Below are 72,089 nucleotides of genomic sequence, written 5' to 3' on the forward strand. Positions count from 1 at the left end.
GTCTTCCTGGGCCCATTTTCTGTTTCGCTATTTCCTTCTTCTGTGGACCTGTTTGCATAGCTGATTCTTATTTTAATTTGTTGTTCAAACACTTCTTCCTTTTTATCGTGTGTTTTAGTCTTCTTTTCAGGGACTCAATTTTTAAAGCCTTCTCACTTCAACAATGCTTTCGTTCCTCTCTTAGCATTTATTTCTTCCCTTTATTCTCACAGGCCAGCCGTCCGCCTCTTTCCCGTGCAGCTGGGTCTCCACTCGGACCCTCGGCAGGGTGCGAGCGGTGGCAGGAGGTGCCTTTGTGTTTTCTATGTTTTTTCACCTTAAATTTGCTCTGTCTTTTATACTTTGTGCTCTTCTAAAGTCACAGATTTACATCCCCTGGGAATAGGCAAAGCGTAGCTTTGAAACCCGCCGGCGAAGAGACCACGATGGAGGTGGCCTGGCTGAGGCAGCGTTTCTCAGGGGGGTTCCGGGAGGATGCCAAACTCGGCTGTTCCTGCACCAGCACCTCCACAGCACTTGCCTGGATAACGTGCCTGCCCAGAAACCCTGAGCCCTTTGGATCCGAGGTCCCTGCTTGAAAGTCCTGCCTGCCCCACCATCTCCTGCAAGTTACCTGCCCCACACGGCCCCTCTCGTGTTGGCCCTTCCAGAGCCCTCAGCATGGGCATCTTTTTTCCAGAACGTTCCAGATCTTGGCCACGCAGAGGGGATCCTGAACCAGCAAGATTGCATTCTTGCTGACACGGGTGTCCTCTGGTCTGAGTCCCCGAGGAAGGAGCTGAGACCTGAACTCCCATCCATCCATGTTCATGGCCCGGGGTGGGGGGCAGGGCGTGGCAGGCCCCACAGGGGAGGCGGGGAGCCTGCAGGAGGTTCCTGGGGGCGGCCTCACCGCGAGCTGTGTCCTCTCATCCAGTCCTGGGCGGGCAACTGGGCGAGTGAGGCTGTGGCCACGATGACCCCAGGACTCGTGCAGACGTGATTGACCCGAGGCCCTCCCCAGCCCTGAAGAGCTTGCTGAGCCTGTGAGCGCCAGACACAGAGGCCCCTGGACCGACATCGAGGCCACTTCCTGGAACCTTCAAGACGCCTGGTCAGGACCTAGACTGGGCCCCTCACGAGGAGCTGAGGGTACAAAAGACGTACCAAGAATATCCTATTTGGTGAAAGAGAGAGAGAGCAGGTGGGGCCAAGCTCCAGGAATAGGTCCCCTCCCTCCTCTTCCAACCTGTATAAACAGCCACGAGGCGAGGAATCCCCTTGATTCCCCGTGACCTCTCATCACCCCCAGCCCCATCCAAGCATCACCATGCCTGCGCGCAGGGAAGCCTGTCTCCTGACCCGGGTTGTGGTGCAGGAAAAGGCAGCGTGTGCCGCAGACGCCCAGCGGGGAGGGGCACCCCGACTTCCCGACGGGGTTCAGGGAAGGGGTTAGGAGGGCCCGAGGGGGCGTGATCATCTTGGGCGCAGTTCTCAGGTTGGCACCGAGGTCCAGTCTCAAGCATCACCAGCCAGCCTTCTGGCCTCAGGTGGTCCGGGCTGCACGTGCCTGTTGCCAGCAGTTTTCCTCTGGTCGGGGGTCTGTTTCCTGCAAAAACACCTTGGGGCTGTGGGCCAGACCTTTATCTGTATCTTCAGGGAACTGGGAGTTTGGTGACTCGGCTGTGTGGCCAGTTTATAGTCTGGATTGTTACCAGTTTCCTTCCCAACAAATAGTCCTTGTTTCTGCATCTTCTCGCTTCCTAGTCATTCACTGCTGAGCAGCCTTTTGAGACTCAGGGGGGGCCTGGAAAACTGAAGCAGAAGCCTCTCACATCAAAGGGCAGGGTCCCAGGGCCCTGTATGTAGTTTCCACGCCCTTTTCTTTGATACCCCTCAGTCTTTTGGGGAATGGGTTCAGGGAAAGAAAGGGTGTGAGGTTTGGGCAGAGGGCTTAATCATAGACTCGGCAGAGGGACTGGGTTTTAGGGGCACTCGCTTTCAAAAGCAGACCTCTCGCCAAGGGCTCTTAACAACCTTATGTTGCTGTGTGAGTTTGCTGGGCTGCTGTAAGAAACGCCACAGAGGGCTGTGTGCCTTAGTGCCTGGGAGGCTGCAGTCCGAGAGGTGCTGGCATGGCAGGGCCGGTGTCTCCCACGGCCTCTCTCCTTGGCTGCAGATGCCGACTCCTCCCCGCGTCCTCACAGGGTCTCCTTCTATCCTGAGCTCCTGTGCTTACAAGGACACCAGTCCCGTGGGATTCAGGGTCCACTTCCCCTTAGTTACCTCTTTAAGGATCCTGCCTCCAAATACAGTCACATGCTGAGGTCCAGGAGGTTACGACTTGGACGTATGAACTTGGAGGAGGGGTGGACAAGACTCTGCCCAGAACAACTGCCAAAGGCAAGGTCACGGAGGACACGCTCTGCGGACTCTGTCTGATGGCAATTCTGTGAGCACAGGGCTAAATTCGCAGCAGTCTCCAAGCCCGGCGTCAGGTTCCGTGGGCGGGTGAGGGACGCGTCACCCCCAGCAGACGATCCCGAGACGTTCCTGTTCATGGTGTTTGGGAAGTCACCCCTTCCAGCCTTTTCTAAGGAGACCAGGAGATATGCTGGCATTTCAGAAATTCGAGGTGGGTTGGGCACAGGCCTAGCATGCATGAGGTCCTGGGTCAATCCCCCCTGCCTCTATTAAAATAAAGAAATAAACTTAATTACTTCTCCCTCAAAAACAACCCCCTCAAAAAAATTTAAAAACCAAAGTTAAAAAAAAAATTTTAAGTTCATTATTAATGCATACTTTCAGAAGTTTTGTATTTCTGGACCAGTGGGCATTGTCTTCCATTCCCGTCCCTCCCTCTTCTCCCCCACCCCGTGGCTCTCCTCAACCCCTGTGATTTCACTGGTCCTCGGTGCTTATCCACACCCCAGGGTGAGTCATCCCTGGAACCCCCAGGTCAGCCACTTTTCTCATGGGACTCTGAAAGCATCGAGGTATATTTGTGGCCAAGCAAAGTGGCTGCTGCTAAGATCGAACGGCCTGTAAGTGTTGCTGGGGAGAGGTGCAGAGGCCTCGGAGAGACAGATGGTGCAAGAGGGCAAAACCGCAGGCCGGAGGGGGGAGCCCGGGAGAGCTCCCGCTGGGACGTGTTGCAGACAGCTTTCTGTGCTCTGCCCTGTGCTTTTGCTGCAGCTCTGATGCCATTGGCTTTGATTACAAGGGCTGCTCTCTCCCCACAAAAAATTGTCCCCTGGGGCGCAATGAGGCTGAGGCTTCTGAGTCAGAATTGTGCACACAGAAGATAAGATGTCCGTCTTTCTTTCTTATTTCTAACCCCCCGGCGTCAGTTATTGTGTTTCTCCAAATCCCCAACCCTGTGAGGTCACATTCCTTGAGCGCTGAAATGAAAATCGCTCAGGGCCCCGTGCCCCCACCACCCCTCCTTCCCCCATCTGCTGACGGACCTGGGGACACCCTAAGGACACGCTATCCCTGGCGTCCTCTGCTCTGCCCCCGGCACCTCACACCCTTTGGTTCCACGACAGCCATCAGCACGAAGCCATTTCTTGAGACACAGGTTTCCCCAAGGGAGTGGCCGCTTGGAGGAGACCTGAGTGAGCTGCCACGGGGATGCTGGTGTCTGACCACGTGAGGGCCGTCCCGCCCACAGCAATTCCGGAGGGGTGCTCTGGTTACAGGGCCACCAGGGTCTGTCTTGGGTTTGTCAGACTGAAGGCATCTGAGCAGTCTTTCCCAGCTGGGCTGGGGACGTGCATGTGGGCACTTTGATGGTGAAGGGTTGAGTTACCGCTCCTTTGCCCTCTCCCCTGGAAAAGCTAATACCCTGGGATAGAAGAGACAGAGGGATGCGTGGTGGACTGTGGGAAACGGCTCAGCCTCCTTGCCTGTGTCTCATTTACATATTCCCCGTCACAACAGCCCGCCTCCCAGGTCCCCAGGGAGGAGCGTCACCAGCCCCCAAGTGCCCCCTTTCATGAGTCACAGAGCCCAAAGGTACCCCCTCAGCATGTGACCTGCTTGGTAAGGCCTGGCCCGCCAGAGCAGCACAGCTGGGAGACACCTGCTTGGCAGCCAAGAGAGACGGATTCCAAAGAGCTGTGGAACTGATGCAGGAAAAACAGACGTGGGGTGTGAGGGGGGCCATGTCCCTGGTCTCGGTGGAGCCCCTGGGACATGCCCCGCCAAGTGTGGGTCCTTGGCTTCGTGCAGGAAAGAACTCAGGAGTGAGCCACCATTGAGTAAAGGTAGATTTATTCAGAGAGATACATCGAAAGGCAAGAGAAAGGCCATGAGGTGTGGGGGTTGGGGGCTCAGGTTAGAGTAAAAGTAGGTGCACACTCCATAGACAGAGTGCCGGCCGTCTCCAAACAGAGACAGAGGCCGTGAGGGGCAGTGTTGCCCATTTTTATGGGCTTGGTGGCTTCATATGCAAAGAAGTAGAAGGACCAGTGTAACTAGCTTGGGGCAGGGGCTGGGATTCCCAGGAAGTTGGCCTTTTCCCACACTTTGACCTTCTGTGGATAGCCTCGGGTCCTCCATGGTGCCTGTGGGCGTGTTATTCACCATGCTGATATATTACAGTGGGCGTATAATGAAGCTCAAGGTCTCCTAGAGGGCAAATCTCCCACCACCTTGAGCCCCAATGCCTCCTGGGGGTTGAATCTTCCATCAGTTTGACGTTAATTGCAGTAGCGGTCCTTGAATAGCTGTGCCCTGCCCCCTTCCCGTCTCAGACCCACCACCCCTGCAATTCGGGGGAATTCCTGCACTTCCCTATCAGCAAGGCTAGAACACCCGGTCTTCCTGGGCTGTCGCAGTTTAATGAAACGATGCAGCCATAACAGGCAACAAATCTCCCTCTAAAATCCTGCACTAAAATTCTGTTAATTGGGCACCTGTGAGGACACGGGAGAGCTCTGCGGTTGCACTTCTGTACCTGCTCAGTCACTTTTAGGAAATGACCCTTATACAGATTGTCACAGCTTCCTATTTATCATCTCCAGATGTTTTTCTTTGTTTGGTTTCTAATGGTTATTCTGAAATTGTTATTACGGTTGACCTCTTTCTGTTGATTTTCAGAAGATCCTCGTTAAAAAAAAAAAAAAAAAGTCTAGGAAAGTTGCATGTGTCCCAAACCGAGATGATCTGTTATTTCCAAGTGTGTTATTTGTAAACGTGGGTTTTTTTTTTTTTTCCCCTTTTTGAAGCTTCTCCCAAGGGACTGCCTGGTTCCAGATCTTTCCAGCATTTGGAAAAGAGCTGTTGCACACTTAACATTTTTCTTTAATCGTGAGGTTGAAATAAACATCGGGAGAGGCCAGAGCCAACGGCTGAGGGGGAGGAAAGTTCCAGGGCCAGTGGAGCAGGCACGTCCATCCTTCAGAAATAAAAATGATGGATGACCCAGGTTATCATCGCCCTTTGAAGGAAGAACAAGGGAGATGCAGTTTCCATGCTGGCAATTTCTTTGTTTACAAAAAAGGAAGGGAGGAGAGGCCTGGTTTCCCACAAGGCCTCAGGACATTGGGCAAAGTCCTTGAAAAGCTGCTGGGGAACCACGGTCCCTGCTCCAGTTGACAATGGTGAGGAGGTGGTTCCTGCAGCCACGTGAAGACACAGCACAGGCTGCCTCTGGCCGTTGCCTGGCAGGTGCACACGGTGCTCTGGCCCCAGAGAGACCCTGGGGCCCCCGGCTGATGGTTACCAGCCATTGGGTACCACGCCCTGGGGAGTCCCCATGCTCTGCAGGTGGGCTCTGGGCTGTCCCACCTCTCCAGCTTCCTTCCACTCGGAAGCCCCTCCCTCCCACTGCAAGGACACTGGGCTTTTCTCAGGTCAGCAGGCACCCCACTGCTGGATGCCCCCTAAATTCATAGGGAGAAATCCGGGCCCCCAGTGGGACTGTACTTGGATACAGGGCCTCTAAGGAGGTGATTAAGGTTACGTGAGATCGCACGGGTGGGGCTGGCACCCTTATAAGAAGGGCGACAGCAGAGATGCATACAGAGAGGGCAGCCCTCCGCAAGCCTCGGGAGGAAGCCTGGGGAGAAACCAGCCCTGCCGACACCCTGATCGCAGACTCGCAGCTCTGAGACCCGTGGGAAGGCTGCTTGTTTCAACCTTTCGGGGACTTGGTGGTGCCTGATACAAAACTTGCAAATCCATGGTGGCCCGTCCTTAGCGTGGAAAAGGCCACTGTCTCAGGACATCTGGAACCTGCGACCCTGGATGCTCTGAAAGGGCAGGTGGGCCCTCCCCCTCCCCCCTCCCCTCCTTTTTCCCCTCCATCCCGATGCTCAGAAATGCCAGGAAGTCTGCTGGTTGTTTGACATTCAACCCGCATCCGGCCTCTGTGCCCAGAAAGCTCAGCTGTGGGTCCCAACAAACGACCTCCGCCAAAGAGGAAGTCTCCCGGCGCAGCGAGCGCCCTACAGCGTCACAGCCACGCGGCCCCCGCGCTCAGGGCGCTCCCTCACAGTTCTCTTCTTAAACCCCGGTCCCTCTTGTTCCCAGCGCTGGGGAGGAGCCCGGCAGGAGGGGTCCGCGCCCCCCAGGACCGCGCGGGGTGGTATCCTTACCGGGCGGTCATGCAAAGCACTGCCACGTGTCCGGCCCGAGGACGCCCCCCCGGAGGACCCTGCCCCCTCCCCGCCTCGGGTGGGTTCCCGCGGGGTTCGGGCTAGCCCCTGGGGCCCCCTCTATCCCGGATACACACCTCTCCCTCCCCAGCGCATCCCACCTCCCCAGCCCTGGGGACCCTGCGGGAGCCCCTGGCCCGGGCCAACAGACCCTGCAGGGCGGGGCGGCTTCCTCCGCGCCTGACTCGCATCCCACGCACAGACCCCCGCCCCCAGGCCCCAAGGGCGGTCTGCGGACCCCCGCCCTCCCCGCGGTTTTCCCCCACCGACCCCCGTGTCCAACACGCAGACTCCCTCTCCAGGCCCCACTTCCTGCGCCGGGACCCCGCCCCTCTCCGCTGTGTCCCCCTTGCCCTTGCCTCTAGGCCCCGCCTCCTGTGCAGACCCCGCCCACCCCACGGTCACCCCTCCTGGCTGTCTGAGGACCCCCGCCCCTCCCCGCATTCACCCCCGCCCCCGGCCCCGCCTCCTGCGCAGAGATTCCCTCCCCCCACCTCCTCCGCCCCTTACGAGTCCCGGATGGCGCGCTCCCCCTGCTGGCCACCCGGTCCCTGCGCAGACCCGGCCGCGAGGCACCTACCAGCAGACATTTCCCTTCATATAAAAGATCTTAGCATCATGGCCAATTCTGAAAATTACGAAAAAAGGGAGAAAAAAGGAAATCCACTCTGGCACAACCACAGTTCCCATTTTGTGTTCCTCCCTCAAGCCTTCCTTCCACGATCTTTCGCTCCCACTTGGCGACGGCATCACAGGAACGGGCCCGCGGGCAGGGCAGCAGCGTGCCTACCCCAGGAGCTGATGTGAGTTTGCAGTTTCCAACCCGCTTCTGCAAAGGCACTGCCCACTTTCTCTAAGGCGAAGCTAATGTGGCTTCACCTTGCAGCCCCCTGGTCGTTGCGAGGTGCCGGCTCTGCGAACCTTCCTGACACCCCGCCAAACCCCAGCCCAGTAGCAGGGAACCCCTGGGGTCCCTGGTGAGCCTGCGGGCCGCTGAGGAGCAGGAGGCCCTTACACTTCGTGGTGCCTGTCGCTGGGGACCCACATAGTCACTACCCAGCAGGGGTTTGAGGGTGCAAGGCCTCAGATGCACACACACACACACGCACACATACACATTTGTGCACAGCACATTCACGGGTACCCTGCAGAGCAGACTGAGCCCACTGGTGGCCAAGGGGGTAGAAATACGGGCGGGGCAGCAGCCCTCTGAGCCTGGGGCACAGTCCTCTCCTGGGGCAGAGGCTGCTCCCGCAGAGCCAGGAGGATACGGTGTCTGCCCCGCACACGGCCTGCTCCTGGGAGCACAGAGGACCTCAAGATACAGCACGTAAGCAGTGTTCCCATCTGATAAAGGAGAAGACTGGCCTGGTCGCGTAGCTTGTCAAAGGCACAGGGTGACTACGCCCGCGAGCCGAGATTTGCAGGTGAACGCAGCTGGGCTGCAGCATCCACGCTCCAGCATGAAGGCAGCTGTCTCTATTTCCCGCTCCGCCGGGTCCGCGGCGTTCCGCCTGCTGCGGTGAAGCCACACTGACCACCAGGGGGCGGGGCTGCCCGCGAGCGCTCACCCACCGCCTCCTGCACAAGTCCTGGGAGACCCGGGCATCAGTTCCGCCACAGCCTTCCTGTCCCATTGGAGGTCACAGTGCAGGGGGAGGGGACCAATTCACAGGAGATGGCTCCCTGGGGGGCAGCGCACAGGGACGGCTTCTCAGGGCCACCGGGAGGACACAGGCCCTGGAACGGCCAGCTGGGATGAATTGCTAATTCAATCATTTAGTGGAATCTCACAACATACACAAATGCCATTTGTCCTTGTCAGCAGGTTTCAGCACTGGGGCTGACGTGTGGAGGTGCCACCTCCACTGAGGTCCCTTTGCCTCCTTCACTTTGAGACGTCCCAGGCTTGAGTGCTGGCTGGAGCTGGAATTCTTGCTGCCATCGCCAGCCATGCCTTATTTGTAATCCCCGCCAGGAAAAGCAGCGTCCACTGTACCCCCTCCTTCCTCCTTCCTTCCTGACCCTCCAGGTTTCCCCGTCACCGTTTCATTTCTGCTTGAAGAACGTCTTTTAGGCAGATTGTTAAGAGCAGGCCAGCTGAAGACGATTCTTGCAGGTTCCCTTCACCTGAGAATGGCCCCTTATGGCCCCTTCATTCCTGACGGCGGTTTCACTGGACAGAGACCTCACAGCTGGCATTTCTTTTACTTTCAGCCTCGAAAAATGTGTCATTTCCTTCTGGCCTCTGTGTTTTGATGTGAGAAACCCACCTTCACTCAGTGCATGGAAACCATCGCTTCTTTCTGGCTACTTCCCAGATTCTTCCTTCATCTCTACTTGTCAGAAGTTTGATTCCGGTGAATCTCGCATGGATTTTGTGGTTTCCCCTGTTTGGGGTTCACTCAGCTCCTTGAATCTACAGGTTTGTGTCTTTGGCTGAATTTGGAGAGTTTGGGGCCATTTCTTCAGATACTCCTCAACCCTCCCTTCTCCCCACCTCCTGGAACTCAGTGACTCACATGATTGTCCCCAGGTCCCCTCACTTTTTTTTAAGCCTCTGTTGTTCAGATCAGGGATTTTATCCATCGGTCCTCAAGGTCACGGATTTGTTCATCCGGCATCTCCACTCTGCTACGGAGTTCCCAGTGGGTTTTTAGTTTGTTTTCTGCATTTTAGTTCCGTACTTCGGTTTTTCTGTGACTTCGTGACTGTGCTGGGGTTCTGTTTTTGCTTTTCCATTCAGACTTGCTCACTAAAGCATGGATTCTGCGGTTGCTTTAAACGCCCCCCTCCCTGGCCACGCAATCCCAGCACCCGCTTCCTCAGCTCCCGTCTTTTCTCATTTGGGCTGTGAACTCCCTGACTCCTGGTTCAGCAGGTCCTTTTCTGTTGTATCCTGGGGATCTGGCTGTTGTGTTAGAAGACTCTGGGTCCCAGTTAAGTGTCAGGTGTCCACAGGGCTTGCCCTGGGCAGGTGTAGCCCCAGGATCCAGGCAGCCGTGGGCTGTGCTCCCACACGGGTCGGCTGCCCTGGTCTTTCCACAGTTTGGGGCTGTGTCTCCCACTGGCCCCTGTGGGGCTGCCTGAGAGGCAGACAGGGTCTCGGTAGGGGAGAGAGTGGCAGTCCCCAGCACCACCCTGGTGTCTTAGGTCCTTGGGGACAAGCTGCAGGGGCTCGGTCAGTTGGCAGAATCCCCACAAGGGACAGTCCACCCCACCTGAACTGCTGCCCCTGCCCAGGCTGGGACCGTGGCCTCTGATTCCTGGGGAACTTTAAAGACATTTGCTCTTGAATCATTTTTCTTGTTATCTGTTCTATAGCCCTGAGGCTCCAGTGTGTTCAGATACGTCATGAAATGTCCCTTCCTTGAAGCCCAGGTCCACCTGGACACTTCGGTTCAGCTCTGAGCCCAGCTCCATCGCCCCTGCTCTGAAATGTGACCCCCAGGTCCATGGGCCCCTCATCCCAGGACACGAGACCACACACAAACCTCTAGCAGACAAAAAAACATGATAAAGGGTCCAACCCAACGTTTACCCGCCAGCGACCGGCCGTCCCTGAGAGATCCAGACCCGAGTGGGCGGGGCCGGGGGCATCACGGGTGGATGGCTCAGTGATGAACAGGGAGCATGACACTCTGGCACGAGGCAGGGGTCCTTCCACAAGGCCTCGTGGTCACTGGGTCTCCGATGGTCCTCTGTGCAGCCTGGAGCCACTGTGACAAATCCAGACTGTGTCCTTGAAAGTGTGCCCATAAAGACAGTAGGCCCAGAGCCCTGCTGTGACACTGGTCCAGGGTCCAGGACCCAGTGGAACCCTCCTGTGGACAAGACTCAGCCCCCCTTCCCCACCTGCCCTCCCTTCCATGCTTGGCATTGACATGGGGACCACTGCAGGGCACCCTCCCCAGTACAGTGTCCTCGGAGCCTGCGCCCAGAGGGCCATGCCAGCACAGTCATGCAGTGTGGGTGGAGACCTGAGGTTTGCGGGTGGGGTCAGCTGCCATCTGTCCACGGCTGCCATGGGCCAGGCAGTTTCTCTCCTGAGTGGGAGCAGAAGCAGCCCGCTCTAAGCCATATGAAGGGTCACCCCCAGCCCGAACCTGGTGAGGACGGCGCCCACTCCGTGGCAGAGCTTGCACCAGGAGAGGCAGGTGGGCCTGGGCCACCCAGTGACTGCCCACCCTCACAGACCAGGTCCAGGCACACCCAGGGGTCACCTGGCCTCCTGCGGGGACAGAGCAGCTCCAGGCTCCAGAACACAGAGGGAGGGCAGGCAGCAGGGTCCCGTGCCCTCACCAAACAGGGGAGGCAGGTCAAGCTCAGGACGGCTCCAGACCCCAGCGGGCAGAAAGCCAGCACAGTGGGCCCCCGCCTCGCTGTGGGGTGAACCTTGCTAACCCAGGAGAGCTGGCTGAGACTGTCACCAGCATCCGTTGAAAGATTAGGTGAACCCACCAGGCTTTTCCTATTCTGGGTCACCAACAAACTCAGCAGACATCTGGGAAGTCCCATCAGACACTGGTCTAAGCAGGGACCTTTCTCCCACAGCCATTGGAACAGCGAGCTTTATACCAACATGAAAAATGTAGCAGCAAAAAAAAAAAAAAAGAAAAGAAAAGAAAAGAAAAGAAAAGAAAAGAAAAAAAAAAAACCTAAAACATAGCAGAACCCATGATCAAAACCAGTTACTATCATTCACTACTTAAAACCTACAAATACAATTTTCTGAAGTCGCTGGGCAGAAATCTCAGACTATAATCCTGGAGGCAAAACACACACGAATGTATAACTGAATTTACTGACCCATAAACAGTCCCAAATAAAACTCCCAAATAAACACACACGCAGGCACACCCAGGCGTGCACACACACGTCCACACCCCAAGACACCCTTCCGGAAGCTTCCATCCGACACCACAAACAAGCACCTGCCTCCCCGAGGCTTACCAAGTTTATAACTTTATCACACTCTGAATAGAAGCGATATTTAAAGAGCAGAGCAGAGCGCTATACAGAGGGTTATCGTGGAATGTTCATTTACATACTGGGTACACTCTTTACAAGGCGGAAGTAGAAACACTCACTACTTGGCAGGGCAGATAAGGGGGCGCGGTGAGGTCAGACACAGAGGATGCGCGGGTGGGGGGCCCTCAGGTGCGGTGTGACTCAAGGAGATTACAGGTTAACATTGGAGGGACACAGCACAGGTCAATGGGTGGGTTAAGGGACCCTGGCTATGACACTTGCGGGGCGCGGGCCTTGTGCGCGCCCTGGGACAGTGCCCCTGTGCCCGCCGGCACCTGGAGGCTGGATGCTGGGGGCCGTTCCCTCCCCGTGGGCCCCGGGGTGGGGCTCCCCGAGGCCTGAGCGCAGAGTTCGCGGCTGCATATGTAACACTGTCGTACCAGCTCCTCGGGAACCAGGGATTGGCTCCCTTCGGTCCGTCACCTCCGAGGGAGCCGTTTGCTGGCGGGGAGCGTTCCGACACCCTTGGGTGCTGAGAGCACGCGTCTCAGCGGCTGGTCAGTCTATAAAGCAAATGCTGTGGCTTGCATGCTCTGGACAAGCTCGGCCAGGGAGGCCCAGCTCTCTCTGACTCGGGGTTCGTGCTTCTCAATCCTCCCCGCTCCTGCTTTGTCAGAAGGACGAGGCACCTGCCTGGGGCCCTTAGGTCAGACTTTGGGCTCGAGCATCTCGGGAGGGGGGCAGGTCTTGGGGGCAGCGCACACTGCTGCCCCCTGGGCTGAATTCCTGCTGAGAATGGAAAACGGAAATGCCAGACAGGCCACTGCTGAGGATCAAGGCGTCGGGCCTCCGAAGATGCCGGTACAATCTTCTTACCGGCCACGCAGCCACGTGGCAGGGAAGGTGGTCCACGAAGACCAAGGCAAACATTTGGCACAGAAATGAGGCACTTGCGTTTGGTGCATTAATAGGAGCTACACAGTGGACTCAGTGCCTGCTCTCACACACTCGCGCGCACACAGTCACACAGGCACGCACACCCACGCGTGCAGGCGCACACGCTCGATGCCCACTGCGGTTCGGCCCATCCCACCTCTGCCGCGGCCGAGTCTGTCTCTGCCCACTTTGAAACAGTCCACAAAGCACATTTCCAAAGCCCTGTGCGGTGACCGCTGGCTGCGGTGATTCCTGGTGACCTGAGGGCTGGTGCTTGACTGGGGATGCGGAGGCGCCCGGGAGGCCCTTGTTTGAGGGAGAGCCTGGGGGCGAGCGCCCAGGTGACGGGGAAGGAGACGGTGGTGCCCAGCTCCGTCTCTCGCTCTGTGGCATCCGCGGGACCTTGGACCACCACCCGATGGGCGGACGGACCACGGCACTGCAGTGCGCACATCCGCGCAGACAGCGCACCTGATCCGGGCCGCGGACACGCAGCAGAGCTGAGTCAGAGCTCCCTGGAAGGACCGAGACTCGTCCGGTCTCATCCTCCTGCCGGAACGCAGGACCCGGGCAGGAGCCAACAGGCATGGACAAGACAACCGAGAGGTCCCCGGGGCAGTGTCCTCAGGGCAGTCTCCACCCCAAGACGACGGTGCGGCGTGGGGACTGAGGCTACAACTAAGCGCGTCCCACCCCTTGGAACCGTCCTCCCCAGAAAGGACGCGCGGGTGGTCAGGAATTCGGAAAGGCTGCGGGCAGCAGCCACGGCCCACAGCATCGCCAGTGGGGACCCACAGCCTCCAAATCTCGGTGACCCGCCCCGGGGCAGACGCTCCGCCGAGAACCCAGCTGGGGAGGCGGCAGTAACTGGACCCCAGTACTGCACAGCACTGGCAAACTGTTCCCATAAATAATTTGGCAGAAGTAAAACGTAACTTTTATGGAAACGGTGTTCCCCTCATGGCCCAGCGTGCCATTCAGAGCTGGGCGAGCGGAGGCAGAGGCAGTCCCTCCACGGGGACCCAGGGACCTCCTGGCCTCGCCGCCCATCACGCCGACCCCTTGTTCACGCCCCAGTGATCCGGAGGGCCTGACCTGCACGAACCTCCATTAGGCATGCACCCCTTTTCAGGCCCACCAATCAGCCTCTCCGTGGTGATCGCCAGAGGACAGAGGCATCAGGGTGTCCGCTGGACAGAAGCCCCCCGAGACGGCTACCCCGAGGCACAGCGGCCACTCGGGCCACTGCCAAGTGGGCTGGGCTCCCCTCCCCTCGTAGATGTAAGAACGCAATTTTGGGAGCCCATCCGGCGCCCGTCTTCCTCCGCTGGGGCCCTGGGTGGCAGAAACGTGTCTTTCCGGGAAGGCCACTGGGCCGTGGGGTGGCTCGTTCTGGTGTGTAAGTTGGAGGGGCCCCTTCCCTCCTGGGCTGGGGAGGTCGGGGGCACAGCCGGCCCCTCTGGGGTCTTCCCGTGCGAGGCTCAGATCTTCCTCGGGGAGCTGATCATGATCTTGGACACGAAGTTGACGATGGCGCTGGCGGGCTGCTAAGGGTCATGCTCCGCGAACAGGTGGCACACGTTGTCCGTGGTGCTGCCCTGCTTCCAGGCCATGAAACCGAAGACCCTGCAAAAGGAACGCGGGTCAGCGAGCAGCGGGCCTCGTCCCATCGGGTGCCAGCCTCTGCTCCCCCTCCCGGCCACTGCATCATCCCAGGCGCCAGCCCGCCAGCCACCTGCCCCGCCTCCCTCCACCTCCCAGACCCTGTGGGGGTGGGGCTGAGCCCAGGTGTCACAGGGGAGGAGCCCGAGGGACAGGGTTTGGACTTGCACTGCAGCGGCTACCCCAGGCCTGGCCAGAGCCCTCCAGACGCTGCACGGCTCCTGAGCGCCTCACCTGAGTCTTGGAGGGGAGGACCTGGCTCTTCCTAAGGGGCCACCTGGTCTCTCCTCACAGACCTCGTGAGTGACAACATCCCAGCTCTGGTCCTGAGATGGTGTGGATGCCGGTGGGCTCTGCCCGATGCCCACACTCCTCCCACACCCGGGCCAGCGGATGGGGGGTGAAAACACAGCAGGGCCCCCTTCTCAGGCCGCGTGCTCCTGAGTTACAGGCTACACACAGGAGAGGACACTGAGAGAACGGCACGGTCGAACTATTTTCCTTAGAATTGAAGCCTTTATCTGAACAGGGTTTCTCAAGCCCTGACTTAACACAGTAACTACCATTATCTGAATCCAAATCCTTGGCAAAAGTCCTTCTCCTCCTTCTCAGGGAAATGGGGAATCTTTTTGTATAAGCCGAGTGGCTTCCATGCCAAGGGAGGGACTGGCCGATGGTGCCAAGTGGCCCCCTTGGGGCGGCCCCGTCCACGCAGCGGGGAGTGCCGTCCACCCTGTTGGCCAGAGCTGGGGGGTCACGCCCCACCTGCCCGGCACTTTATCAGATGCCCAGACAAATGAGGAGTGTGAAATCGGAATCCTGGAAGGGGACCCCCGAGGTTGGACGCCGTGGCAGTCATGTTTGGGGGAATGATGCAGACGGCTCTGGAGGGTCCAAGGCCCCACGGCCAGGCTGGAAATGCTGTGCCAACCGCCCCATGCTCTCTGTACTGTATCTTATGGGCTGGACGTACATACTGCTCAAAGAGCAAGCAGAAAAGGTAACCCTTTGTGGACACTTTCTGTCTACGAACACTTTCATTTCTGTTTAAAGCCAGACCCCAACCCGTTGGCGTTATGGGGTCATTTCCTCTTTGGGCATCTGGGAAAGAATTCAGCTTCAGAGGCAACCATCCACTAAGAGGCTGTGGAGACCGCTGGCGACATACCTTGAGGAGGGGCCATCTGTGATCCACCTGGCAAGTCAGAGAGCAAGGGAGAGTGAGGTTCAGGCCCCTGGCCCGGCGGGTGCGGCACGGGGCTGGCACACACACACTCCTTACTTCCTGTCCTGGGGGTCCAGCACGCAGAAGATCACGCTGCTCACGGGGTAGTGCCTTTGGAAGAAGAGCCTGTGGGGGACAGGCGGGCGAGCCCGTCACTGGGTGTCCCGGGGACAGTGAGGCACTGGGGCCCCCACGAGGAGATTCGGGGCAGAAGCGTATTCTGCGTTTTCACCCACTGGAAGTGAGCAGACCTGAAGCTGGCGCTCTAGGAAAGTGGGCAGGGCCTGGGTGAGGGGCTCTTTGCAGAGCGTGTGGGGGACAGGTCACAGGGAGTGACGCCCGACTGCCTGCCCTCACCCCTGGGGAACACCCCGGTCTCCAATCTGGATGCTGGCCTGTGAAACAGCATGTGAAGAGCCAGCCGCAGCCCCAGGACAGGGGCCAAACTGTCGAGGGCTGTGCTCAGGAAATCCCAGGGACGTGCTGCTAACAGGGGCCCCGCACAGCTGCGGGGGAGCCCCCAGGGGACCCCTCTGTCCATGGTCCCAGGTCCCCATTTCCCTGACAGCCTGCCCTGCTCCTATGGGCCTGGGGTCATGAGGCTCCATGACACAGTCCAGCATGGTGGTGTCCCCAGAGGCTGGCGGCTGTGCTCTCATAGGAGAAGGCAAGAGAGGAGGGGCCAGCGTCAGGGAGGGCACAGGCGGAGCCCAGGCATCTGGGGACCCCGAGGCTGGCTGTCACCGGGGACCCAGGCCCTCTGCCCATATCAGCCAGTGAGTTCAGTCCCGTCTCTAGCCACAGGAAGGACTCTGAGTGCAGTGGACGCAGCCTGCCCCCGCAGATTTATCAGGACACAGGGAAGCCAGAGACATAGGAAGAGCACGCAGCTGGGAGCAACAGAGATGCTCTGAAGAAAGAAGCCGTGCTCCTTGCCGGCCCCCCCCAACCCACCACTGCCCCATGAAGCTCCTGCCACCACCTTTAGGGCTGATGGCATGGCCCCCTGGTCAGCAAGGCCATCTGCATAACAAAGAGCAACTTCCTCTGAAATGCCTCTGACCCTGGTCCGAGGCCCCGCCCAGGGGAGGAACGCGTCTGCCGCCATTCTGTCCGCGCCCCCACACTCGGGCCAGGCTCCCCGGTGTCCCTCCCTGGTGTCCCGCCGGAAGCCCTGCTCAGAGGGAAGCCCCGGGGGCGGAGGTGGTGCCTGCCGTCTGGGCGTTCAGACGGTACTGACGCGCTCTCACGTCTAGGAAATGAATGCTTTCTGTTAGCATCAAGCATCCTTGTGTTACTATGTTATTACATAATCACTGATGTTACGTGGACGTAAAGATCACAGGCTCGCCTGGACGGGATGACCTCCAGCCAGGAGCAGTGACACTGAAGGGCAGGGGAGTGGCTCCTATCACAGTCTGAGTCTTTCTCAGAAACGACTTGAAAGATGTTTGCATTTGCAAAAATGACACCTTCCACGCCCGCCCCTGCCGCCCTGCACACGCACTTCCTCTGGTTGTCCGTCAGCATGATGCCCTGGGCCGACACCTTGAAGTGCACGACCGTGCACAAGGGGGGCGGCTCCTGGACCAGGGTGATGCTCAGGGCCTTCTGAATGGCCTGGTGTCCGGTGAGGGACTCCACCTCCACGGAGTTCAGGTACCACACGTTGCAGGCTGGAAGACACGGAGGGGAGGCATGTGAACCGCACATCCCCGCGGCCCGGGTGAGGTGCGGCCGAGGCCAACGCCCTTTGCTCCTAATTCCACCGGCCTGGACAGTGGCGACCCAGAGACACACCTGCCCCAAGGCCAGTGTGAGAGTCACCCTGTCTGGGGCCAAGGAGACCCGGACGACTGTCCACCTGCTGCGTAATTTGCCCTGGCACCTGGGTGGGGATGACCCCCGGCAACAAGGCGCAGGCGGCGAGCTCATGGCCTCTGCCGTGGGGACGCAGCTTCCAAGCTGCCACGGGCTGTCACCCAGGACTGGCCCTTTCAACTGGGCCCTGCAGAGAGGATGGCCATTCCTCTTGGGCCAGGAGAAGCCTTTTTACACAAAAGCAGAGCGGCAGGGGCACGGCGGTTCATGTGACCATGTTTTGGTCCCCGAGGGACTTTTCGGCACCTGCTCATCTGGCCTTTGTGGCTACTGACTTGGGGAGAGATTATCACGATAATGTTGACGTCTGCAGGCCAAGGGTCCTGCGGGGGCGGCAGGCCTGGATCGGAACTGGGACTGACACAGACCCCTGCTGCCTTTCGGGGTCTCGGTTCTAGCGTGTTCGCTATTTTGGGCAAACTCCTGTCACCTTTGTTCTGGCCACGGAGAGCGTATCCTTTAAGGATGGTCTACAGAGAGTCCAGCACTAAAAGTCTCCTTTGAAAACAGAGAGGTTTTACTTGAGCAGCGTTGCTGAGAAAACCGGCACAGAAGAATGATGCACATTGGGCAGAGGAAGCAACAAGAAAATGCCTGTTTCCTGCATATTCCTTTGTTTCCGGAGTCATAGCTACGAAGAACTCCACAGGCAGAGAAAGGTGGAGAACGGGGGCAGCCTAGTCCAGCCTCCCACAGACACAGGGATTCCCTCACCAGCACTTCTGAGAGTCAATGTCCACCTTGTGGGAAAGGCCTCCAACCGGGGATCTCAGGTCATGGGGCCCCTAGTCCTCTCCAGCCGTGTCCGTCCCTCAGAGCCGCAGACCCGCAACAGCCCTGTGGTCTCTGGCTCATCCACAACCCTCTCAAGCTGGGGTCACTAGCTGGGCACCCAATGCTGCAGGAGTGACCTGGCCTGAGAAGAGTGAGCTACTGCACAAGGCTGCAGGTGACCACACACAACATGGTACAAGGTGACCACACACAAGTCAGTCCCTTTCCTGGACACCAGCAGAAGACAGTGGAATGTGGAATTATAAACACCTATCATGCACAAAAACATGACAACAAATATACTTATGTACGTGTATGACTGAAACGTGATGCCGTGCACTGGAAATTGACACACTGCAACTGAGCATACTTCAATTAAAAAAAAGTCCACAATGCCGTGTATATTAGCACCTCGCTCAAAATGAAATAGGTAGGTGTAAATCTGCTAAAATAGGTACAAGACCTATATGAGGAAAATGGCTAAAGTCCCACTAATGGAATCAAAGAACTAAATAAATGGAGAGATGTCCCATGTTCATGGACAGGGAGACTCAACAGAGTCAAAGTGTCGTTTCTCCCCAAGCTGATCTGTGGAGTCACTGAAATTCCAATACTCTGTGGGCGTCAACAGACTGGTTCTGAAGTATCTACGGAGAGACAGGAGACCCAGGGCAGCCAGCACGGGACTGAAGGGGAAGACCTTGGTTGGAGGACTGACACTACCCGCCTTCAGGATTTACTCAAAAGCTACAGCAATCAAGACAGTGTGGTGTTCGTGAAATAACAGACAGACAGATCAATGGAGCAGGACGGTCAGCCCGGAAACAGACCTACATAAGCACTGCCAACCAATCTCTGACAGAGGAGCAAAGACAGTCTCTTCAGCAAATGTGGCTCAAACAACCGGACATCCACGTCCAAAACCATGAATCTGGACCCAGACCTTCCACCCTTCACAGAAATTAACTCAAAATAGAACGTAGACCTAAGTGTAAAACCCAAAACTATAACTCTTATAAGACAACAAAGGAGAAAATTTCGATGACTTTGGTTTGGTGATGATTTTTAGATACAGTACAAAAGCCACGATCCATGGAGGGAAGTACTGAAAAATGGATTTCATTCCCACAAAACGTTTTTTGCCCCAAGAGAGACACTGTCAAGAGAACGGGAAGACCAGCCACCGCCTGGGAGAAAGTATTTGCAAAAGACAAATCGCACAGAGAACTGTATTCAGCACATACGAAGAGCCCTCGGAACTCAACAATAGGAAAACAACAACCTTATTTAAAAATGGACAAACAGCCTTCGGAGCCATCTCAGCGAAGAAGACACACACACAGATGGCAAATGAGCACCTGAGAAGACACTTCATGTCAAATGTTGCCAGGGAAATGCGAAATTAAAACAACGAGATGCCATCAAAACAACAAGAGGGACCACGACCCAGCACACAGACGCCACCACACGCTGGGGAGGACGTGGGGCCACAGGACACTCAGCACTGCCGGTGGGGATGCAAACGGTGTGGCCACTTTGGAAGACGGTTTGGTGCCTCCTTACAGAATGAACACACTCCTACCCTACGATCCAGCATTTGGGCTCCCCAGTCTTTACCCAAAGGAGATGAAAATTATGTCCACGTCGTAACCTGAATGTGGCTGTTTACAGCAGCTTTATTTGCAACTGCCAAAACGTGGACACAACCAAGATGTCCTTCAGCGGGCGAATGGACAAATACACTGTGGTCCGTCCCGACGATGGGATATCATTTGGTGATAAAAAGAACCACGCCACAGAGCCGTGAAGGGACATGGAGGGGTCCTGAATGCATATGACCCAGGGAAGAAAGCCAGTCTAAAGAGCTACGTGCTGTATGATTCCAACTATGCGGCACTCTGGAAAGGGCAAAACCACGGGGCCATCAAGGACCAGGGGTGGCCAGGGTGAGGGAGGGGGGCGAGTGGGTGGAGCGCGGAGGCACTGCTCTGTGGGACAGCAATGCTGGACACGTGTCCTTACACAGCCGAGAGGGAGCCCTCGTGTAAACTGTGGGCGCTGGTGACGATGACGGGCCCCTGCAGGCTCAGGGACTGGGATGAAGGCTGTGCACGTGTGGGGGCAGGGCCACATGGGAAATCCCTGTACCTTCCTGCCAGGTTTGCTGTGAACCTAAACCTGTGCTGAAAAATAAAGCCTGTTACTAAGAACACAGTGCTCCGGGGAGTCGCCGCCTGGGGTCAGCCTGGGCTGGGGGCAGCGTGAGTCCCTCTGTGGACTCACTGGTCACGTGCACATCTGCACGCCTGCAGCTGGAGGGGCAGGTCATCACGCCCTGCCTCACCACACCCCCCCGAACAAAACCCAGGACTCGACCTTGATTCCACGGAATTTGGTCCTGATCAGCCTGCGGAGTCCTGGACCTGCCGCCCCGACCCCTGGGCCCCCCAGCCCCAGTGCAGCTTCCCAACGGAAACCTCCCGGGATGCACGGGGAGGAAAGGAGCCCGGCAGTGCCCAGGACCGGGAGGTTTGGGGGACGCAGCAGGGACCCACCTGCCCCCTGCTTCAGCAGCTCCGTCGCGGAGTTGGCCATGGTCTGGGGAGAGCTTTCTGTTATATCCTCCAACGGATCTGCCGGGAGGAGCAAGAAAACACAGACATGGGTCCGGCTCGCCGGCAAGAACCCTCGTGACAGCGGGGAAGCCCGTGACTGAGCTCGCGGAGAGAGGGGTCTCCCCAGGCGAAAACAGCCCAGCCTGGAGAAACCGTCACCACGTCCGGGGCAGGTGCAGCCCAGTGAAACACCCTCCTCGTCTCTGGGTGAATGGAGACGAACAACTGCATCTTAGAAAGCAAGTCAGCTTTGCCTGTATTTTAAACGAATCTTCTTTCTGGACCATGATGCAATTTGTGACCTCGAGGCTGTCCGGGGAAGTGGACGCCACTTTGTGTTAAATCTGTGTTGTGGGTGTTTTCAGACAGACACCAAGGGAAAGAGCCGAGCCCTTCCCACACCTCTGGCCAACAATATCAACAGCTGGTGATCGTGCAGAATTATAAAACTCACACGTAAATGGCCCTGAAGGTCCCTGAGTCCAGGCATGTTGTAATTTTGAGCCACGGGTCTCTGCTCCACTGAAACTGTTCCCAAAGCCCACGATGTGAAGATACGACCGAGGGCTGTGTGTGCAGAGGGACCACCTCTTACGTGACTGGGGTGGGCTACTCAGGGCGGACCCCCAGCGTGGGAGCAGAAGGAACTTCCGGTCTGATAGTTCTCACTGCATCTGTGCGGGCGGGCGAGCCCACCCAGCCAACCAGAGCGGCCCTGGGGCAGCCGGCAGTGTACCTCTGTCTGGAATGAGCAGTTTGCAGGGCAGAGCCAGGGGCGTGATGGAATGCTGGCACACCAAGTCCGTCAGGCTCCCTGCGGATGGGCGAAGACAAAAGAGGCATTAGCACACTGCACCTTCTGAAAGGGGGCCCTTCTATCTTCAGCAGCGCGCACGCTCTGTTACTGGGGGGCTCTGGGCAAAGCCTCAATAACTGAGGAGCGTGGCAGGTGGGGAAGGGTCGGGGGAAGGGGACTGCGGCTGGTTCTTGGCAGAGACACCCCCCGCCCATCTGTAAAGGACTGGCCACACCGCCTGCGGGATCCGAGGCAGCTCCCACTATGAACGGGCTTGTGGGTTCAGGACGCCGACCACGGGCTCTCGGCCACTCACCGAAATACGGCTCGTTGGGGCATCCTTTCAACTGCACTCCCTTCGGGGTGCACTCGATCAAGAAATGCCGGACCAGTTCGTTGGCCAAGTCTCCAGCTGGGGCAAGAGATTCAAAAGGAAGAGAAGTTTTACAGACCGAGCGCCTGGGAAGGTGGGGACATGGGAAGGAGAGCTCGGCCCCGCGGGAGGCAGCTGAGCTGGGGGGGGTCATGGCCTGGATGGGCGGCCAGAACGCCTCCAGTGACCATGCCTGGAGCTGGGGAGTCCCCGGGGGACCGTTTGCAACATCCTGCAGAACCGTCCCCAGGGACCCGGACAAGCAGCTAAGAGCCAGTGATGTGGACTCCAGCTCCTTCCCCTCCTGAGCGGGAGGCCAGGGAGACCCAGACCCTGCATGATGCCCCAGAACTCATTGCGGGAAAGAGCCGGGTGGTGCCAGTCTCCTGGGTAACTGAGCCCCGAGCCAGCTGCAGGAGCCCCCGGAGGGCGGGCCCCCGCACACCTGCGTTCACCCGGCCCACGAGCCCAGAGAGAAAGCACAGCATGAAACGCCAGGGAACGGCAGGTGGTCCAGGGAGGGAAAGCACAGATGAGCAGAAGGGACAGGAGCCGCCGCCCTGCGCTGACCAGCACGGCGCTCCTGGTCCTCCGTGGGGACGAGCCTGCATGACCACTCATGCTTCTGACGCAGGACCAGCTGGCTCCCGTGACGCATGTTACACACAGAGACGGCATCAGCCATCTGAGTGCCGGCACTGCGCGGGACAGGTAGCCGGCAGGAAGGGTTCCAGGGCACGAAGTGACTGCGGGAACCCAGCCGTGCGGCCATGGCTGCCCACTCCCCGGGAAACCAGTGGGGCATGGGGACCCGTGGGCCTCTTTCCGGGTTTGGCCAGCTCTCCTCTCAGATCTGTCCCTGGGCTCTGAAATCCAAATGCCACATCCAGGGGCCGGGCGAAGCCGGTGAGCCCCGATGTCTGCCCCTGCAAGAGCCCCTATTTGTGGCCTCTGCCTCAAGGCTGAGGCAGGTCAGCCTGAGAGATGGGCGGGTTGCACACCTGGAGGGGACAGTTACACACCACCGTCTGTGTTCCCTGAAAGGCGATGCACGCAGGAGGGGTAAAGGTGGCCTCGCTTTAAAAGCCTCAGCGGAGACAGAGGAGCTGGGCAGCTGCGGGGCTCTGACTCCTGCCTCCAGACTCCTGCTGTAACTGTCAGCCACGGGTTTCCCTGCAGCCCAGCGCCTGCATCCCCCAGTCAAGCCGACGCAGCTCCTGAGCTCCAGAAGCCCTGGTTTCCACTCAGGAGTGAGTGTGTGGTGGTCCCTCCTTCCTTCCTTCCTTCCCGTCCCAGGCTCCCCTCTCCTGGCTGGTGTGCACACAGCATCTCCCTCCCTCACTTCCAACCACGGCCCCGGGCTCACCCCTTCCCAGCCCCTCCCCGCTGCTGTGCACACATCCACCACCTGCGTCCTGATAACCCCTGGGCCACCGAGTCTCACATTCCGCAGGGTGTAACTCACTCCAGGCGCTTTTCCACCAGGAAGCTTTAAGCAAAGAGTTCACCCAAGGACTGGGTGCTGGGCATGAGTCTGAGGGAAGCGGGCAGCGGCACCTTTTTTAAACACCGGGGCTTCAGAACCTGCTTATTCTGATGCCCGCTGCCCCCAGGCGAGCCCAGGTGCCCCCCGGAAGAGCCATGTGACGTGCTGACATCCACAATCTCTGTTTAGGGGGAAAGAGAGGTAAAAAAAAACTCCCATAAAAAAAAAAAAACTCCCATTCTTTAGCGTTTGCAGCATAACGATAAGAAAAAAAAAGGCAAAGAGGAGGGTGACAGAAAAAGAAAAATGAGAGTAAGTGTTAGGGGTCAGAGAAGGGAGGACGTAAACTGATTTGCTGGAAGCCAAGCCTGTCCCCGAGGGAGAAGGCGAGGAAGGACCTCGTGACCCTGTATGCGAGCTGGTGGCATCAGCTTTAGTTCAGGAATTTTTAAAAATGGTGTCTTCCCCAGCTCTGGTCTGGAGGGAAGCCAAGAGTCAGAAGCGAAGGGCAACCTGGTGATTGGAGCTCGGTTTCTAGGCACTGCTCCCGGCAGAGAACCAGGGTTCTTGGGAAGAGGCCAGGCCGAGCACAGCGTGTCTGCTGTTCCCGGGAGCTGGTGGCTTGCAGGCTCCCGGGGGGCCACCAACAGGACACGGGGCCAGCTGGACGGGCCTCGCGGGGCGGAGCCGGGGGACCTGGGGCCCCGAAGGAACAGTGGTGCTGGGTTACGATGCCCGGGGAGGGAAGGGCATGGCGGGCTCCCCACAGTCCCGCGGCCTGGGTCCACTGCACACCCACCAGGTGCAGGACAACGCTCGCCTTGTGCGCAGGCACCACGCACTTCCCTGGGCCTGACGATGTCAAGCCACGGAGCGCCCGTTACAGAGCAAGAGGCCCGAGTGAACCACGTGGTACCCGCTGGCCCTCGGCACCGGCCGAAGCCCTGGCCCGGAGGGCGGAAGGCTCCGTCCTCTCCCCCGAGGGGTGACCTGGTGACACCAGGCCCGCACTGGCTCGCGTTCAATCCACCAGAACGCTCGGCTGGGAGGAGGAACGAAGGCCAGGCATGTGGTGAGCCGCCTCTGGTGTAAGAGGGGAGGACACGTGTGCTTGTGTGCACTGGACAGAGAGCCAGGGAGAAGACAGGGGAACTTATTAGACGTTTACGCTCGGAAGTCAGAGGGACTGAGGCAGACAGGCTGAGAGTGGGCACCGTGTCCGGCATCTGACCCATGGGCTGGGTCACCTGCTCAGAGCAATCAGAAAAATAAAGCTGACAATTAACCTCCGTTCTTGAGCTGGGCAGCACTTCCTAAAACAGAGCCGAGACAGGAAATGCTGAGAAGACCCGTGAGGGCTGTTCCTGTCCCCAGGGCCGCATGGGCGGGAAGGTTAAGCAGCAGGTGGGGCTGAGCAGAGCCGTCCGGGACCCACCTTTCTTGTTCAGCTGCAGGACGGAGGGCGGGGGCATGGCCACCTTCATGGCCAGCCCGTAGGCGCCCCGGAAGGAGTGGCTGTCCCTGACGATGAAGGCCCTGGGCTCCTTGTCCTTCAGCATGGCGATGGCTGCAGGAGGGAAAGAGGTGTGAGTGTGTGTGCAGCGGGGACCATGGCCTGCCTCTCCGACGGCCACACCCGGTGATGGCCGGGGTCTGCAGGGTCACCAGACAGAGGTGCGGCTTTCATGTACACACACATAGTACACATATGACCCCCGTCAACCCCACAGCACCTGCAAAGCCCCCGTGACACCCCCACCAGGAAACAGGCACACACGCCCAGACCGCATGTCCCCACAAGCAGTGGCGCCCAGCACCAAGGGAGGCCACCTGGGCCGTCTCCCGGCCTGGCATTACTTGCGATATTAGAAAGGACACTGTCAACTTTCAACAGAAGGAAAGAAGTTTCTGATCGCACTTTCCAAGTCTGCGCATGTGACCCCAAAGTCACTGCATGTTTACTACAAATTTCCCTCTCTGCCCCAGGGAACGGTAAAGATGTGGCCACGGGTGGCCCTCCATCCGGTGGTTGGGGAAGATGTGGCTGCTCTGGTCAGCGGTTCCCACCTAGGTGGGGCTGTGAGCCCCTTTTCGGTGTGGCGGTCACCTGTTGGTCAGGGCCAAGGGCTGAGCCTGGCCCCGCGCTCTCCACCCGCCCCAGGTGAGCGCTGACTGTCACTTAACAAGAACATCCCTCCCTGCCTTGCCTCTGGGTTGAAGCCTGGCTCTCGCAGGCCTTCCACTGATGACACAGGAAGAAAGAGCGATGGGTCAGGGCGGTGGTAACCTCAGGCAACCCTGATGGTGCCCAGAGAGGAGCAGAGCCCAGAGCTTCCTTCACAGACCTGCACCTTTTATAGAAAGACAACTAGCAATCTGAAGCGTAATGCAGTGCAGAACGGCAGCTGTAACACCGCCTTTCTGTGGAGCCTGCAGCCCTGTCTGCAGCGGGTCAGGGCCCGGGACACAAACCCGGGAGAGCAGGAAGCCTGTCTCATCTTGGGAAACGCCCTGTCCCAGCCCCGTACGCACCGACTCCAGCCCCAACCTCCTGGCCTGGCGAGACACGGGGTTCCTTCTGCACTTCTCCGTGGGGCTGCCCCCAGCCCCGCGGGCGGGACGGGGCCCCCAGGTGGGGGCTTGCACACAGCATGTGGGGAGGGGCGGAGGGACCGGGCCTGGGGTGACCCTGACACGGCGGAGGGACCGGCAGCCTCTCCCACCTGCACTGGGGACCGGACGGAGCAGGGTCTGGGTCACAGGCTGTTTTCCAGATCTGGGGCTGAACGTGTATGACTGTTATTCTTTAAGTAAGGGAATCTCACTCACAGAAGTCGTATTTTTTTCCACTGTGACAACCTCACTAGCTCTGCCTTTCTAAGTCGTGACTCCACCCCACGGGGGTGGAGACAAGCAGCCCAGACTCGTGGGGGGCAGAGATGGCCAGCTGGGGCTGCTCCGGGCGGCTCCCGGCTCCCAGCCCCTTCCCCAGAGGCCAGGCCGCCTGGGACACGGGGGCCACATGTGGAGGGCAGCCTGAGGTCTGGGCTGGACTCACTGTTTCCTGAAGCAGACAGGAGCTCACACCCACCAGGGCACCGCCAGGCTGCAGAAGACACGCCCTCACCACCTGTCTCCCTGCAGCTGCTGCGTTTAAGGATGGGGAGCAGAGGCTGAGAGCCCTGACCTCCCGCCAGTTCTATGTCCACCTTTAAAAAATGCCAAGGCCCTAAGTGCCACAGTCATGTGACCAGCTGTGCCTGAAAACAGCCCCGGGGCCTTTCCCCTCCTCCACCTCCCTGAAATTTCACTGCAGCTTTTCCAGGAAAAGGCACATTCCAGAGGTTACAACAGAACCTCTGGTGGCTTTCTTCCCTCGGGAGAAGTGGCACCCCCGACAGAACAAGTAGGGGTCCATACAAAACACCCAGGAAACAGAGGAAGCTCCGCTCCTGGGGTTCAGCTGGAAAAAATCAATGCCCAGGCCGCATATCAGCTATTTTGAGGTGGGGGGACGGCCCAGAAGAAATGTTCTTAAATTTGTGGCTCAGAATGACGACCACAGTAACTCCACCACCCTCTGTGTGCCCAGCAGGGCTAGCAAGGAGGTGCCCTCTGCCCAGGACTGTTCCCCAGGCCCCCCCAGGCAGGAACCGCCAGGCAAATGCCAGCCACACCTGCCTCTTCTGAGTGCCAGTCCAAAATGGGGCAGGCCAGCCCTCCGCCCTGGGATGACGGGCTGAGCTCACGCAGACCCATAGGAGGGTCTGCTGAGAACGTTCCAGAACAGGGCCCTTGACAAGCACTCCGCAGAGTCTGTGGGCAGGATGAGGGCCACGGTCACGGGGACTCTTGCCAACGGAGCAGGGAGGGGATTGGACCGGGCATCTGGCCACAGCGCAGCCCGGCCATGAGCTCAGTCTGGCACAAAGGCCAATTCAGGGCCTCGGCAGCCCCCCAGGCCACGGGCTCCCCATATGAAACCACAATGGGTCGGTCCATTGAGCTCCTGGGAAGAAAGGGACATGCTTAGCATTTTTATGATCTCCTTAATTGAGTAGAAGTATTTTGAATAAAAAGCTGGACAGAGCTGTTCTCTCGCCTGTTTAACCCCTCAGATCCAGGCACTTTGGGGACGTAACCCCGAGAGCTGGTGACTTCCTCCCCAGGCTGAGGGCCGGCTCCGAGCAGCAGTGGAAGCCAGGCCACCCTCTTCTGAGCCCAGAGCCCCCGGGAAGCCCCTGAGGAGTTTCATACTTCCGGGCACCTGCCAGCCCCCCAGCCAGGGCCAGAGCATGCTCTCGGAGGGAGTCCGCTGCCCAGGGTCCGCACAGGGGGCCCACAGCTCCACAGGCTGCCAGCCCCCACTTCCACTCGGGTTCTGGGGAAACAGCGCCCGACAACCCTAAATTGCTCTCAGTTCCTCCCACTGTCCTGAGACTGCACGCAGGGGTGAGGGCTGCGCGGGAGAAGCTGGCCGCAGGCCCCATCGCCTGTCGGGTGCTTGGTCTTCCACATGGACAAAGGCAGGGGTGTGAGGACTAGAATTAGAGACGCCACCCACCCCGGCCATTGGCCCCGCCGCTCGAGGCCTTGGCAGGCTTCTTGTCCCAGTCTGGGACCCTGCGTGGGGGCGGGACACGAAGCCCCTGCGTGGGGGCGGGACACGCGGCCGCTGCTAGGGGGCCGGCCCCGCCCAGGGGCGCTGGTCCGGCTCAGCCAATCGCGAGCGCCAGGTACCTCTTGGCGCCAGCGATTTGAATGGTTCGCAGCCGCACGAGGTGGCAGCAAGTGGGCACACCGCTGCCCTTTTGGGAGCTTCTCTGAGATCGGGAGGGGAACCCGCCCCTCGTCCTTTCGCCGGAGCCCCACCCTCCCCAGGCCGCGGGACTGGTGAAAAAAAAAACAGCTGGGAAAGTAAAACAACACTGACTTCAGGATAACGGTTACCTCTTTGGATGCAAAGAAGGGAATGGGATAAAGGAAAGGTGAAAAAGAAACTTCAAGCATTTGTATATGATTTGATTTCTTAAAAGAAAGATTTTTAAATGCTAACGTTTTGCCACAATGCTTCAATGTTTTGAAGAAATAAAATGTTAATATGTAATTTTATTACATAAAACCCCAAAATATAGCCATGCATATGCACACAGATATGCATATTTTATATGTAAACATAAACAACATGCTTCAATGAATAAAATGATAGAGATTTTCTTTATCATTGAGCTTTATTCTTTTCCTGAACTTACGGTTATTTCAGGTACTTCAGGGCTCCAGAGCTTGCCAGGAGACGCACATGTCCAAGAAGGCCAGTCCCCAGCAGGGAAGCAGGATGGAGCCCCAGGTGCAGGTAGGTCACGGCAGGATGGGGGTACTGGGGATGGTCGAAGGCAGGCAGGGAGGCTCGGGGTCAGGCAACGGGGAGGGAAGCACCGGGGTGTATGTGGGGCACAGGTAGGCCAAGGCAGGATGGAGTGAGGGGCGCTGTGTGGGACCCAAGTAGGAAGGGAGGGGAGGGGTGCTTCAGGAGCCAGGGTCGGGCTATCCCCTCCCCCCACCTCCTGCCACCTCCCAAAGCAGCAGCTGAGTCCCTCCTGAGCTCCCTGTGGGACAGGCCCAGCTTTGGCATCTGCGTCCTTGCCCCAACTTGCTACACGGCTCCCCTCATCTGGAGCCCCCGGCCCGCTTATCTTTCCCACCACAGACCGAATGCATCTTTGGACATGTGGCTGGCTCTGGGATGAAATGTTTCCAGGGCACTTCATTGGCACTCTTAACTCGTGTCATAACACACTGAATTGTTTTATAAGTTCGTTTAGAAATAGCTTATTCACAAGAATATCAAACTTCCTCATTCTTGGTCAACATTGACAGATTGTCATTTATCTTAGCATGTTATACATACTCCAGTTAAGTATTTTTCCCCCTTTGTCTGTGATCGTCTACAGATAACACTGGTCTGCTATTAGCTTAGAGTCCATCTCTGCCTTTGCTCTTTCATTTTTCCTGAACTTCCCGTGTGGGATAATTTCTCATATTGCTTTCCCTGATCCTAACTTACTTATTATAATTAAGCGGGGTGTAGGAATAGGAATATAGTATAGTTATGAATGTACAATAACATATATTCCATTATTCTAAATTGATTTAAATGTACTTAAAAATTATAGTTGAAGATAGAGTGCCTCGTTCGGAAGGGAAGGGGGTCTACACAATATTTGCTTTTATAAAGGGGGTATTGGGTCTGAAATGATAGCTATGGCCATAAGTTAGCAACGTTTGCTAGGAACTGGGTTGATGTTAACTCTGCTAGTTCTGATCCATAGATCATAATCCTTTGCAGATCTATGGTCTATTGTAGACTTTGTGTGTTAGGTGCAGCATTTATCACATTTTATGTACCGCATCATATATATGATATTCAGTAGCTTACCCTTCTAAATGAAAAGATAAAAGGACTACAGATGAGTAGATTCTTAGTGAGTTGTTCCCCGCCCTCTCCCATTCCCACTAATTTGCTTAGAGATAGCCAATACAGACGATTTTTTAACATGTGGATGAGGATAGAAACTCAATCCTTAACCATTACACATTTTCAGGACTGACTTTAAATTAAATTTTAGGCTATCAATAGCAATGTACCGCTATTCTCAGATTTCTTTCATAGTCTCTTGTTTTGATGACCTTTTCGTACTTCGGTCTTTGCTTAATTTCATGCAGAGGTAGAAAATATGGTAATTTTTAACAACCCCTTGGTAATTCTGCAAATACAAAGGAAGTTTTAAAAAGGCAGATTTAAAAAGAAAAGAATTGATTTGATTCCAAAGCTGGTATTAACGTATTTTCATGCAGAGGAAAGATAAGGAGCAAGATGAATCTTAAGGTTATAAGAGGCCCATCAAATTGACCTACATGAGCTCACAGAATTTACACGTTTCCTAGGGCCAAGGAAATGTTTCATGGCCTTGAAGGGTATATTAGTATTTCTACTTAAGTCATTACATTTTCAAACATTGGAACTGCTCAGATTTGGTTCACTGCACAAACCAATCACTTAGAATGTGAAAGAGCATGACTTTGGTCTCCTGGAGACAGCTCTTCTGTGACTGAGCTCTCGTTTGCACGGCCTGTTTACCTTCCCTGTGAATTTTTTTTTCTTGTTTTTTTTTTTGTTTGTTGGTTTTTTTTTTTTTTCCCTTGTCAGCCTACATTGTGAATGCAACTGATAGAACAAACACCAACACCTAACACTGGAAATTCTCTCCTCTGAACTCATTTGAAACACATGCTGAGGTTCTCACTCGGCAAGTTTTATAAAATGTCACAACGTTTTAGAGTTGGGAGTGATTGTTGGACTCATTATAATCACACAGGGAGCTTAAGGAAATACTAATGCCTCAGCCCCACCTTCAGAAATTCTGAATTAACTTGTCTGGGGAAGACTGCAGGCCCCTATGTTTTTAAAAAGTTTTCCAAGCAATTTGAATGTGCAGCCAATTGGAGAACCACTGGGCTATTCCCATTCGATCAGATAAAAACAGAAATTCATATAGGATTGGACATAGCAAAGGGCACAAAACTAGACATCAGAATAGCTGAGACTAAACACTTACGGCGCCTGCCCTCCCCGCCCCGCAGAGGCCCGCGCGGCCTCCCTCCGCCGCGGGGACCCGGGGTGGCAGCCGCCGCAACCCCCGTCCTTCCCGCGCCCCGCGCGTCGCCGCCGCCGCCGCCGCAGCCCCCACTCACCTCAGGGGCGCAACCGGCACAGCCGGCCGTCGGCCTCGTTCCCGCCGAGGCGTCTCGGTGCGGTACTCCCTGCGCGGGCCGGTTCTTCCCCGGCGGTCGCAGGGGTTTCAGGGGTGGGGGGGCGGGGAACGGCCGTCACACGAGCAACGAACCGAAGCGCCGCCTGGTGGCATTTTCCACAGGCCGGCGCCACCGCAGCCGCCTTGGGTCCGCACAGCCCCCTGCCGGCCGCAGCTCTTGCTGTCTCGCCCAGCCGACAAGCCTCCGCGGACAAGGGAGGGAGCCGCGGCGCGAGTCGGAGGCCGGGCGGGGGTGTGCGCAGACTCTTTCCTCTGGGGACTGCGCGCATGCGCACGAGCGGGGCGGGACCCGCGGCCCCTGCGTGGGGGCGGGACCCGCGGCCGCTGCGAGGGGGCCGGCCCCGCCCAGGGGCGCTGGTCCGGCTCAGCCAATCGCGAGCGCCGGGTACCTCTTGGCGTGGGCGATTTGAATGGTTCGCGGTCGCCCGAGGTGGCGGCAGGTGGGCATGCCGCTGACCTTTTTGGAGCTTCTCTGAGATCGGGTAGGGAACCCGCCCCTCGACTTTTCGCAGGAGCCCCACCCTCCCCAGGCCGCGGGACTGGCGAAAAAAAAAACAGCTGGGAAAGTAAAACAACACTGACTTCAGGATAATGGTTACCTCTTTGGATGCAAAGAAGGGAATGGGATAAAGGAAAGGTGAAAAAGAAACTTCAAGCATTTGTATATGATCTGATTTATTAAAAGAAAGATTTTTAAATGCTAACATTTTGCCACAATGCGTCAATGTTTTAAAGAAATAAAATGTTAATATGTAATTTTATTACATAACAACCCAAAATATAGTCATGCATATTCACACAATATGCATATTTTATATGTAAACATAAAAAACATGATTCAATGAATAAAATGATAGAGATTTTCTTTATCATTGAGCTTTATTCTTTTCCTGAACTTACGGTTATTTCAGGTACTTCAGGGCTCCAGAGCTTCCCTGGAGCTTATCCATCGTAGGCTATGCAGCCATCCATACTGGACACATTGAGTACGCCGTCTCTGGTCCAGCCGGCTGTGCCTGTCTTAGGTTGTCCTCCTCTGAGGATGTTACCCGTCACTGGCTATCCAGCCGTCCATGCTGGACACATTGTGTACGCCATCTCTTGTCCAGCCGGCTGTGCCTGTCGTAGGTTGTCCTCCTCTGAGGATCTTACCCGTCATTGGCTAGCCAGCTGTCCATGCTGGACACACTGAGTAGGCCATTTTTCGTCCAGCCGGCTGTGCCTGTCTTAGGTTGTCCTCCTCTGAGGATCTTACCTGTCATTGGCTAGGCATCCATCCATGCTGGACACACTGAGTAGGCCATCTGAGGTCCAGCCGTTGTGCCTGTCTTAGGTTGTCCTCCTCTGAGGAACTTACCCTTCATTGGCTGGCCAGCCGTCCATGCTGGACACACTGAGTAGGCCATCTGTGGTCCAGCCGGCTGTGCCTGTCTTAGGTTGTCCTCCTCTGAGGATCTTACCCGTCATTGGCTAGCCAGCCGTCCAAGCTGGACACACTGAGTAGGCCCTCTGTGGTCCAGCCGGCTGTGCCTGTCTTAGGTTGTCCTCCTGTGAGGATCTTACCCGTCATTGGCTAGCCAGCCGTCCCTGCTGGACACATTGAGTAGCCCATCTGTGGTCCAGCCGGCTATGCCTGTCTTAGGTTGTCCTCCTCTGAGGATCTTACCCGTCACTGGCTAGCCAGCCGTCCCTGCTGGACACATTGAGTAGCCCATCTGTGGTCCAGCCGGCTATGCCTGTCTTAGGTTGTCCTCCTCTGAGGATCTTACCCGTCGTTGGCTAGCCAGCCGTCCAAGCTGGAAACACTGAGTAGGCCATCTCTTATCCAGCCAGCTACCTGACATTTCTCACAGCTTGTTTATCAGTTCAGCCCATGGCTTCTTCTCTACAGCCTTCAGGCAGGGCCTACAGTTTCCTGATAGCCAATTCTTCCCTCATATCAACAACCACCCATCGTTTATACTTTTCTTGCCTTTTGCCTTTTGCCTTTATGCCTCAGGACACCAGCTCAACTCACCTTCCAGAAATTGAACTTGCCTGTCCTCCACTCTGATACCTCAAAGAGACCTCAGCTTTGTCTCAAGACTCAGCTGTCTCTACCATCTGACATCTCTTGATCTAGCCAGGGCTAAAAATCCCAACTGTGACATTTAGAAATGGGATAAAGTTGGGAAGGATGATAAAGCTGGAGAAAGGAATTAACATTTGTTTTTCCCCCACTATGTGCCTGGCTCTGGGCCCGGCCCTGACACATCAGATCTTTCAACTCTACTTCTGAAGAACACCAGGGAGGCTGGAGATGATACTTCCACTATCTGTGACTTTGGGTTAGGAAGTAACTCTCTCCATCCAGATCCCAAGTGTTTTCATTCATGAAAACTAATCCACTTCCTTGAATTACTGATTTTCAGTTGCAGGTCTGAGAATTGATGAATATCTCTAATGAAAATTTGACCCATCTACAACAAAATAAGAAAAATAAGGGCAACAAAACGCATTTATCCATAGGCTAAAATAGTCTATGTAAAGGGTTATCCTTTGTTCTGAGACCACAGTGCAACAATATGTTAAGATGGAGTAAAGTGATTCCTTATTGGAAAAGTTGCATACAGCCAAAATTATCCTTCAAAATTTCTTATGAAGGTACACAAATGAAGTCCAAGCCAATCACAGCCTAATTTTCCTACAGCATGGAATAGATTGCTAATCCTATGGTTGAGTGTATCTGATGAAATAATTGGGCTCCCTTTAAGTGTCATGATGTTTTTAAAAACAAACCTCTTAAAGACCTGAATGGCACATAGCTGAGGGACATGGGGCTGTAGACTCAGGGGAACAGAAGATTCGCTACACACCCAGACCTGCTAGGAGAAGGGAAGATCCACACCTTCCATGCCTTCATCAGTCCAGAGTACGTGCTCAGTAAGTGGAACCAAAACAGCTGACAGACTGTCCCACACTCTTTAAGGCGTGTACTTTTGAACGTATATGGTTGAAGAGAAGTCACAAAAGTTAAATGGCTGTATGACACTTTGTCCTTCCATTGTTGTCTTTTAGTTTTTGGTGGGGGGAAAAAAACAAACAAACAAACAAACAAAAAAACCTTCCTTTCATGACATGAGGTTGAGATCAAATAAAACTTTTAGTAAAAAAGGAGTTGGAAAAATAAAACATTGGCAGTCTGGTATCAATCTCCAAACCCTTTTAAAGGATACTTGTTTGTGAAATTCAGATCTCTGAATCTGCAAGTTATAAACTTAATATTAGAATAGTAAGCAGCTGCCATAGGAAACAGAGGGGGGAAAAGTTGCAGCCAATATCCTAAGGTCAAACCTGGATTCCTAAAGAAATGATCCATCTAAAGACTTTTTTTTTCAAAAGTGCTGAATTTAAACACCATTACTTTTAACCTATTTTTCTAACTTTCCATGGTTCCTTCTCATAGCATAGTTGAAAATTTAGCAAAAGAATAGATTTACCATGTCAAAATCTAGTTCTCACCCCACTCAGATAAACCTACTCCACTCCACCTCAAACTCCACATTTAGCCCCTCAGCCAAAACCTCAGAGTCATTCTTGTATGTTCCTTCTCCTTCACCCACTTCCAATCCAACAGAGAATCTTGCCCATTCTCTCCTTAAACCGGATCCAGATCCCAACACCTGCTCACCACCTCCAAACCACCAGGGACTGTGCAGATTATCACAACAGCTTCCTCACTGGCCTTGCTGGTTCAACCCTCATCTACTGTCAGCACAGCAGCCTCAGCACTTCTACTAATGCTTAAGTTAGATCAACATTTATCTGCTCAAAACCTAAAAGTGGCTCCACATCATTCAGAATCCCAAGTTCTTACTCTGGCCAACAAGAGTGACTTGTCCCATGTATCTCACTTACTTCTCTGACCTCATCTCTTGCTGTTACTGTTTCATGAACTTGGGACAGTGTCTGGCAGAAGGCAGCTGTTAGACAACGGGTATCGGGCTCTGTTATCACTAGCATTATTTCCATTACTGCTACTGCTACTCTCAGCACTGTTTTGTCACCCACCACTTGCTCCCCTCCAGCCACACCACCTTTCTTGCTGCCCCCAAACACACAAAGTGGAGTTCTGCCTTTACACTCTGCACTTACTGTTCCCCTTGACAAGAACACCCTTTTTCCCAGATATCATCCAGACCTTTCCAGGCTATCTGCAGGACTTCCTCACTCACCACCTTCAGCTCAAATACTTACTCACTCAGTACGTCCTTCTCTGACCACTCTAGTTTAAAATTGCAACTGCTTCCTCTAACCATGACACCCCATCCCCTTTCCTTGTTTAATTGTTTTCCTTACAGCAACTACCACCTTCTAGTATAATATATAATATCTATTTTTTTGTTGTTTATACTTTATCCCTATATATTTTAACATAAGTTCCAAGAGGGTAGTGATTTTGTACATTTCGTTTACTTCTGTATACTGGCTAGTAGATAATAAATATTTGTTGAACAAATAACATTCAATTATTATATTCAGATCATCAAAAACCACTAAGAATTTACTGAATTTAATATCCATTCATGATATTTTTAAAACTCCTTAGAAAACTAGAAATATTAGAGTATTCTCTCAATCAGACAAAGGTAGCTTTAAAAAAATTCTACAGGTAAGGTAACATTTAATAGTGAAATATTACATTCCTTCCCCCAAGGCTAAGAATTTAACAAGGATATCCACTCTCACCATTTCTATTCAATATGGCACTGGAGGTCTGAACCAAAGAAATAAGGCAAAAAGAAAAAAAGGCATTAATATTATCAAAGATGAAGTTAAACTGTTTTCTTCAAAGATGATGACTCTCTGTGTAGAAAATCCAAAGGAATCTATAAAATGTTAGGACTAGTGAGTGAATTTAACAGTATCACAGGGTATAAAGTCAACACCCCAAAATTCATTTTACTTTTAAAGACTAACAAACACTTGAAATATAAAATTTTAAAATATTTATATCCTCAAAAAATTAAACACACGATTACCATATGATTCAGTAATTCCACCTCTCATATGTAAACAAAAGCATTGGAAATAGAGACTTGAACAGGTATCTGTACACCAATCTTCATGGCACCATTATTTATAATAAACAAAAGATGAAAATAATGTCCATCTATACATGACTGGATAAGCAAAATGTGGTATTATATATAGTAGAGTGTTATTATACAGTCTGAGAAAGGAATGAAATTATGACACATGCTACAACATGGACAGGTGTTAAAGGCACTGTGCTAAGTGAAATAAAGCAGAAGGACAAATATTGTATGATTCCATGCATATGAGGTGCCTAAAACAGTCGAATCATACAGACAGAAAGTACAATGGTAGTTTCCAGGGCTAAGCAAGGGAATGGAGAGCTATTGGGTCTGAAATGATAGCTATGGCCATAAGTTAGCAACGTTTGCTAGGAACTGGGTTGATGTTAACTCTGCTACTTCTGATACATAGATCACAGTCCTTTGTAGATCTATGGTCTGTTGTAGACTTTGTGTGTTAGGTGCAGCATTTATCACATTTTATGTACCGCATTATATATATGACATTCAGTAGCTTACCCTTCTAAATGAAAAGATAAAAGGACTATAGATGAGTAGATTCTTAGTGAGTTGATCCCCGCCCTCTCCCATTCCCACTAATTTGGTTAGAGATAGCCAATACAGAAGATTCTTTAAACATGTGGATGAGGATAGAAACTCAATCCTTAACCATTACACATTTTCAGGACTGGCTTTAAATTAAATTTTAGGCTATCATTAGCAATGTACCGCTATTCTCAGGTTAATTTTATAGTCTCTTGTTTCGATGACCTTTTCGTACTTCGGTCTTTGCTTAATTTCATGCAGAGGTAGAAAATATGGTAATTTTTAACAAACCCTTGGTAATTCTGCAAATACAAAGGAACTTTTAAAAAGGCAGATTTAAAAAGAAAAGAATTGATTTGATTCCAAAGCTGGTATTAACATATTTTAATGCAGAGGAAAGATAAGGAGCAAGATGAATCTTAAGGTTATAAGAGGCCCATCAAATTGACCTACATGAGCTCACAGAAGTTACACGTTTCCTAAGGCCAAGGAACTCTTTCATGACCTTGAAGGGTATATTAGTATTTCTATTCAAGTCATTACATTTTCAAACATTGGAACTGCTCAGATTTGGTTCACTGCACAAACCAATCACTTAGAATGTGAAAGAGCATGACTTTGGTCTCCTGGAGACAGCTCTTCTGTGACTGAGCTCTCGTTTGCACGGCCTGTCTACCTTCCCTGTGAATTTTTTTTTCTTGTTTTTTTTTTTTTGTTTGTTGGTTTTTTTTTTTTCCCCTTGTCAGCCTACATTGTGAATGCAACTGATAGAACAAACACCAACACCTAACACTGCAAACTCTCTCCTCTGAACTCATTTGAAACACATGCTGAGGTTCTCAATCGGCAAGTTTTATAAAATGTCAGAACGTTTTATTAGAGTTGGGAGTGATTGTTGGACTCATTATAATCACACAGGGAGCTTAAGAAAATACTAATGCCTCAGCCCCACCTTCAGAAATTCTGAATTAACTTGTCTGGGGAAGGCTGCAGGCCCCTATGTTTTTAAAAAGTTTTCCAAGCAATTTGAATGTCCAGCCAATTGGAGAACCACTGGGCTAGTCCCATGCGATCAGATAAAAACAGAAATTCATATAGGATTGGACATAGCAAAGGGCACAAAACTAGACATCAGAATAGCTGAGACTAAACACTGACGGCGCCGGCCCTCCCCGCCCCGCAGAGGCCCGCACGGCCTCCCTCCGCCGCGGGGACCCGGGGTGGCAGCCGCCGCAACCCCCGTCCTTCCCGCGCCCCGCGCCCTGCCGCCGCCGCAGCCCGCACTCACCTCAGGGGCGCAACCGGCACAGCCGGCCGTCGGCCTCGTTCCCGCCGAAGCGTCTCGGTGCGGTACTCACTGCGCGGGCCGGTTCTTCCCCGGCGGTCGCAGGGGGTTCAGGGATGGGGGGGCGGGGAACGGCCGTCACACGAGCAACGAACCGAAGCGCCGCCTGGTGGCATTTTCCACAGGCCGGCGCCACCGCAGCCGCCTTGGGTCCGCACAGCCCCCTGCCGGCCGCAGCTCTTGCTGTCTCGTCCAGCCGACAAGCCTCCGCGGACAAGGGAGGGAGCCGCGGCGCGAGTCGGAGGCCGGGCGGGGGTGTGCGCAGACTCTTTCCTCTGGGGACTGCGCGCATGCGCACCAGCGGGGCGGGACCCGCGGCCCCTGCGTGGGGGCGGGACACGCGGCCGCTGCGAGGGGGCCGGCCCCGCCCAGGGGCGCTGGACCGGCTCAGCCAATCGCGAGCGCCGGGTACCTCTTGGCGCGGGCGATTTGAATGGTTCGCGGCCGCCCGAGGTGGCGGCAGGTGGGCATGCCGCTGCCCTTTTGGGAGCTTCTCTGAGATCGGGAAGGGAACCCGCCCCTCGTCCTTTCGCCGGAGCCCCACCCTCCCCAGGCCGCGGGACTGGCGAAAAAAAAAAACAGCTGGGAAAGTAAAACAACACTGACTTCAGGATAACGGTTACCTCTTTGGATGCAAAGAAGGGAATGGGATAAAGGAAAGGTGAAAAAGAAACTTCAAGCATTTGTATACGATCTGATTTCTGAAAAGAAAGATTTTTAAATGCTAAGGTTTTGCCACAATGCGTCAACGTTTTAAAGAAATAAAATGTTAATATGTAATTGTATTATATAAAAACCCAAAATATAGCCATGCATATGCACAGAGATATGCATATTTTATATGTAAACATAAACAACATGATTCAATGAATAAAATGATAGAGATTTTCTTTATCATTGAGCTTTATTCTTTTCCTGAACTTAAGGTTATTTCAGGTACTTCAGGGCTCCAGAGCTTGCCAGGAGACGCACATGTCCAAGAAGGCCAGTCCCCAGCAGGGAAGCAGGATGGAGCCCCAGGTGCAGGTAGGTCACGGCACGATGGGGGTACTGGGGATGGTCGAAGGCAGGCAGGGAGGCTCGGGCTCAGGCAACGGGGAGGGAAGCATCGGGGTGTATGTGGGGCACAGGTAGGCCAAGGCAGGATGCAGTGAGGGGCGCTGTGTGGGACCCAAGTAGGAAGGGAGGGGAGGGGTGCTTCAGGAGCCAGGGTCGGGCTATCCCCTCCCCCCACCTCCTGCCACCTCCCAAAGCAGCAGCTGAGTCCCTCCTGAGCTCCCTGTCGGACAGGCCCAGCTTTGACATCTGCGTCCTTGCCCCACGTTGCTACACGGCTCCCCTCATCTGGAGCCCCCGGCCCACTTTCCTTTCCCACCACAGACTGAATGCATCTTTGGACATGTGGCTGGCTCTGGGATGAAATGTTTCCAGGGCACTTCATTGGCACTCTTAACTCGTGTCATAACACACTGAATTGTTTTATAAGTACGTTTAGAAATAGCTCATTCACAAGAATATCAAACTTCCTCACTCTTGGTCAACATTGACAGATTGTAATTTATCTTAGCATGTTATACATACTCCAGTTAAGTATTTTTCCCCCTTTGTCTGTGATCGTCTACAGAGAAAACTGGCCTGCTAGTAGCTGAGAGTCCATCTCTGCCTTTGCTCTTCCATTTTTCCTGAACTTCCCGTGTGGGATAATTTCTCATATTGCTTTCCCTGATCCTAACTTACTTATTATAATTAAGCGGGGTGTAGGAATAGGAATATAGTATAGTTATGAATGTACAATAACATATATTCCATTATTCAATATTGATTTAAATTTACTTAAAAATTATAGTTGAAGATAGAGTGCCTCATTTGGAAGGGAAGGGGGTCTACAGAATATTTGCTTTTATAAAGGGGGTATTGGGCCTGAAATGATAGCTATGGCCATAAGTTAGCAACGTTTGCTAGGAACTGGGTTGATGTTAACTCTGCTAGTTCTGCTCCATAGATCACAGTCCTTTGTAGATCTATGGTCTGTTGTAGACTTTGTGTGTTAGGTGCAGCATTTATCACATTTTATGTACCGCATTATATATATGACATTCAGTAGCTTACCCTTCTAAATGAAAAGATAAAAGGACTATAGATGAGTAGATTCTTAGTGAGCTGTTCCCCGCCCTCTCCCATTCCCACTAATTTGGTTAGAGATAGCCAATACAGAAGATTCTTTAAACATGTGGATGAGGATAGAAACTCAATCCTTAACCATTACACAGTTTCAGGACTGACTTTAAATTAAATTTTAGGCTATCATTAGCAGTGTACCGCTATTCTCAGGTTAATTTTATAGTCTCTTGTTTCGATGACCTTTTCGTACTTCGGTCTTTGCTTAATTTCATGCAGAGGTAGAAAATACGGTAATTTTTAACAACTCCTTGGTAATTCTGCAAATACAAAGGAACTTTTAAAAAGGCAGATTTAAAAAGAAAAGAATTGATTTGATTCCAAAGCTGGTATTAACATATTTTAATGCAGAGGAAAGATAAGGAGCAAGATGAATCTTAAGGTTATAAGAGGCCCATCAAATTGACCTACATGAGCTCACAGAAGTTACACGTTTCCTAAGGCCAAGGAACTGTTCCATGACCTTGAAGGGTGTATTAGTATTTCTATTCAAGTCATTACATTTTCAAACATTGGAACTGCTCAGATTTGGTTCACTGCACAAACCAATCACTTAGAATGTGAAAGAGCATGACTTTGGTCTCCTGGAGACAGCTCTTCTGTGACTGAGCTCTCGTTTGCACGGCCTGTCTACCTTCCCTGTGAATTTTTTTTTCTTGTTTTTTTTTTTTTTGTTTGTTGGTTTTTTTTTTTTTCCCCTTGTCAGCCTACATTGTGAATGCAACTGATAGAACAAACACCAACACCTAACACTGGAAACTCTCTCCTCTGAACTCATTTGAAACACATGCTGAGGTTCTCAATCGGCAAGTTTTATAAAATGTCAGAACGTTTTATTAGAGTTGGGAGTGATTGTTGGACTCATAATAATCACACAGGGAGCTTAAGAAAATACTAATGCCTCAGCCCCACCTTCAGAAATTCTGAATTAACTTGTCTGGGGAAGGCTGCAGGCCCCTATGTTTTTAAAAAGTTTTCCAAGCAATTTGAATGTCCAGCCAATTGGAGAACCACTGGGCTAGTCCCATGCGATCAGATAAAAACAGAAATTCATATAGGATTGGACATAGCAAAGGGCACAAAACTAGACATCAGAATAGCTGAGACTAAACACTGACGGCGCCGGCCCTCCCCGCCCCGCAGAGGCCCGCGCGGCCTCCCTCCGCCGCGGGGACCCGGGGTGGCAGCCGCCGCAACCCCCGTCCTTCCCGCGCCCCGCGCCCTGCCGCCGCTGCCGCAGCCGCCGCCGCCGCCGCCGCCGCCGCCGCAGCCCGCACTCACCTCAGGGGCGCAACCGGCACAGCCGGCCGTCGGCCTCGTTCCCGCCGAAGCGTCTCGGTGCGGTACTCACTGCGCGGGCCGGTTCTTCCCCGGCGGTCGCAGGGGGTTCAGGGATGGGGGGGCGGGGAACGGCCGTCACACGAGCAACGAACCGAAGCGCCGCCTGGTGGCATTTTCCACAGGCCGGCGCCACCGCAGCCGCCTTGGGTCCGCACAGCCCCCTGCCGGCCGCAGCTCTTGCTGTCTCGCCCAGCCGACAAGCCTCCGCGGACAAGGGAGGGAGCCGCGGCGCGAGTCGGAGGCCGGGCGGGGGTGTGCGCAGACTCTTTCCTCTGGGGACTGCGCGCATGCGCACCAGCGGGGCGGGACCCGCGGCCCCTGCGTGGGGGCGGGACCCGCGGCCGCTGCGAGGGGGCCGGCCCCGCCCAGGGGCGCTGGTCCGGCTCAGCCAATCGCGAGCGCCGGGTACCTCTTGGCGCGGGCGATTTGAATGGTTCGCGGTCGCCCGAGGTGGCGGCAGGTGGGCATGCCGCTGACCTTTTTGGAGCTTCTCTGAGATCGGGAGGGGAACCCGCCCCTCGTCTTTTAGCAGGAGCCCCACCCTCCCCAGGCCGCGGGACTGGCGAAAAAAAAAACAGCTGGGAAAGTAAAACAACACTGACTTCAGGATAATGGTTACCTCTTGGGATGCAAAGAAGGGAATGGGATAAAGGAAAGGTGAAAAAGAAACTTCAAGCATTTGTATATGATCTGATTTATTAAAAGAAAGATTTTTAAATGCTAACATTTTGCCACAATGCGTCAATGTTTTAAAGAAATAAAATGTTAATATGTAATTTTATTACATAACAACCCAAAATATAGTCATGCATATGCACACAATATGCATATTTTATATGTAAACATAAAAAACATGATTCAATGAATAAAATGATAGAGATTTTCTTTATCATTGAGCTTTATTCTTTTCCTGAACTTACGGTTATTTCAGGTACTTCAGGGCTCCAGAGCTTCCCTGGAGCTTATCCATCGTAGGCTATGCAGCCATCCATACTGGACACATTGAGTACGCCGCCTCTGGTCCAGCCGGCTGTGCCTGTCTTAGGTTGTCCTCCTCTGAGGATGTTACCCGTCATTGGCTATCCAGCCGTCCATGCTGGACATATTGTGTACGCCATCTCTTGTCCAGCCGGCTGTGCCTGTCGTAGGTTGTCCTCCTCTGAGGATCTTACCCGTCATTGGCTAGCCAGCTGTCCATGCTGGACACACTGAGTAGGCCATTTTTCGTCCAGCCGGCTGTGCCTGTCTTAGGTTGTCCTCCTCTGAGGATCTTACCTGTCATTGGCTAGGCATCCATCCATGCTGGACACACTGAGTAGGCCATCTGAGGTCCAGCCGTTGTGCCTGTCTTAGGTTGTCCTCCTCTGAGGAACTTACCCTTCATTGGCTGGCCAGCCGTCCATGCTGGACACACTGAGTAGGCCATCTGTGGTCCAGCCGGCTGTGCCTGTCTTAGGTTGTCCTCCTCTGAGGATCTTACCCGTCATTGGCTAGCCAGCCGTCCAAGCTGGACACACTGAGTAGGCCCTCTGTGGTCCAGCCGGCTGTGCCTGTCTTAGGTTGTCCTCCTCTGAGGATCTTACCCGTCATTGGCTAGCCAGCCGTCCCTGCTGGACACATTGAGTAGCCCATCTGTGGTCCAGCCGGCTATGCCTCGTCGTTGGCTATCCAGCCATCTACACTGGACACACTGAGTAGGCCATCTCTGGTCCAGCTGGCTGTGCCTGTCTTAGGTTGTCCTCCTCTGAGGATCTTACCCGTCATTGGCTACCCAGCCATCCACACTGGACACACTGAGTAGGCCATCTCTGGTCCAGCTGGCTGTGCCTGTCTTAGGTTGTCCTCCTCTGAGGATCTTACCCGTCATTGGCTACCCAGCCATCCACACTGGACACACTGAGTAGGCCATCTGAGGTCCACCCGGCTGTGCCTGTCTTAGGTTGTCCTCCTCTGAGGATCTTACCCGTCATTGGCTAGCCAGCCGTCCCTGCTTGACACATTGAGTAGGCCATCTGTGGTCCAGCCGGCTGTGCCTGTCTTAGGTTGTCCTCCTCTGAGGATCTTACCCGTCGTTGGCTACCCAGCCGTCCATACTGGACACATTGTGTACGCCATCTGTGGTCCAGCCGGCTGTGCCTGTCTTAGGTTGTCCTCCTCTGAGGATCTTACCCGTCATTGGCTATCCAGCCGTCCATGCTGGACACACTGAGTAGGCCATCTCTGGTCCAGCCGACTGTGCCTGTCTTAGGTTGTCCTCCTCTGAGGATCTTACCCGTCGTTGGCTACCCAGGCATCCACACTGGACACACTGAGTAGGCCATCTGTGGTCCAGCCGGCTGTGCCTGTCTTAGGTTGTCCTCCTCTGAGGATCTTACCCGTCATTGGCTAGCCAGCCGTCCCTGCTGGACACATTGAGTAGCCCATCTGTGGTCCAGCCGGCTATGCCTGTCTTAGGTTGTCCTCCTCTGAGGATCTTACCCGTCGTTGGCTACCCAGCCGTCCATACTGGACACATTGTGTACGCCATCTGTGGTCCAGCCGGCTGTGCCTGTCTTAGGTTGTCCTCCTCTGAGGATCTTACCCGTCGTTGGCTATCCAGCCGTCTATACTGGACACACTGAGTAGGCCATCTATGTTCCAGCTGGCTGTGCCTGTCTTAGGTTCTCCTCCTCTGAGGATCTTACCCGTCATTGGCTACCCAGCCGTCCACACTGGACACACTGAGTAGGCCATTTGTGGTCCAGCCGGCTGTGCCTGTCTTAGGTTGTCCTCCTCTGAGGATCTTACCCGTCATTGGCTATCCAGCCGTCCCTGCTGGACACACTGAGTAGGCCATCTCTGGTCCAGCCGGCTGTGCCTGTCTTAGGTTGTCCTCCTCTGAGGATCTTACCCGTCGTTGGCTACCCAGCCGTCCATACTGGACACATTGTGTACGCCATCTGTGGTCCAGCCGGCTGTGCCTGTCTTAGGTTGTCCTCCTCTGAGGATCTTACCCGTCGTTGGCTATCCAGCCGTCTATACTGTACACACTGAGTAGGCCATCTCTGGTCCAGCCGGCTGTGCCTGTCTTAGGTTGTCCTCCTCTGAGGATCTTACCCGTCGTTGGCTAGCCAGCCGTCCAAGCTGGACACACTGAGTAGGCCATCTCTTATCCAGCCAGCTACCTGACATTTCTCACAGCTTGTTTATCAGTTCAGCCCATGGCTTCTTCTCTACAGCCTTCAGGCAGGGCCTACAGTTTCCTGATAGCCAATTCTTCCCTAATATCAACAACCACCCATCGTTTATACTTTTCTTGCCTTTTGCCTTTTGCCTTTATGCCTCAGGACACCAGCTCAACTCACCTTCCAGAAATTGAACTTGCCTGTCCTCCACTGTGATACCTCAAAGAGACCTCAGCTTTGTCTCAAGACTCAGCTGTCTCTACCATCTGACATCTCTTGATCTAGCCAGGGCTAAAAATCCCAACTGTGACATTTAGAAATGGGATAAAGTTGGGAAGGATGATAAAGCTGGAGAAAGGAATTAACATTTGTTTTTCCCCCACTATGTGCCTGGCTCTGGGCCCGGCCCTGACACATCAGATCTTTCAACTCTACTTCTGAAGAACACCAGGGAGGCTGGAGATGATACTTCCACTATCTGTGACTTTGGGTTAGGAAATAACTCTCTCCATCCAGATCCCAAGTGTTTTCATTCATGAAAACTAATCCACTTCCTTGAATTACTGATTTTCAGTTGCAGGTCTGAGAATTGATGAATATCTCTAATGAAAATTTGACCCATCTACAACAAAATAAGAAAAATAAGGGCAACAAAACGCATTTATCCATAGGCTAAAATAGTCTATGTAAAGGGTTATCCTTTGTTCTGAGACCACAGTGCAACAATATGTTAAGATGGAGTAAAGTGATTCCTTATTGGAAAAGTTGCATACAGCCAAAATTATCCTTCAAAATTTCTTATGAAGGTACACAAATGAAGTCCAAGCCAATCACAGCCTAATTTTCCTACAGCATGGAATAGATTGCTAATCCTATGGTTGAGTGTATCTGATGAAATAATTGGGCTCCCTTTAAGTGTCATGATGTTTTTAAAAACAAACCTCTTAAAGACCTGAATGGCACATAGCTGAGGGACATGGGGCTGTAGACTCAGGGGAACAGAAGATTCGCTACACACCCAGACCTGCTAGGAGAAGGGAAGATCCACACCTTCCATGCCTTCATCAGTCCAGAGTACGTGCTCAGTAAGTGGAACCAAAACAGCTGACAGACTGTCCCACACTCTTTAAGGCGTGTACTTTTGAACGTATATGGTTGAAGAGAAGTCACAAAAGTTAAATGGCTGTATGACACTTTGTCCTTCCATTGTTGTCTTTTAGTTTTTGGTGGGGGGAAAAAAACAAACAAACAAACAAACAAAAAAACCTTCCTTTCATGACATGAGGTTGAGATCAAATAAAACTTTTAGTAAAAAAGGAGTTGGAAAAATAAAACATTGGCAGTCTGGTATCAATCTCCAAACCCTTTTAAAGGATACTTGTTTGTGAAATTCAGATCTCTGAATCTGCAAGTTATAAACTTAATATTAGAATAGTAAGCAGCTGCCATAGGAAACAGAGGGGGGAAAAGTTGCAGCCAATATCCTAAGGTCAAACCTGGATTCCTAAAGAAACGATCCATCTAAAGACTTTTTTTTTCAAAAGTGCTGAATTTAAACACCATTACTTTTAACCTATTTTTCTAACTTTCCATGGTTCCTTCTCATAGCATAGTTGAAAATTTAGCAAAAGAATAGATTTACCATGTCAAAATCTAGTTCTCACCCCACTCAGATAAACCTACTCCACTCCACCTCAAACTCCACATTTAGCCCCTCAGCCAAAACCTCAGAGTCATTCTTGTATGTTCCTTCTCCTTCACCCACTTCCAATCCAACAGAGAATCTTGCCCATTCTCTCCTTAAACCGGATCCAGATCCCAACACCTGCTCACCACCTCCAAACCACCAGGGACTGTGCAGATTATCACAACAGCTTCCTCACTGGCCTTGCTGGTTCAACCCTCATCTACTGTCAGCACAGCAGCCTCAGCACTTCTACTAATGCTTAAGTTAGATCAACATTTATCTGCTCAAAACCTAAAAGTGGCTCCACATCATTCAGAATCCCAAGTTCTTGCTCTGGCCAACAAGAGTGACTTGTCCCATGTATCTCACTTACTTCTCTGACCTCATCTCTTGCTGTTACTGTTTCATGAACTTGGGACAGTGTCTGGCAGAAGGCAGCTGTTAGACAACGGGTATCGGGCTCTGTTATCACTAGCATTATTTCCATTACTGCTACTGCTACTCTCAGCACTGTTTTGTCACCCACCACTTGCTCCCCTCCAGCCACACCACCTTTCTTGCTGCCCCCAAACACACAAAGTGGAGTTCTGCCTTTACACTCTGCACTTACTGTTCCCCTTGACAAGAACACCCTTTTTCCCAGATATCATCCAGACCTTTCCAGGCTATCTGCAGGACTTCCTCACTCACCACCTTCAGCTCAAATACTTACTCACTCAGTACGTCCTTCTCTGACCACTCTAGTTTAAAATTGCAACTGCTTCCTCTAACCATGACACCCCATCCCCTTTCCTTGTTTAATTGTTTTCCTTACAGCAACTACCACCTTCTAGTATAATATATAATATCTATTTTTTTGTTGTTTATACTTTATCCCTATATATTTTAACATAAGTTCCAAGAGGGTAGTGATTTTGTACATTTCGTTTACTTCTGTATACTGGCTAGTAGATAATAAATATTTGTTGAACAAATAACATTCAATTATTATATTCAGATCATCAAAAACCACTAAGAATTTACTGAATTTAATATCCATTCATGATATTTTTAAAACTCCTTAGAAAACTAGAAATATTAGAGTATTCTCTCAATCAGACAAAGGTAGCTTTAAAAAAATTCTACAGGTAAGGTAACATTTAATAGTGAAATATTACATTCCTTCCCCCAAGGCTAAGAATTTAACAAGGATATCCACTCTCACCATTTCTATTCAATATGGCACTGGAGGTCTGAACCAATGAAATAAGGCAAAAAGAAAAAAAGGCATTAATATTATCAAAGATGAAGTTAAACTGTTTTCTTCAAAGATGATGACTCTCTGTGTAGAAAATCCAAAGGAATCTATAAAATGTTAGGACTAGTGAGTGAATTTAACAGTATCACAGGGTATAAAGTCAACACCCCAAAATTCATTTTACTTTTAAAGACTAAGAAACACTTGAAATATAAAATTTTAAAATATTTATATCCTCAAAAAATTAAACACACGATTACCATATGATTCAGTAATTCCACCTCTCATATGTAAACAAAAGCATTGGAAATAGAGACTTGAACAGGTATCTGTACACCAATCTTCATGGCACCATTATTTATAATAAACAAAAGATGAAAATAATGTCCATCTATACATGACTGGATAAGCAAAATGTGGTATTATATATAGTAGAGTGTTATTATACAGTCTGAGAAAGGAATGAAATTATGACACATGCTACAACATGGACAGGTGTTAAAGGCACTGTGCTAAGTGAAATAAAGCAGAAGGACAAATATTGTATGATTCCATGCATATGAGGTGCCTAAAACAGTCAAATCATACAGACAGAAAGTAGAATGGTAGTTTCCAGGGCTAAGCAAGGGAATGGAGAGCTACTGGGTCTGAAATGATAGCTATGGCCATAAGTTAGCAACGTTTGCTAGGAACTCGGTTGATGTTAACTCTGCTACTTCTGATCCATAGATCACAGTCCTTTGTAGATCTATGGTCTGTTGTAGACTTTGTGTGTTAGGTGCAGCATTTATCACATTTTATGTACCGCATTATATATATGACATTCAGTAGCTTACCCTTCTAAATGAAAAGATAAAAGGACTATAGATGAGTAGATTCTTAGTGAGTTGATCCCCGCCCTCTCCCATTCCCACTAATTTGGTTAGAGATAGCCAATACAGAAGATTCTTTAAACATGTGGATGAGGATAGAAACTCAATCCTTAACCATTACACATTTTCAGGACTGGCTTTAAATTAAATTTTAGGCTATCATTAGCAATGTACCGCTATTCTCAGGTTAATTTTATAGTCTCTTGTTTCGATGACCTTTTCGTACTTCGGTCTTTGCTTAATTTCATGCAGAGGTAGAAAATATGGTAATTTTTAACAAACCCTTGGTAATTCTGCAAATACAAAGGAACTTTTAAAAAGGCAGATTTAAAAAGAAAAGAATTGATTTGATTCCAAAGCTGGTATTAACATATTTTAATGCAGAGGAAAGATAAGGAGCAAGATGAATCTTAAGGTTATAAGAGGCCCATCAAATTGACCTACATGAGCTCACAGAAGTTACACGTTTCCTAAGGCCAAGGAACTCTTTCATGACCTTGAAGGGTGTATTAGTATTTCTATTCAAGTCATTACATTTTCAAACATTGGAACTGCTCAGATTTGGTTCACTGCACAAACCAATCACTTAGAATGTGAAAGAGCATGACTTTGGTCTCCTGGAGACAGCTCTTCTGTGACTGAGCTCTCGTTTGCACGGCCTGTCTACCTTCCCTGTGAATTTTTTTTTCTTGTTTTTTTTTTTTTGTTTGTTGGTTTTTTTTTTTTTCCCCTTGTCAGCCTACATTGTGAATGCAACTGATAGAACAAACACCAACACCTAACACTGGAAATTCTCTCCTCTGAACTCATTTGAAACACATGCTGAGTTTCTCAATCGGCAAGCTTTATGAAATGTCAGAACGTTTTAGAGTTGGGAGTGATTGTTGGACTCATTATAATCACACAGGGAGCTTAAGAAAATACTAATGCCTCAGCCCCAGCTGCAGAAATTCTGAATTAACTTGTCTGGGGAAGACTGCAGGCCCTATGTTTTAAAAAGTTTTCCAAGAAATTTTAATGTCCAGCCAATTGGAGAACCACTGGGCTAGTCCCATTGGATGAGATAAAAACAGAAATTCATGTATGATTTGACATAGCAAAGGGCACAAAACTAGACATCAGAATAGCTGAGCATAAACACTGACGGCGCCGGCCCTCCCTGCCCCGCAGAGGCCCGCGCGGCCTCCCTCCGCCGCGGGGACCCGGGGTGGCGGCCGTCGCAACCCCCGTCCTTCCCGCGCCCCGCGCCCCGCCGCCGCCGCCGCCGCCGCCCCTCTCACTTCAGGGGCGCAACCGGCACAGCCGACCGTCGGCCTCGTTCCCGCTGAGGCGTCTCGGTGCGGTACTCCCTGCGCGGGCCGGTTCTTCCCTGGCGGTCGCAGGGGGTTCAGGGATGGGGGGGCGGGGAACGGCCGTCACACGAGCAACGAACCGAAGCGCCGCCTGGTGGCATTTTCCACAGGCCGGCGCCACCGCAGCCGCCTTGGGTCCGCACAGCCCCCTGCCGGCCGCAGCTCTTGCTGTCTCGCCCAGCGGACAAGCCTCCGCGGACAAGGGAGGGAGCCGCGGCGCGAGTCGGAGGCCGGGCGGGGGTGTGCGCAGACTCTTTCCTCTGGGGACTGCGCGCATGCGCACGAGCGGGGCGGGACCCGCGGCCCCTGCGTGGGGGCGGGACCCGCGGCCGCTGCGAGGGGGCCGGCCCCGCCCAGGGGCGCTGGTCCGGCTCAGCCAATCGCGAGCGCCGGGTACCTCTTGGCGCGGGCGATTTGAATGGTTCGCGGTCGCCCGAGGTGGCGGCAGGTGGGCATGCCGCTGACCTTTTTGGAGCTTCTCTGAGATCGGGTAGGGAACCCGCCCCTCGTCTTTTCGCAGGAGCCCCACCCTCCCCAGGCCGCGGGACTGGCGAAAAAAAAAACAGCTGGGAAAGTAAAACAACACTGACTTCAGGATAATGGTTACCTCTTTGGATGCAAAGAAGGGAATGGGATAAAGGAAAGGTGAAAAAGAAACTTCAAGCATTTGTATATGATCTGATTTATTAAAAGAAAGATTTTTAAATGCTAACATTTTGCCACAATGCGTCAATGTTTTAAAGAAATAAAATGTTAATATGTAATTTTATTACATAACAACCCAAAATATAGTCATGCATATTCACACAATATGCATATTTTATATGTAAACATAAAAAACATGATTCAATGAATAAAATGATAGAGATTTTCTTTATCATTGAGCTTTATTCTTTTCCTGAACTTACGGTTATTTCAGGTACTTCAGGGCTCCAGAGCTTCCCTGGAGCTTATCCATCGTAGGCTATGCAGCCATCCATACTGGACACATTGAGTACGCCGTCTCTGGTCCAGCCGGCTGTGCCTGTCTTAGGTTGTCCTCCTCTGAGGATGTTACCCGTCACTGGCTATCCAGCCGTCCATGCTGGACACATTGTGTACGCCATCTCTTGTCCAGCCGGCTGTGCCTGTCGTAGGTTGTCCTCCTCTGAGGATCTTACCCGTCATTGGCTAGCCAGCTGTCCATGCTGGACACACTGAGTAGGCCATTTTTCGTCCAGCCGGCTGTGCCTGTCTTAGGTTGTCCTCCTCTGAGGATCTTACCTGTCATTGGCTAGGCATCCATCCATGCTGGACACACTGAGTAGGCCATCTGAGGTCCAGCCGTTGTGCCTGTCTTAGGTTGTCCTCCTCTGAGGAACTTACCCTTCATTGGCTGGCCAGCCGTCCATGCTGGACACACTGAGTAGGCCATCTGTGGTCCAGCCGGCTGTGCCTGTCTTAGGTTGTCCTCCTCTGAGGATCTTACCCGTCATTGGCTAGCCAGCCGTCCAAGCTGGACACACTGAGTAGGCCCTCTGTGGTCCAGCCGGCTGTGCCTGTCTTAGGTTGTCCTCCTGTGAGGATCTTACCCGTCATTGGCTAGCCAGCCGTCCCTGCTGGACACATTGAGTAGCCCATCTGTGGTCCAGCCGGCTATGCCTGTCTTAGGTTGTCCTCCTCTGAGGATCTTACCCGTCACTGGCTAGCCAGCCGTCCCTGCTGGACACATTGAGTAGCCCATCTGTGGTCCAGCCAGCTATGCCTGTCTTAGGTTGTCCTCCTCTGTGGATCTTACCCGTGGTTGGCTACCCAGCCGTCCATACTGGACACATTGTGTACGCCATCTGTGGTCCAGCCGGCTGTGCCTGTCTTAGGTTGTCCTCCTCTGAGGATCTTACCCGTCGTTGGCTATCCAGCCATCTATGCTGGACACACTGAGTAGGCCATCTCTGGTCCAGCTGGCTGTGCCTGTCTTAGGTTGTCCTCCTCTGAGGATCTTACCCGTCATTGGCTACCCAGCCATCCACACTGGACACACTGAGTAGGCCATCTGTGGTCCACCCGGCTGTGCCTGTCTTAGGTTGTCCTCCTCTGAGGATCTTACCCGTCATTGGCTAGCCAGCCGTCCCTGCTGGACACATTGAGTAGGCCATCTGTGGTCCAGCCGGCTGTGCCTGTCTTAGGTTGTCCTCCTCTGAGGATCTTACCCGTAATTGGCTAGCCAGCCGTCCCTGCTGGACACATTGAGTAGGCCATCTGTGGTCCAGCCGGCTGTGCCTGTCTTAGGTTGTCCTCCTCTGAGGATCTTACCCGTCGTTGGCTACCCAGCCGTCCATACTGGACACATTGTGTACGCCATCTGTGGTCCAGCCGGCTGTGCCTGTCTTAGGTTGTCCTCCACTGAGGATCTTACCCGTCATTGGCTATCCAGCCGTCCATGCTGGACACACTGAGTAGGCCATCTCTGGTCCAGCCGACTGTGCCTGTCTTAGGTTGTCCTCCTCTGAGGATCTTACCCGTCGTTGGCTATCCAGCCATCCACACTGGACACACTGAGTAGGCCATCTGTGGTCCAGCCGGCTGTGCCTGTCTTAGGTTGTCCTCCTCTGAGGATCTTACCCGTCATTGGCTAGCCAGCCGTCCCTGCTGGACACATTGAGTAGCCCATCTGTGGTCCAGCCGTCTATGCCTGTCTTAGGTTGTCCTCCTCTGAGGATCTTACCCGTCACTGGCTAGCCAGCCGTCCCTGCTGGACACATTGAGTAGCCCATCTGTGGTCCAGGCAGCTATGCCTGTCTTAGGTTGTCCTCCTCTGTGGATCTTACCCGTGGTTGGTTACCCAGCCGTCCATACTGGACACATTGTGTACGCCATCTGTGGTCCAGCCGGCTGTGCCTGTCTTAGGTTGTCCTCCTCTGAGGATCTTACCCGTCGTTGGCTTTCCAGCCATCTATACTGGACACACTGAGTAGGCCATCTCTGGTCCAGCTTGCTGTGCCTGTCTTAGGTTGTCCTCCTCTGAGGATGTTACCCGTCATTGGCTATCCAGCCGTCCATGCTGGACATATTGTGTACGCCATCTCTTGTCCAGCCGGCTGTGCCTGTCGTAGGTTGTCCTCCTCTGAGGATCTTACCCGTCATTGGCTAGCCAGCTGTCCATGCTGGACACACTGAGTAGGCCATTTTTCGTCCAGCCGGCTGTGCCTGTCTTAGGTTGTCCTCCTCTGAGGATCTTACCTGTCATTGGCTAGGCATCCATCCATGCTGGACACACTGAGTAGGCCATCTGAGGTCCAGCCGTTGTGCCTGTCTTAGGTTGTCCTCCTCTGAGGAACTTACCCTTCATTGGCTGGCCAGCCGTCCATGCTGGACACACTGAGTAGGCCATCTGTGGTCCAGCCGGCTGTGCCTGTCTTAGGTTGTCCTCCTCTGAGGATCTTACCCGTCATTGGCTAGCCAGCCGTCCAAGCTGGACACACTGAGTAGGCCCTCTGTGGTCCAGCCGGCTGTGCCTGTCTTAGGTTGTCCTCCTCTGAGGATCTTACCCGTCATTGGCTAGCCAGCCGTCCCTGCTGGACACATTGAGTAGCCCATCTGTGGTCCAGCCGGCTATGCCTCGTCGTTGGCTATCCAGCCATCTACACTGGACACACTGAGTAGGCCATCTCTGGTCCAGCTGGCTGTGCCTGTCTTAGGTTGTCCTCCTCTGAGGATCTTACCCGTCATTGGCTACCCAGCCATCCACACTGGACACACTGAGTAGGCCATCTCTGGTCCAGCTGGCTGTGCCTGTCTTAGGTTGTCCTCCTCTGAGGATCTTACCCGTCATTGGCTACCCAGCCATCCACACTGGACACACTGAGTAGGCCATCTGAGGTCCACCCGGCTGTGCCTGTCTTAGGTTGTCCTCCTCTGAGGATCTTACCCGTCATTGGCTAGCCAGCCGTCCCTGCTTGACACATTGAGTAGGCCATCTGTGGTCCAGCCGGCTGTGCCTGTCTTAGGTTGTCCTCCTCTGAGGATCTTACCCGTCGTTGGCTACCCAGCCGTCCATACTGGACACATTGTGTACGCCATCTGTGGTCCAGCCGGCTGTGCCTGTCTTAGGTTGTCCTCCTCTGAGGATCTTACCCGTCATTGGCTATCCAGCCGTCCATGCTGGACACACTGAGTAGGCCATCTCTGGTCCAGCCGACTGTGCCTGTCTTAGGTTGTCCTCCTCTGAGGATCTTACCCGTCGTTGGCTACCCAGGCATCCACACTGGACACACTGAGTAGGCCATCTGTGGTCCAGCCGGCTGTGCCTGTCTTAGGTTGTCCTCCTCTGAGGATCTTACCCGTCATTGGCTAGCCAGCCGTCCCTGCTGGACACATTGAGTAGCCCATCTGTGGTCCAGCCGGCTATGCCTGTCTTAGGTTGTCCTCCTCTGAGGATCTTACCCGTCGTTGGCTACCCAGCCGTCCATACTGGACACATTGTGTACGCCATCTGTGGTCCAGCCGGCTGTGCCTGTCTTAGGTTGTCCTCCTCTGAGGATCTTACCCGTCGTTGGCTATCCAGCCGTCTATACTGGACACACTGAGTAGGCCATCTATGTTCCAGCCGGCTGTGCCTGTCTTAGGTTCTCCTCCTCTGAGGATCTTACCCATCATTGGCTACCCAGCCGTCCACACTGGACACACTGAGTAGGCCATTTGTGGTCCAGCCGGCTGTGCCTGTCTTAGGTTGTCCTCCTCTGAGGATCTTACCCGTCATTGGCTATCCAGCCGTCCCTGCTGGACACACTGAGTAGGCCATCTCTGGTCCAGCCGGCTGTGCCTGTCTTAGGTTGTCCTCCTCTGAGGATCTTACCCGTCGTTGGCTACCCAGCCGTCCATACTGGACACATTGTGTACGCCATCTGTGGTCCAGCCGGCTGTGCCTGTCTTAGGTTGTCCTCCTCTGAGGATCTTACCCGTCGTTGGCTATCCAGCCGTCTATACTGTACACACTGAGTAGGCCATCTCTGGTCCAGCCGGCTGTGCCTGTCTTAGGTTGTCCTCCTCTGAGGATCTTACCCGTCGTTGGCTAGCCAGCCGTCCAAGCTGGACACACTGAGTAGGCCATCTCTTATCCAGCCAGCTACCTGACATTTCTCACAGCTTGTTTATCAGTTCAGCCCATGGCTTCTTCTCTACAGCCTTCAGGCAGGGCCTACAGTTTCCTGATAGCCAATTCTTCCCTAATATCAACAACCACCCATCGTTTATACTTTTCTTGCCTTTTGCCTTTTGCCTTTATGCCTCAGGACACCAGCTCAACTCACCTTCCAGAAATTGAACTTGCCTGTCCTCCACTGTGATACCTCAAAGGGACCTCAGCTTTGTCTCAAGACTCAGCTGTCTCTACCATCTGACATCTCTTGATCTAGCCAGGGCTAAAAATCCCAACTGTGACATTTAGAAATGGGATAAAGTTGGGAAGGATGATAAAGCTGGAGAAAGGAATTAACATTTGTTTTTCCCCCACTATGTGCCTGGCTCTGGGCCCGGCCCTGACACATCAGATCTTTCAACTCTACTTCTGAAGAACACCAGGGAGGCTGGAGATGATACTTCCACTATCTGTGACTTTGGGTTAGGAAATAACTCTCTCCATCCAGATCCCAAGTGTTTTCATTCATGAAAACTAATCCACTTCCTTGAATTACTGATTTTCAGTTGCAGGTCTGAGAATTGATGAATATCTCTAATGAAAATTTGACCCATCTGCAACAAAATAAGAAAAATAAGGGCAACAAAACGCATTTATCCATAGGCTAAAATAGTCTATGTAAAGGGTTATCCTTTGTTCTGAGACCACAGTGCAACAATATGTTAAGATGGAGTAAAGTGATTCCTTATTGGAAAAGTTGCATACAGCCAAAATTATCCTTCAAAATTTCTTATGAAGGTACACAAATGAAGTCCAAGCCAATCACAGCCTAATTTTCCTACAGCATGGAATAGATTGCTAATCCTATGGTTGAGTGTATCTGATGAAATAATTGGGCTCCCTTTAAGTGTCATGATGTTTTTAAAAACAAACCTCTTAAAGACCTGAATGGCACATAGCTGAGGGACATGGGGCTGTAGACTCAGGGGAACAGAAGATTCGCTACACACCCAGACCTGCTAGGAGAAGGGAAGATCCACACCTTCCATGCCTTCATCAGTCCAGAGTACGTGCTCAGTAAGTGGAACCAAAACAGCTGACAGACTGTCCCACACTCTTTAAGGCGTGTACTTTTGAACGTATATGGTTGAAGAGAAGTCACAAAAGTTAAATGGCTGTATGACACTTTGTCCTTCCATTGTTGTCTTTTAGTTTTTGGTGGGGGGAAAAAAACAAACAAACAAACAAACAAAAAAACCTTCCTTTCATGACATGAGGTTGAGATCAAATAAAACTTTTAGTAAAAAAGGAGTTGGAAAAATAAAACATTGGCAGTCTGGTATCAATCTCCAAACCCTTTTAAAGGATACTTGTTTGTGAAATTCAGATCTCTGAATCTGCAAGTTATAAACTTAATATTAGAATAGTAAGCAGCTGCCATAGGAAACAGAGGGGGGAAAAGTTGCAGCCAATATCCTAAGGTCAAACCTGGATTCCTAAAGAAACGATCCATCTAAAGACTTTTTTTTTCAAAAGTGCTGAATTTAAACACCATTACTTTTAACCTATTTTTCTAACTTTCCATGGTTCCTTCTCATAGCATAGTTGAAAATTTAGCAAAAGAATAGATTTACCATGTCAAAATCTAGTTCTCACCCCACTCAGATAAACCTACTCCACTCCACCTCAAACTCCACATTTAGCCCCTCAGCCAAAACCTCAGAGTCATTCTTGTATGTTCCTTCTCCTTCACCCACTTCCAATCCAACAGAGAATCTTGCCCATTCTCTCCTTAAACCGGATCCAGATCCCAACACCTGCTCACCACCTCCAAACCACCAGGGACTGTGCAGATTATCACAACAGCTTCCTCACTGGCCTTGCTGGTTCAACCCTCATCTACTGTCAGCACAGCAGCCTCAGCACTTCTACTAATGCTTAAGTTAGATCAACATTTATCTGCTCAAAACCTAAAAGTGGCTCCACATCATTCAGAATCCCAAGTTCTTGCTCTGGCCAACAAGAGTGACTTGTCCCATGTATCTCACTTACTTCTCTGACCTCATCTCTTGCTGTTACTGTTTCATGAACTTGGGACAGTGTCTGGCAGAAGGCAGCTGTTAGACAACGGGTATCGGGCTCTGTTATCACTAGCATTATTTCCATTACTGCTACTGCTACTCTCAGCACTGTTTTGTCACCCACCACTTGCTCCCCTCCAGCCACACCACCTTTCTTGCTGCCCCCAAACACACAAAGTGGAGTTCTGCCTTTACACTCTGCACTTACTGTTCCCCTTGACAAGAACACCCTTTTTCCCAGATATCATCCAGACCTTTCCAGGCTATCTGCAGGACTTCCTCACTCACCACCTTCAGCTCAAATACTTACTCACTCAGTACGTCCTTCTCTGACCACTCTAGTTTAAAATTGCAACTGCTTCCTCTAACCATGACACCCCATCCCCTTTCCTTGTTTAATTGTTTTCCTTACAGCAACTACCACCTTCTAGTATAATATATAATATCTATTTTTTTGTTGTTTATACTTTATCCCTATATATTTTAACATAAGTTCCAAGAGGGTAGTGATTTTGTACATTTCGTTTACTTCTGTATACTGGCTAGTAGATAATAAATATTTGTTGAACAAATAACATTCAATTATTATATTCAGATCATCAAAAACCACTAAGAATTTACTGAATTTAATATCCATTCATGATATTTTTAAAACTCCTTAGAAAACTAGAAATATTAGAGTATTCTCTCAATCAGACAAAGGTAGCTTTAAAAAAATTCTACAGGTAAGGTAACATTTAATAGTGAAATATTACATTCCTTCCCCCAAGGCTAAGAATTTAACAAGGATATCCACTCTCACCATTTCTATTCAATATGGCACTGGAGGTCTGAACCAATGAAATAAGGCAAAAAGAAAAAAAGGCATTAATATTATCAAAGATGAAGTTAAACTGTTTTCTTCAAAGATGATGACTCTCTGTGTAGAAAATCCAAAGGAATCTATAAAATGTTAGGACTAGTGAGTGAATTTAACAGTATCACAGGGTATAAAGTCAACACCCCAAAATTCATTTTACTTTTAAAGACTAACAAACACTTGAAATATAAAATTTTAAAATATTTATATCCTCAAAAAATTAAACACACGATTACCATATGATTCAGTAATTCCACCTCTCATATGTAAACAAAAGCATTGGAAATAGAGACTTGAACAGGTATCTGTACACCAATCTTCATGGCACCATTATTTATAATAAACAAAAGATGAAAATAATGTCCATCTATACATGACTGGATAAGCAAAATGTGGTATTATATATAGTAGAGTGTTATTATACAGTCTGAGAAAGGAATGAAATTATGACACATGCTACAACATGGACAGGTGTTAAAGGCACTGTGCTAAGTGAAATAAAGCAGAAGGACAAATATTGTATGATTCCATGCATATGAGGTGCCTAAAACAGTCAAATCATACAGACAGAAAGTAGAATGGTAGTTTCCAGGGCTAAGCAAGGGAATGGAGAGCTACTGGGTCTGAAATGATAGCTATGGCCATAAGTTAGCAACGTTTGCTAGGAACTGGGTTGATGTTAACTCTGCTACTTCTGATCCATAGATCACAGTCCTTTGTAGATCTATGGTCTGTTGTAGACTTTGTGTGTTAGGTGCAGCATTTATCACATTTTATGTACCGCATTATATATATGACATTCAGTAGCTTACCATTCTAAATGAAAAGATAAAAGGACTATAGATGAGTAGATTCTTAGTGAGTTGATCCCCGCCCTCTCCCATTCCCACTAATTTGGTTAGAGATAGCCAATACAGAAGATTCTTTAAACATGTGGATGAGGATAGAAACTCAATCCTTAACCATTACACATTTTCAGGACTGGCTTTAAATTAAATTTTAGGCTATCATTAGCAATGTACCGCTATTCTCAGGTTAATTTTATAGTCTCTTGTTTCGATGACCTTTTCGTACTTCGGTCTTTGCTTAATTTCATGCAGAGGTAGAAAATATGGTAATTTTTAACAAACCCTTGGTAATTCTGCAAATACAAAGGAACTTTTAAAAAGGCAGATTTAAAAAGAAAAGAATTGATTTGATTCCAAAGCTGGTATTAACATATTTTAATGCAGAGGAAAGATAAGGAGCAAGATGAATCTTAAGGTTATAAGAGGCCCATCAAATTGACCTACATGAGCTCACAGAAGTTACACGTTTCCTAAGGCCAAGGAACTCTTTCATGACCTTGAAGGGTGTATTAGTATTTCTATTCAAGTCATTACATTTTCAAACATTGGAACTGCTCAGATTTGGTTCACTGCACAAACCAATCACTTAGAATGTGAAAGAGCATGACTTTGGTCTCCTGGAGACAGCTCTTCTGTGACTGAGCTCTCGTTTGCACGGCCTGTCTACCTTCCCTGTGAATTTTTTTTTCTTGTTTTTTTTTTTTTTGTTTGTTGGTTTTTTTTTTTTTCCCCTTGTCAGCCTACATTGTGAATGCAACTGATAGAACAAACACCAACACCTAACACTGGAAACTCTCTCCTCTGAACTCATTTGAAACACATGCTGAGGTTCTCAATCGGCAAGTTTTATAAAATGTCAGAACGTTTTATTAGAGTTGGGAGTGATTGTTGGACTCATAATAATCACACAGGGAGCTTAAGAAAATACTAATGCCTCAGCCCCACCTTCAGAAATTCTGAATTAACTTGTCTGGGGAAGGCTGCAGGCCCCTATGTTTTTAAAAAGTTTTCCAAGCAATTTGAATGTCCAGCCAATTGGAGAACCACTGGGCTAGTCCCATGTGATCAGATAAAAACAGAAATTCATATAGGATTGGACATAGCAAAGGGCACAAAACTAGACATCAGAATAGCTGAGACTAAACACTGACGGCGCCGGCCCTCCCCGCCCCGCAGAGGCCCGCGCGGCCTCCCTCCGCCGCGGGGACCCGGGGTGGCAGCCGCCGCAACCCCCGTCCTTCCCGCGCCCCGCGCCCTGCCGCCGCCGCCGCCGCCGCCGCCGCCGCAGCCCGCACTCACCTCAGGGGCGCAACCGGCACAGCCGGCCGTCGGCCTCGTTCCCGCCGAAGCGTCTCGGTGCGGTACTCACTGCGCGGGCCGGTTCTTCCCCGGCGGTCGCAGGGGGTTCAGGGATGGGGGGGCGGGGAACGGCCGTCACACGAGCAACGAACCGAAGCGCCGCCTGGTGGCATTTTCCACAGGCCGGCGCCACCGCAGCCGCCTTGGGTCCGCACAGCCCCCTGACGGCCGCAGCTCTTGCTGTCTCGCCGAGCCGACAAGCCTCCGCGGACAGGGGAGGGAGCCGCGGCGCGAGTCGGAGGCCGGGCGGGGGTGTGCGCAGACTCTTTCCTCTGGGGACTGCGCGCATGCGCACCAGCGGGGCGGGACCCGCGGCCCCTGCGTGGGGGCGGGACCCGCGGCCGCTGCGAGGGGGCCGGCCCCGCCCAGGGGCGCTGGTCCGGCTCAGCCAATCGCGAGCGCCGGGTACCTCTTGGCGCGGGCGATTTGAATGGTTCGCGGCCGCCGGAGGTGGCGGCAGGTGGGCAGGCCGCTGCCCTTTTGGGAGCTTCTCTGAGATCGGGAGGGGAACCCGCCCCTCGTCCTTTCGCCGGAGCCCCACCCTCCCCAGGCCGCGGGACTGGCGAAAAAAAAAAACAGCTGGGAAAGTAAAACAACACTGACTTCAGGATAACGGTTACCTCTTTGGATGCAAAGAAGGGAATGGGATAAAGGAAAGGTGAAAAAGAAACTTCAAGCATTTGTATACGATCTGATTTCTGAAAAGAAAGATTTTTAAATGCTAACGTTTTGCCACAATGCGTCAATGTTTTAAAGAAATAAAATGTTAATATGTAATTTTATTACATAAAAACCCAAAATATAGCCATGCATATGCACACAGATATGCATACTTTATATGTAAACATAAACAACATGATTCAATGAATAAAATGATAGAGATTTTCTTTATCATTGAGCTTTATTCTTTTCCTGAACTTAAGGTTATTTCAGGTACTTCAGGGCTCCAGAGCTTGCCAGGAGACGCACATGTCCAAGAAGGCCAGTCCCCAGCAGGGAAGCAGGATGGAGCCCCAGGTGCAGGTAGGTCACGGCACGATGGGGGTACTGGGGATGGTCGAAGGCAGGCAGGGAGGCTCGGGCTCAGGCAACGGGGAGGGAAGCATCGGGGTGTATGTGGGGCACAGGTAGGCCAAGGCAGGATGCAGTGAGGGGCGCTGTGTGGGACCCAAGTAGGAAGGGAGGGGAGGGGTGCTTCAGGAGCCAGGGTCGGGCTATCCCCTCCCCCCACCTCCTGCCACCTCCCAAAGCAGCAGCTGAGTCCCTCCTGAGCTCCCTGTCGGACAGGCCCAGCTTTGGCATCTGCGTCCTTGCCCCAAGTTGCTACACGGCTCCCCTCATCTGGAGCCCCCGGCCCACTTTTCTTTCCCACCACAGACTGAATGCATCTTTGGACATGTGGCTGGCTCTGGGATGAAATGTTTCCAGGGCACTTCATTGGCACTCTTAACTCGTGTCATAACACACTGAATTGGTTTATAAGTACGTTTATAAATAGCTCATTCACAGGAATATCAAACTTCCTCACTCTTGGTCAACATTGACAGATTGTAATTTATCTTAGCATGTTATACATACTCCAGTTAAGTATTTTTCCCCCTTTGTCTGTGATCGTCTACAGAGAAAACTGGCCTGCTAGTAGCTGAGAGTCCATCTCTGCCTTTGCTCTTTCATTTTTCCTGAACTTCCCGTGTGGGATAATTTCTCATATTGCTTTCCCTGATCCTAACTTACTTATTATAATTAAGAGGGGTGTAGGAATAGGAATATAGTATAGTTATGAATGTACAATAACATATATTCCATTATTCTAAATTGATTTAAATTTACTTAAAAATTATAGTTGAAGATAGAGTGCCTCGTTTGGAAGGGAAGGGGGTCTACACAATATTTGCTTTTATAAAGGGGGTATTGGGCCTGAAATGATAGCTATGGCCATAAGTTAGCAACGTTTGCTAGGAACTGGGTTGATGTTAACTCTGCTAGTTCTGATCCATAGATCACAGTCCTTTGTAGATCTATGGTCTATTGTAGACTTTGTGTGTTAGGTGCAGCATTTATCACATTTTATGTACCGCATTATATATATGACATTCAGTAGCTTACCCTTCTAAATGAAAAGATAAAAGGACTATAGATGAGTAGATTCTTAGTGAGCTGTTCCCCGCCCTCTCCCATTCCCACTAATTTGGTTAGAGATAGCCAATACAGAAGATTCTTTAAACATGTGGATGAGGATAGAAACTCAATCCTTAACCATTACACAGTTTCAGGACTGACTTTAAATTAAATTTTAGGCTATCATTAGCAGTGTACCGCTATTCTCAGGTTTCTTTTATAGTCTCTTGTTTCGATGACCTTTTCGTACTTCGGTCTTTGCTTAATTTCATTCAGAGGTAGAAAATACGGTAATTTTTAACAACTCCTTGGTAATTCTGCAAATACAAAGGAACTTTTAAAAAGGCAGATTTAAAAAGAAAAGAATTGATTTGATTCCAAAGCTGGTATTAACATATTTTAATGCAGAGGAAAGATAAGGAGCAAGATGAATCTTAAGGTTATAAGAGGCCCATCAAATTGACCTACATGAGCTCACAGAAGTTACACGTTTCCTAAGGCCAAGGAACTGTTTCATGACCTTGAAGGGTATATTAGTATTTCTATGTAAGTCATTACATTTTCAAACATTGGAACTGCTCAGATTTGGTTCACTGCACAAACCAATCACTTAGAATGTTAAAGAGCATGACTTTGGTCTCCTGGAGACAGCTCTTCTGTGATTGAGCTCTCCTTTGCACGGCCTGTCTACCTTCCCTTTGAATTTTTTTTTCTTGTTGTTGTTTTGTTTTTTTTTTCCCCTTGTCAGCCTACATTGTGAATGCAACTGATAGAACAAACACCAACACCTAACACTGGAAACTCTCTCCTCTGAACTCATTTGAAACACATGCTGAGGTTCTCAATCGGCAAGTTTTATAAAATGTCAGAACGTTTTATTAGAGTTGGGAGTGATTGTTGGACTCATTATAATCACACAGGGAGCTTAAGAAAATACTAATGCCTCAGCCCCACCTTCAGAAATTCTGAATTAACTTGTCTGGGGAAGGCTGCAGGCCCCTATGTTTTTAAAAAGTTTTCCAAGCAATTTGAATGTCCAGCCAATTGGAGAACCACTGGGCTAGTCCCATGCGATCAGATAAAAACAGAAATTCATATAGGATTGGACATAGCAAAGGGCACAAAACTAGACATCAGAATAGCTGAGACTAAACACTGACGGCGCCGGCCCTCCCCGCCCCGCAGAGGCCCGCGCGGCCTCCCTCCGCCGCGGGGACCCGGGGTGGCAGCCGCCGCAACCCCCGTCCTTCCCGCGCCCCGCGCCCTGCCGCCGCCGCCGCCGCCGCCGCCGCCGCAGCCCGCACTCACCTCAGGGGCGCAACCGGCACAGCCGGCCGTCGGCCTTGTTCCCGCCGAAGCGTCTCGGTGCGGTACTCACTGCGCGGGCCGGTTCTTCCCCGGCGGTCGCAGGGGATTCAGGGATGGGGGGGGCGGGGAACGGCCGTCACACGAGCAACGAACCGAAGCGCCGCCTGGTGGCATTTTCCACAGGCCGGCGCCACCGCAGCCGCCTTGTGTCCGCACAGCCCCCTGCCGGCCGCAGCTCTTGCTGTCTCGCCGAGCCGACAAGCCTCCGCGGACAGGGGAGGGAGCCGCGGCGCGAGTCGGAGGCCGGGCGGGGGTGTGCGCAGACTCTTTCCTCTGGGGACTGCGCGCATGCGCACCAGCGGGGCGGGACCCGCGGCCCCTGCGTGGGGGCGGGACCCGCGGCCGCTGCGAGGGGGCCGGCCCCGCCCAGGGGCGCTGGTCCGGCTCAGCCAATCGCGAGCGCCGGGTACCTCTTGGCGCGGGCGATTTGAATGGTTCGCGGCCGCCCGAGGTGGCGGCAGGTGGGCACGCCGCTGCCCTTTTGGGAGCTTCTCTGAGATCGGGAGGGGAACCCGCCCCTCGTCCTTTCGCCGGAGCCCCACCCTCCCCAGGCCGCGGGACTGGCGAAAAAAAAAAACAGCTGGGAAAGTAAAACAACACTGACTTCAGGATAACGGTTACCTCTTTGGATGCAAAGAAGGGAATGGGATAAAGGAAAGGTGAAAAAGAAACTTCAAGCATTTGTATACGATCTGATTTCTGAAAAGAAAGATTTTTAAATGCTAACGTTTTGCCACAATGCGTCAATGTTTTAAAGAAATAAAATGTTAATATGTAATTTTATTACATAAAAACCCAAAATATAGCCATGCATATGCACACAGATATGCATACTTTATATGTAAACATAAACAACATGATTCAATGAATAAAATGATAGAGATTTTCTTTATCATTGAGCTTTATTCTTTTCCTGAACTTAAGGTTATTTCAGGTACTTCAGGGCTCCAGAGCTTGCCAGGAGACGCACATGTCCAAGAAGGCCAGTCCCCAGCAGGGAAGCAGGATGGAGCCCCAGGTGCAGGTAGGTCACGGCACGATGGGGGTACTGGGGATGGTCGAAGGCAGGCAGGGAGGCTCGGGCTCAGGCAACGGGGAGGGAAGCATCGGGGTGTATGTGGGGCACAGGTAGGCCAAGGCAGGATGCAGTGAGGGGCGCTGTGTGGGACCCAAGTAGGAAGGGAGGGGAGGGGTGCTTCAGGAGCCAGGGTCGGGCTATCCCCTCCCCCCACCTCCTGCCACCTCCCAAAGCAGCAGCTGAGTCCCTCCTGAGCTCCCTGTCGGACAGGCCCAGCTTTGGCATCTGCGTCCTTGCCCCAAGTTGCTACACGGCTCCCCTCATCTGGAGCCCCCGGCCCACTTTTCTTTCCCACCACAGACTGAATGCATCTTTGGACATGTGGCTGGCTCTGGGATGAAATGTTTCCAGGGCACTTCATTGGCACTCTTAACTCGTGTCATAACACACTGAATTGGTTTATAAGTACGTTTATAAATAGCTCATTCACAGGAATATCAAACTTCCTCACTCTTGGTCAACATTGACAGATTGTAATTTATCTTAGCATGTTATACATACTCCAGTTAAGTATTTTTCCCCCTTTGTCTGTGATCGTCTACAGAGAAAACTGGCCTGCTAGTAGCTGAGAGTCCATCTCTGCCTTTGCTCTTTCATTTTTCCTGAACTTCCCGTGTGGGATAATTTCTCATATTGCTTTCCCTGATCCTAACTTACTTATTATAATTAAGAGGGGTGTAGGAATAGGAATATAGTATAGTTATGAATGTACAATAACATATATTCCATTATTCTAAATTGATTTAAATTTACTTAAAAATTATAGTTGAAGATAGAGTGCCTCGTTTGGAAGGGAAGGGGGTCTACACAATATTTGCTTTTATAAAGGGGGTATTGGGCCTGAAATGATAGCTATGTCCATAAGTTAGCAACGTTTGCTAGGAACTGGGTTGATGTTAACTCTGCTAGTTCTGATCCATAGATCACAGTCCTTTGTAGATCTATGGTCTATTGTAGACTTTGTGTGTTAGGTGCAGCATTTATCACATTTTATGTACCGCATTATATATATGACATTCAGTAGCTTACCCTTCTAAATGAAAAGATAAAAGGACTATAGATGAGTAGATTCTTAGTGAGCTGTTCCCCGCCCTCTCCCATTCCCACTAATTTGGTTAGAGATAGCCAATACAGAAGATTCTTTAAACATGTGGATGAGGATAGAAACTCAATCCTTAACCATTACACAGTTTCAGGACTGACTTTAAATTAAATTTTAGGCTATCATTAGCAGTGTACCGCTATTCTCAGGTTTCTTTTATAGTCTCTTGTTTCGATGACCTTTTCGTACTTCGGTCTTTGCTTAATTTCATTCAGAGGTAGAAAATACGGTAATTTTTAACAACTCCTTGGTAATTCTGCAAATACAAAGGAACTTTTAAAAAGGCAGATTTAAAAAGAAAAGAATTGATTTGATTCCAAAGCTGGTATTAACATATTTTAATGCAGAGGAAAGATAAGGAGCAAGATGAATCTTAAGGTTATAAGAGGCCCATCAAATTGACCTACATGAGCTCACAGAAGTTACACGTTTCCTAAGGCCAAGGAACTGTTTCATGACCTTGAAGGGTATATTAGTATTTCTATGTAAGTCATTACATTTTCAAACATTGGAACTGCTCAGATTTGGTTCACTGCACAAACCAATCACTTAGAATGTTAAAGAGCATGACTTTGGTCTCCTGGAGACAGCTCTTCTGTGATTGAGCTCTCCTTTGCACGGCCTGTCTACCTTCCCTTTGAATTTTTTTTTCTTGTTGTTGTTTTGTTTTTTTTTTCCCCTTGTCAGCCTACATTGTGAATGCAACTGATAGAACAAACACCAACACCTAACACTGGAAACTCTCTCCTCTGAACTCATTTGAAACACATGCTGAGGTTCTCAATCGGCAAGTTTTATAAAATGTCAGAACGTTTTATTAGAGTTGGGAGTGATTGTTGGACTCATTATAATCACACAGGGAGCTTAAGAAAATACTAATGCCTCAGCCCCACCTTCAGAAATTCTGAATTAACTTGTCTGGGGAAGGCTGCAGGCCCCTATGTTTTTAAAAAGTTTTCCAAGCAATTTGAATGTCCAGCCAATTGGAGAACCACTGGGCTAGTCCCATGCGATCAGATAAAAACAGAAATTCATATAGGATTGGACATAGCAAAGGGCACAAAACTAGACATCAGAATAGCTGAGACTAAACACTGACGGCGCCGGCCCTCCCCGCCCCGCAGAGGCCCGCGCGGCCTCCCTCCGCCGCGGGGACCCGGGGTGGCAGCCGCCGCAACCCCCGTCCTTCCCGCGCCCCGCGCCCTGCCGCCGCCGCCGCCGCCGCCGCCGCCGCCGCCGCCGCAGCCCGCACTCACCTCAGGGGCGCAACCGGCACAGCCGGCCGTCGGCCTTGTTCCCGCCGAAGCGTCTCGGTGCGGTACTCACTGCGCGGGCCGGTTCTTCCCCGGCGGTCGCAGGGGGTTCAGGGATGGGGGGGGCGGGGAACGGCCGTCACACGAGCAACGAACCGAAGCGCCACCTGGTGGCATTTTCCACAGGCCGGCGCCACCGCAGCCGCCTTGTGTCCGCACAGCCCCCTGCCGGCCGCAGCTCTTGCTGTCTCGCCGAGCCGACAAGCCTCCGCGGACAGGGGAGGGAGCCGCGGCGCGAGTCGGAGGCCGGGCGGGGGTGTGCGCAGACTCTTTCCTCTGGGGACTGCGCGCATGCGCACCAGCGGGGCGGGACCCGCGGCCCCTGCGTGGGGGCGGGACCCGCGGCCGCTGCGAGGGGGCCGGCCCCGCCCAGGGGCGCTGGTCCGGCTCAGCCAATCGCGAGCGCCGGGTACCTCTTGGCGCGGGCGATTTGAATGGTTCGCGGCCGCCCGAGGTGGCGGCAGGTGGGCACGCCGCTGCCCTTTTGGGAGCTTCTCTGAGATCGGGAGGGGAACCCGCCCCTCGTCCTTTCGCCGGAGCCCCACCCTCCCCAGGCCGCGGGACTGGCGAAAAAAAAAAACAGCTGGGAAAGTAAAACAACACTGACTTCAGGATAACGGTTACCTCTTTGGATGCAAAGAAGGGAATGGGATAAAGGAAAGGTGAAAAAGAAACTTCAAGCATTTGTATACGATCTGATTTCTGAAAAGAAAGATTTTTAAATGCTAACGTTTTGCCACAATGCGTCAATGTTTTAAAGAAATAAAATGTTAATATGTAATTTTATTACATAAAAACCCAAAATATAGCCATGCATATGCACACAGATATGCATACTTTATATGTAAACATAAACAACATGATTCAATGAATAAAATGATAGAGATTTTCTTTATCATTGAGCTTTATTCTTTTCCTGAACTTAAGGTTATTTCAGGTACTTCAGGGCTCCAGAGCTTGCCAGGAGACGCACATGTCCAAGAAGGCCAGTCCCCAGCAGGGAAGCAGGATGGAGCCCCAGGTGCAGGTAGGTCACGGCACGATGGGGGTACTGGGGATGGTCGAAGGCAGGCAGGGAGGCTCGGGCTCAGGCAACGGGGAGGGAAGCATCGGGGTGTATGTGGGGCACAGGTAGGCCAAGGCAGGATGCAGTGAGGGGCGCTGTGTGGGACCCAAGTAGGAAGGGAGGGGAGGGGTGCTTCAGGAGCCAGGGTCGGGCTATCCCCTCCCCCCACCTCCTGCCACCTCCCAAAGCAGCAGCTGAGTCCCTCCTGAGCTCCCTGTCGGACAGGCCCAGCTTTGGCATCTGCGTCCTTGCCCCAAGTTGCTACACGGCTCCCCTCATCTGGAGCCCCCGGCCCACTTTTCTTTCCCACCACAGACTGAATGCATCTTTGGACATGTGGCTGGCTCTGGGATGAAATGTTTCCAGGGCACTTCATTGGCACTCTTAACTCGTGTCATAACACACTGAATTGGTTTATAAGTACGTTTATAAATAGCTCATTCACAGGAATATCAAACTTCCTCATTCTTGGTCAACATTGACAGATTGTAATTTATCTTAGCATGTTATACATACTCCAGTTAAGTATTTTTCCCCCTTTGTCTGTGATCGTCTACAGAGAAAACTGGCCTGCTAGTAGCTGAGAGTCCATCTCTGCCTTTGCTCTTTCATTTTTCCTGAACTTCCCGTGTGGGATAATTTCTCATATTGCTTTCCCTGATCCTAACTTACTTATTATAATTAAGAGGGGTGTAGGAATAGGAATATAGTATAGTTATGAATGTACAATAACATATATTCCATTATTCTAAATTGATTTAAATTTACTTAAAAATTATAGTTGAAGATAGAGTGCCTCGTTTGGAAGGGAAGGGGGTCTACACAATATTTGCTTTTATAAAGGGGGTATTGGGCCTGAAATGATAGCTATGGCCATAAGTTAGCAACGTTTGCTAGGAACTGGGTTGATGTTAACTCTGCTAGTTCTGATCCATAGATCACAGTCCTTTGTAGATCTATGGTCTATTGTAGACTTTGTGTGTTAGGTGCAGCATTTATCACATTTTATGTACCGCATTATATATATGACATTCAGTAGCTTACCCTTCTAAATGAAAAGATAAAAGGACTATAGATGAGTAGATTCTTAGTGAGCTGTTCCCCGCCCTCTCCCATTCCCACTAATTTGGTTAGAGATAGCCAATACAGAAGATTCTTTAAACATGTGGATGAGGATAGAAACTCAATCCTTAACCATTACACAGTTTCAGGACTGACTTTAAATTAAATTTTAGGCTATCATTAGCAGTGTACCGCTATTCTCAGGTTTCTTTTATAGTCTCTTGTTTCGATGACCTTTTCGTACTTCGGTCTTTGCTTAATTTCATGCAGAGGTAGAAAATACGGTAATTTTTAACAACTCCTTGGTAATTCTGCAAATACAGAGGAACTTTTAAAAAGGCAGATTTAAAAAGAAAAGAATTGATTTGATTCCAAAGCTGGTATTAACATATTTTCATGCAGAGGAAAGATAAGGAGCAAGATGAATCTTAAGGTTATAAGAGGCCCATCAAATTGACCTACATGAGCTCACAGAAGTTACACGTTTCCTAAGGCCAAGGAACTGTTTCATGACCTTGAAGGGTATATTAGTATTTCTATGTAAGTCATTACATTTTCAAACATTGGAACTGCTCAGATTTGGTTCACTGCACAAACCAATCACTTAGAATGTTAAAGAGCATGACTTTGGTCTCCTGGAGACAGCTCTTCTGTGATTGAGCTCTCCTTTGCACGGCCTGTCTACCTTCCCTTTGAATTTTTTTTTCTTGTTGTTGTTTTGTTTTTTTTTTTCCCCTTGTCAGCCTACATTGTGAATGCAACTGATAGAACAAACACCAACACCTAACAGTGGAAACTCTCTCCTCTGAACTCATTTGAAACACATGCTGAGGTTCTCAATCGGCAAGTTTTATAAAATGTCAGAACGTTTTATTAGAGTTGGGAGTGATTGTTGGACTCATTATAATCACACAGGGAGCTTAAGAAAATACTAATGCCTCAGCCCCACCTTCAGAAATTCTGAATTAACTTGTCTGGGGAAGGCTGCAGGCCCCTATGTTTTTAAAAAGTTTTCCAAGCAATTTGAATGTCCAGCCAATTGGAGAACCACTGGGCTAGTCCCATGCGATCAGATAAAAACAGAAATTCATATAGGATTGGACATAGCAAAGGGCACAAAACTAGACATCAGAATAGCTGAGACTAAACACTGACGGCGCCGGCCCTCCCCGCCCCGCAGAGGCCCGCGCGGCCTCCCTCCGCCGCGGGGACCCGGGGTGGCAGCCGCCGCAACCCCCGTCCTTCCCGCGCCCCGCGCCCAGCCGCCGCTGCCGCCGCCGCCGCCGCCGCCGCCGCCGCCGCAGCCCGCACTCACCTCAGGGGCGCAACCGGCACAGCCGGCCGTCGGCCTCGTTCCCGCCGAAGCGTCTCGGTGCGGTACTCACTGCGCGGGCCGGTTCTTCCCCGGCGGTCGCAGGGGGTTCAGGGATGGGGGGGGCGGGGAACGGCCGTCACACGAGCAACGAACCGAAGCGCCGCCTGGTGGCATTTTCCACAGGCCGGCGCCACCGCAGCCGCCTTGGGTCCGCACAGCCCCCTGCCGGCCGCAGCTCTTGCTGTCTCGCCGAGCCGACAAGCCTCCGCGGACAGGGGAGGGAGCCGCGGCGCGAGTCGGAGGCCGGGCGGGGGTGTGCGCAGACTCTTTCCTCTGGGGACTGCGCGCATGCGCACCAGCGGGGCGGGACCCGCGGCCCCTGCGTGGGGGCGGGACCCGCGGCCGCTGCGAGGGGGCCGGCCCCGCCCAGGGGCGCTGGTCCGGCTCAGCCAATCGCGAGCGCCGGGTACCTCTTGGCGCGGGCGATTTGAATGGTTCGCGGCCGCCCGAGGTGGCGGCAGGTGGGCACGCCGCTGCCCTTTTGGGAGCTTCTCTGAGATCGGGAGGGGAACCCGCCCCTCGTCCTTTCGCCGGAGCCCCACCCTCCCCAGGCCGCGGGACTGGCGAAAAAAAAAAACAGCTGGGAAAGTAAAACAACACTGACTTCAGGATAACGGTTACCTCTTTGGATGCAAAGAAGGGAATGGGATAAAGGAAAGGTGAAAAAGAAACTTCAAGCATTTGTATACGATCTGATTTCTGAAAAGAAAGATTTTTAAATGCTAACGTTTTGCCACAATGCGTCAATGTTTTAAAGAAATAAAATGTTAATATGTAATTTTATTACATAAAAACCCAAAATATAGCCATGCATATGCACACAGATATGCATACTTTATATGTAAACATAAACAACATGATTCAATGAATAAAATGATAGAGATTTTCTTTATCATTGAGCTTTATTCTTTTCCTGAACTTAAGGTTATTTCAGGTACTTCAGGGCTCCAGAGCTTGCCAGGAGACGCACATGTCCAAGAAGGCCAGTCCCCAGCAGGGAAGCAGGATGGAGCCCCAGGTGCAGGTAGGTCACGGCACGATGGGGGTACTGGGGATGGTCGAAGGCAGGCAGGGAGGCTCGGGCTCAGGCAACGGGGAGGGAAGCATCGGGGTGTATGTGGGGCACAGGTAGGCCAAGGCAGGATGCAGTGAGGGGCGCTGTGTGGGACCCAAGTAGGAAGGGAGGGGAGGGGTGCTTCAGGAGCCAGGGTCGGGCTATCCCCTCCCCCCACCTCCTGCCACCTCCCAAAGCAGCAGCTGAGTCCCTCCTGAGCTCCCTGTCGGACAGGCCCAGCTTTGGCATCTGCGTCCTTGCCCCAAGTTGCTACACGGCTCCCCTCATCTGGAGCCCC

This window comes from Camelus bactrianus, unplaced genomic scaffold (genome assembly GCF_048773025.1).
Source record: "Camelus bactrianus isolate YW-2024 breed Bactrian camel unplaced genomic scaffold, ASM4877302v1 HiC_scaffold_21, whole genome shotgun sequence".
Taxonomy (NCBI): domain Eukaryota; kingdom Metazoa; phylum Chordata; class Mammalia; order Artiodactyla; family Camelidae; genus Camelus; species Camelus bactrianus.